This window comes from Saimiri boliviensis, chromosome 3 (genome assembly GCF_048565385.1).
Source record: "Saimiri boliviensis isolate mSaiBol1 chromosome 3, mSaiBol1.pri, whole genome shotgun sequence".
NCBI classification, from domain to species: Eukaryota; Metazoa; Chordata; class Mammalia; order Primates; family Cebidae; genus Saimiri; species Saimiri boliviensis.
Window position 1 is genome coordinate 131,469,837 of NC_133451.1, and position 72,089 is coordinate 131,541,925.

General features: G+C 37.3%; 1 protein-coding gene and 1 pseudogene across 4 annotated transcripts; both read right to left on the minus strand.

Moving 5' to 3' along the window:
• Positions 1 to 9,423: 9,423 nt before the first annotated feature.
• On the minus strand, positions 9,424 to 59,942 carry TMEM144 (transmembrane protein 144). 4 transcript variants are annotated; one of them, XR_012516965.1, is made up of 13 exons: positions 59,689 to 59,942; positions 57,519 to 57,687; positions 54,770 to 54,892; positions 52,679 to 52,778; positions 50,643 to 50,723; positions 39,211 to 39,292; positions 36,680 to 36,747; positions 33,962 to 34,080; positions 31,515 to 31,634; positions 30,311 to 30,408; positions 24,409 to 24,462; positions 23,569 to 23,713; positions 11,237 to 11,319 (listed from the first exon to the last, which is right to left on the minus strand). XR_012516965.1 is itself a non-coding variant. In XM_010338561.3 (12 exons), exons 2-12 carry the CDS (start codon positions 57,625 to 57,627, stop codon positions 11,230 to 11,232), a joined length of 957 nt encoding a protein of 318 aa, XP_010336863.2. In that variant the 5' UTR covers positions 57,628 to 57,687; positions 59,689 to 59,941; the 3' UTR covers positions 9,424 to 11,229. The 4 variants fall into 4 exon arrangements, 2 of the variants coding, with proteins under 2 accessions (XP_010336863.2, XP_010336862.2); XR_012516964.1 differs by having other exon boundaries at positions 11,258 to 11,319; positions 23,526 to 23,713; XM_010338561.3 differs by lacking the exons at positions 11,237 to 11,319; positions 23,569 to 23,713 and adding an exon at positions 9,424 to 11,232 and having other exon boundaries at positions 59,689 to 59,941.
• LOC120367757 (apoptosis inhibitor 5 pseudogene) lies at positions 17,764 to 22,262 on the minus strand (annotated as a pseudogene).
• Positions 59,943 to 72,089: the final 12,147 nt, after the last annotated feature.

Here is a 72,089-nt window from a genome sequence, read left to right on the forward strand (position 1 = left end):
CACATATGAGAGGATGAAAGTATATGGGAAATCTCTGTAACTTCTGTTCCATTTTGCTGTGAACCTAAAACTGCTATAAAAAAATATTCTTTCAAGGCCGGGCGCGGTGGCTCAAGCCTGTAATCCCAGCACTTTGGGAGGCCGAGGTGGGTGGATCACGAGGTTGAGAGATCGAGACCATCCTGGTCAACATGGTGAAACCCCGTCTCTACTAAAAAAAAAAAAATACAAAAATTAACTGGGCATGGTGGCACGTGCCTGTAATCCCAGCTACTCAGGAGGCTGAGGCAGGAGAATTGCTTGAACCCAGGAGGCGGAGGTTGCGGTGAGCCGAGATCGCGCCATTGCACTCCAGCCTGGGTAACAAGAGCGAAACTCCATCTCAAAAAAAAAAAAAAAAAAAAAAAAAAAAAAAATTCTTTCAAAAAATTGGAGTAATTACAGTACTGAGTCTCAAGTAACAAATGAGATACCAAAGTAGTCATGATGTGTATGCTATAAAATGACAGAGAAATGTTGGTATGAGTGTTGGAACTTCATGATTTTCTCTGGGATAAGTGCTGCAGGCAAAAGAGAAAGGATTGAGGTGACCAGATTCATTTTACCAGGAGCACCTTCCCAGCCGGATGTGAATATTCTCACCTCTGAACCCTACAGCTTGTTTTACACGCTTCTCTAACTCATTTGCATCAAAGACATCTTTCTTCCTGTGACATCATTAGACTGAAAAACAGGGAAGAGAATTTTTTAGCATCAACCATGATGTATCAAGAACTGCCATGACTATTTTAATATATTACCTCGAAAAATATCCCTATATTTCTGTTAGAAAAATTTGTACACGGCTTTGAAATGCAAAGAAAAAGAGATGACATTGGCTGTACTTTCTTGCGCACTCTACCAGTTTATCTGATAACTGCTGGGGCCTGTGACTTTCACGGCCTTTGAGCTATTTTACAGCTAAGTTGCAGAAATCCAATATTAATACAAATGATTTTTATCTTTAGAAATGCAAATAAAGGGCATCTGGTGGAGATGTAGTTGATTATTGCCCAACGATTATTGATCAGTTTTGCTGATAAGGTATTTGTAAATTTATGTCAATTTTCCTTATTGCCTATATATGTTAATTCTTTGAATTTTCCCCTTCAACTGGATATTCCTGGTTTCCTCACTAGCTAAGAAGTTAAATAAAACCTTTCAAATGCAGTAATAAAATGATTAAAACAGAAATATAAAAATTAGATAAACAGTAGCATTGACAAGTGAAGCCCAGAACTGGCACTTTAAAACAATAGTAATAATATGATAGAAAACCATGTGATGGCATGATGAAAAAACTAACAAAAACGTGGAAAGATAATGAGTTCTCTTGAATAGGAAGACTTGGTAGTTGTAAGATGCCAGTTGTCCCTAAGTTAAATTTGCAAATTCAGATGTTCAGTTGCTCTTATGTTATATGTCTGTTTGAAATGTTATTGCCTTATTCTAAATTCATCTAGAAAAGTAAACAAATAATAGCCTAGAATAACCTGAAATAGAAGAATAATGATAGTGGAAGAGGTAAACAATTTAAAGATATTATTAAGACACAATAGGAGCCGAATACAGTGGCTTGCACCTGTAATCCTAGCTACTCAGGATGCTGAGGTGATTGCTTGAGGCCAGAAGTTCAAGGTCAGCCTTGGCTACAAAGTGAGACCCTCGACACTTCAAATTAGCCATGTGTGATGGTGTGTGCCTACAGTCCCAGTTACTTGGGAGGTAGAGGTAGGAGGATCACTTGAGCCTAGGAGTTCAAGGCTGCAGTGAACTATGGTCATGCCACTGTACTTTAGATTAGGGTGATACAGCAAGACATCTCTGAAAAAAGAAAGAGAAACAGAATATTCATAACTGTATGATCTTTGCACAAAAAATTACACAGTCCAAAAACTGATTCAAGTACCTATAATAATTTGAAATATATTAAAAACATTTTTTTTTAACAACACTGAAGAAAAGCAGAGTTATTCAATAAATGGTGCTTGGTTAACTGACTAAACGTTGGAAAAATAATAAAGGTAAACTTTTATTCCTTATTTTAAAATTAACTCCACATGGATTAAATATTTAAATATAAAACATGAAAATAAAAGTATTAGAATAAAATAATAGAGATTAAAAACAATTATCTTGAGAGTGTGATCAAAACTTGTCTGTTAAAAAGGAACATTTAAACCATTTTACCATAAATGAACTAAATGCATGGTAACTATCAACAGAACCAAAATAAAAAACGAATTGGGAGAATGTCTATAAAAAATCTTATCAGAGGTAAAGAGATAATTCTTTTTAATATACAAAAGGATACTATAAATTGTAAGTTTACATTCCAGATCTTCCTAAAAAAAAAAATTGAGATGACTCAAAAAGTTACAAAAAAGGAAATACAGGATCTGATACATATAGGAAGAATTGATCATTCTGCTAAAAAATTAACAAACAGACACATTCAGATGCTCAGATGCCATTTAAATTGCATCACTTTGAGAAATAATTGTAAAAAATCATTTTAACAAGTGTTTGGATAATCTGTTAGCAGGACAAAAATTTAGTTACAACTTCTTGCAGGGCATTATGGTAATAACTATCAAAATTTAGTATGTGTATCACTTTGTGACACAACACTTCTAAAAACTAGCCTTGTCAATACACACGTGTATAAAATATATGTGCAAAGATATTAATGGCAGCATTTAATTTAATTTAATTTTTAAAATTGACAAATATTGTACATATTCATTAGGTCCACGGTGATGTTTCAATATACCTACAATATATAAGAATTTTTAATTTTAGTAACAAAATACAGAAAACAATATGACCAAGTGTGTGTGTGTGTGTGTGTATATGTGTGTGTGTGTGTGTGTGTGTTTAAGAAAGAAATTGAGAGAGATTGGAAGAGAATGAGCACGATGTTTAATTTTCAGTTTTATGCTTTTGTTTTTGTCATTGTTTTTAAAACAAACTTGTTATACTGATAAACAATAAACAAACCTACTTTAAAAATTTATGTCCATTTTAGAGTGAATTTAAATGGAGAACATAAATTAACATTAAAAAATTAAAAAGAGCTAGCATCTTGTTCTCTAAGGAACTTTCTTTTAATGTAGTTTTGAACTTCAATCAATATGAATGCATTTTTGTTGATGTGCTTTTCTATATCATAGGCAAATAAATTGCATAAGAATAGACCATTTAGGCACTGCTGGATTTCCCATTGCCTTTTCTGAAAAGTTTGCCTGAATGAATACTAAGTCAAACAGTTGGGGCTGCAGGACCCAGAAAAACCACACAAAAGCTGAGGGAAATGACATTTTCTTCCTTGGATTTATGATCCTGAATCATCTTCTCAGGAGGATAAATCGATCTTACAAAGCATCGAAGTTAAGCAATGATTAGGTATTTAGAATTTTTGCAGTAGCCAGAGAAAAGGTACATATTTACATAAAATAGTACAGCATGTAGAGTCTTGTACCTGCAAAAAATTCCTTCATTCAAATGTTCAATACAAAGTTGCTTTCTAGTCTCTCTACTCCCCATAAAACACACGACAATATATTAAAATATAGGATGAGATTTAATTTTATATATTTTCTGACCTCATATTTAATGTCACATTTCTATATTAAACTTGATGGTTTTATTACCAATACAGCACATACACAACATGATTTTGAATTTCAGACTTGAGATTCTTAATAAGAAGCATTATGATTAAGATGATGTAAGTGAGGGGACAGGATTCTAAATGACCTTTAGTGTATAAAAAAAGAGAAATAAAAATTCTGCAAAATATCTCAGCTTATGATTTGAACATGTTAGACATGTCCAATTTTCCTATTTCTGTGGAATTTGTCTCATGGTGATTTTCCACTAGGCATTTCAGAGCTGAAATAAACAACAGGCTTATGTACTATCCACTTTATGTCAAACCTTTAGCTTAGTAAAACATCATTCTGTGCCCAGAAAATAGGACTGCACCTTCCTCAATCCAGTCTACAAGTGATGGTAAATTCTGTTAGAATCCATATTCTGTGAACATCCAATTACAGCAAGTGATTGACATAGTAGACTACTGGGAAAACATTTGTGCCTCGTGCTTGCAAGATCTTCAAAAGTAACAGGGCAAATAGTTCCAGGTCTCTGTGACCCAAAAAGTCTAATGAAGCCAAAGAATTACTAGAGCATCTTAGAGAAACCTGAGGCCATTCAGCCTAATGATTTAGTGATGATGTCTTTGTTTTTAGGTCAGAGAATAATGTGGCTTCTAGCTTAATATTTATTCAGCAACACTCACTGATGTTGGTAGCACTGGCTGTGAGCCTTCTTCTATGTCCTGAATATTCTAGGGCAAGAACAGACTCTTCTGTTTAAATAATTCTAAAAATCGAATTGTTTTGTGATGTTTTCAACTTCTAGGAAAAGATAAAGTCCAAATATAATAATAATGTAAAAGAGTGATGAAAACCCAGTGACCGAAGAGCAGACGTCACATTGAGAATTAGACTGATAGCATGTGAAATAGAAGATAGGTTTTTTTTGTAGTTCAGATTTTTAAAAAATCTATAAATGGCAAAATACGGTCATTTGAGAGGAGAGATACAGGAGAGAGAGAAGAAGGGAGGGAAGGAAGGAGGGGAAGAGACAGAGAGTAGGAGAGAGACAACCCAAACTTAAAAAAAAAGTTGACATTTCATTACAGAGACTACCAAAGACTATCATAATTAACCCTACACTTCCCTCTGGTGGTCAAATTTGAAAATGTATTTACAGATGAATTAAAGATTAATATACAATAATAACTGAAGGTAAGACAATCAGATACCTCATTTTGTGTGAATATTACATTTTAACCAATTACCTGACTACAATAATTCCCCTAGTTATTAAAGTTGAATGACTGCTCTGTGGAGAGGTCCCAATTCTCATAAACTTTCCTAACTTAGGGCAGGGACTATATACAGCAAAGTTGTATTGAATGATACTAATTATATACCTAGGATGTGAATATTCATTAATGCTATCATTTATGCAAAAATAATAGGAAAGAATATTTTCCTGGATATCTTAAACTACTTAAATTTTAAGAAAGTAGTCTATAAATTATTTCATGCTGTATTGTCATGCACATTAAAATAAAAATTTTAGGGACATGGAGACATGGCCCGGCGAGGTGGCTCATGCCTGTAATCCCAGCACTTTGGGAGGCCGAGGCAGGTGGATCACGGGGTCAAGAGATTGAAACCATCCTGGCCAACATGGTGAAACCCCGTCTCTACTAAAAAATACAAAAATTAGCTGGGTGTGGTGGTGTATACCAGCAGTCCTAGCTACTCAGGAGGCTGAGGCAGGAGAATTGCTTGAACCCAGGAGGCGGAGGTGGCAGTGAGCCGAGATCGTGCCACTGCACTCTAGCATGGCACCTAGTTACAGAGCAAGACTGTCAAAAAAAAAAAAAAAAAAAAAAGAGAGAGAGAGAGAGAGAGAGAGAGAGAGAGACATGCATTATTTTCAGAACATCAGAATTTAGAATCTCAACCCAGCAACGAAACCTGGTTTTTTTTTTTGTGGTTACTGTTTGTGAATGTCAGATATATCTTACAGGTACAGATATTTCTTTTCCTTAAGGGAGCAATGTAGAATTCATTACAGCTTTAATACATTTAATATTTTTAATTTCTAATTTGCTTAGAATATTCATTTTTCTATTTGGGAAAAACTAAAGCCTGCACTGACACTTTTTTTTTTTTTTGGATGTTTAGTTTTAACATCTTCCCTGATAATTTCACATGGGAGCCAATACAATTTTTTTTGTGTGAATGTACTCTTTGAGCTTCAAAGAAAAAAAAAAAAACAAGAAAAAAAGAAAAGTGTAAGTAATTTTATTTGGCTCCTCTTTTTATTCTAACCATAAAATATTCTTTTACCTTTTTATATTCATTTAAGCTGTGACACAAATTACAAGTTTTACTTTTGTTCTTTCTGACAAGTAAAGAGTATCTAAAAGAGTTTCCCATTATACTTTTTAAGTTTTATCCACTGTATTAACTGAATGTGGGCTATGGTGAAAATGGTTACATACTGAAAGTGTAAATTGTCTTGAATTCAAATGTCTTTTAGTGAAGCAGTTTCTCAAAATGTTCCTTTCAATGTGAAACCTAAATACAAGGCACAAGATAATTTTAGCACGAAATGAGGCCTTTAGGATTTAGCTTCCTTTCGTTCACTCAGTAAATATTCATTGTACGTATTTTGTAAAAATGTTGTATTGGCTACCTAAATCAGTGAAGGGATACTACAAAGGTAAATCAGAAATGTACTGTGAGATCAAGAACCCTGTAGCTCTGAGGAGAGAGAAAAGTGTTTAAAGATAATGAGAGTGTGAAGCAGAGAAATGGGCTAGTATTACAGGAGACAAACAAGAAGAGAAGCTTAATCTAGGAAATGTGGGCTCCTTTTGAGGAGGAGCGTAGAGCGTTCTCTTTAGTTCTTTCTTCTGTTCCCCACGCCTCACACGTGGCTGACATTTCATGAATATTAAATGATTAGAGTAGAAAACTCTGACTCAAAGTTCTGACTCTGTGACATACTTACAGCATGGCTAAAAATAAGGCACTGCGATGTCTTGAGGCTCAGTTCCTTTACTTAAAAAATAATATAGATTTTAAAATGGTTATCAAATACATTTATGCATGTGACATACTTCACCTGAACACCTTCATTCCACATGTGATACTGTCGAATTAAGGTAAGCGGATATGGATTTTACCAGTCCGTATGTGAGTAGGGAACCCACACAAAAATGTGTGGACCTATTTTGAGAGTCACATGTTAAAATGAGACTTTTCCTATTTTATCAGTGTTGGGGCCTTAACTTAAAGGGTTATAAGTGCCCACACTCAGGATTTCAAAAAAGGGAGTGCTAGACCACCTTATCACTTTGCAAAGGGGTGACTCCACGCAATGTTTGGGGGGTCCTATCCCATTATGTACTTCAGGAATGGGACACAAATGTATAAGGTGAACCTTGAAGCGACTTGGGATACTATTAAATTACACCACTAGAATGTGTCCATAGTAACAACGTTTTATATTTGCAGAAATTTAGAATTCCTTTAGTAGAAAACAATCATTTAGAAATATGAGGAAGTTAAAATACCTCACAAAGTGATGTCACCTACCAGAGGCAAGGCCAGGAGAATCGTCGAATTTTTTTTGGCTCTCAGATCAGTAATCTCATGACCATATCCAACGCATCTCTGTTTGCAAATTTGAAACCTTCTAAGACTCTAAGAGTGGGAATAATAGAATATGAGAAAACACCAAGTGTGTTTCTTTGTATAAATCTAGAACAAAAGCTGTATTCCTTTTTTTTTTTGAGACGGAGTTTTGCTCTTGTTGCCCAGGCTGGAGTGCAATGGCACTATCTCAGCTCACTGCAACCTCCACCTCCCGGGTTCAAGCGATTCCTCTTCCTCAGCCTCCCGAGTAGCTGGGATTACAGGCAACCACCACAACACCCAGCTATTTTTTTTGTATTTTTAGTAAAGACAGGGTTTCACTATGTTGGCCAGGCTCATCTCGAACTCCTGACCTCAGGTGATCCGCCCACCTTGGAACCCAAAGTGTTGGTATTACAGGTGTAAGCCACCACACCTGGCCCAAAAGTCGTATTCTTTCTAACGTGCCAAAAGAAGAGGAAAAAGAGGGGTAGCAATGAGATAAATAAGTGAGATGTGAAGTTAAGTTTCTATAGAATAAACGGCATTTATTTTTTAATAATAATTTTAAACGTAAATGTAATATTTTTGTCTTTCCATTGCTAATGTAGCAAATCATCACAAATTTAGTGGCTTTAAACAATGCAAATGTTGTTTCTTACAGTGCTGTGGATTAAGAGTCTGACATGGGCTAATACCAGGGGACTGGCAAGGCTGTGTCCTTGGGAGGCTGTAAGGGTGAATCTATTTGCTTGTCTTTTCCAGATTCTAAAAACTGCCCACATTTCTTGGCCTCTGGTCCCTTCCCCCATCTCAAAATTCAGCAATTTCTGGATTTAGTCCTTCTCATATTACATCACTCTGACCTCCGTTTCCATCATTGTATCTCCTTCTTCACTCTGATTTTTCTCTTCCGCTTTCGAGGACCCTTGAGATTACATCGTGACCACCTGGATAATCAGAGTACTCTTCACATCTCAAGGTCCTTATTGACATATGCAAGTCCCTTTTGCCAAGTAAGGTAAACCTTTTTCTTTGTGTATGTGATGAATACATTATATATATGCATTATATATATGTCTCTCTCTATATATATATTAGTCTATATATATTAGTCTCTCTCTATATTAGTCTATATATATATGTATTAGTCTATTTTATCATTTACTACCATAAAATATACACAAATCTATTTAAAATCTCCTGTTGCTATTGTGGTGAGCTCTAGCGTTGCGACTATCCACTTAAAACACCATGTGGTGCTAATTATCTTCAGGTGAGCTGACCGTCTCCCTAGTCAATTGCCTCTGGTGGTTACGATCTCTTGCAGTTCTTGCATATTTTTCATCATTTTTGTTGCAATGAAATTAAACCTTGTAAATCTTGGACAGCACCATGGGACCCATGTGGAGCTCCACTAGCGATGCTGGAAGTGCTCCCAAGTAGCAGAGAAAAGTCATGACATTATTAGAAAAAGTTGAATTGCTTGAGCTTTACCGCAGACTGAGGTCTGCAGATGCAGTTGCCCGACATTTCAGAAGATTCTTCTTGTAATCAATATTGAGACATATAAGTCTAGTAGTTAGTAATTCCGAATATAAATAAATAACAGGAATAAAAAGAGAGTTGGTAGCTTGGGGAGATGCTGTACTAAATCCTTTAAAATTTATTAGAATTTTCTGTTCCTAAGATAGAAAATTCCCGTAATCGGATACTAGCCTGACTGGCTGCTACTTCTACTGCATATAGTGCCATCTCTCATCTCTGTGCACAAGATGGCAGGATCTCTTTAGTATGGACAGGGTTGCCATTTGATAGAAAGTGACACCAGAAAAAAAAAAGTGTAAAATAAACACTAGAATTTAGCCATACTAGATTAGAAAAAATAAAGCCTAAAAACCTCAAGAGAGTTAGGCATTCACTTCCCAAGGTACAAACAAAATGCATTTTTTGGCAATTGCCCATTTAGACTAGCCTCTAACTAATAAGTTGCTTTTTTGGTAACTATTTTGAAAAAGCTTGTCTGGTACCAGAAACTAAACAGAAGTAGTAAGATTGATTTTTCATTTTTCTTACGCAATTGCTTTACTTCACATGTAAAATTTTGCATATAAACTGGAAATCTCAACCAAAGAATAATTAAACATTATCCAATATAAAATTCTAAAATATATTTGTGAGAAAAATAGCTTTTGTATCACAATTTATTCAAAGTTATCAGCATAATTTAATGACATTTCAGGTTAAAATTAAAATGAGTATAAGAAGTTATAATCAAATATTTATTTGCAATTATTAGCAATTCAATAAACAGAATATTTGCAATATTAGCAATTCAATAACCAAACAGAAGCTGTATCACTTTTAAGTAGTATACATTTGGAGAGTAATAATTGTTTGGATTGGAAGGTGGTGAGCTCAGTAGCTCTTACATAGTATTCTCCAATCTACAAAAGTTTTTCTCCCCTTCAAACAACACATAATAATAAAAGCTAACAATTACATAGTGTTTGTCAAGTACCAGATACTCATCAACATAGTTTACAGATTTTAACTAATTTCAATCACATAATAACCATGTGAGGTAGGTGCCATCATAAACTCCATTTTGAAAATGAGGGGTCTAATACAGGGGCCTTAAGAACTTGCCCAAAGCCACACAAATAAAATGAAACAGAGATGGGATTTAAACCCAGGCACATGGACTTCAGAGTATACACACAAATAGAATGCTGTTTTGTTTCTCTTGCATAGCAAAGTAGTATGCAGTACTATCAAGTGGGAATGGGTAAAACGTACATTTGAATAGGTGTTATATTATTTCCAGGTTTTGGAAACAATTGCAATAAACAATTTGTACTAGCAGTTCTGTTTCGGTTTTCTTTTTTCTTATAAATTTAAGTTGAATTTCTTTTTTAGAGATGGGACCTTGCTATGTCACCCAGGCTGGCAAATTCATACTCTTGGGCTAAGTGATCCTCCTGCTTCAGCCTCCTCAGTAGCTGGGATTACAGGTGTGTGCCACTCTGACTTAATTTCAGTTTTCTTAAAAAAATACAACTGGCATGCCTGTAATTTTATCTTGCCTACTGGAAACCACCAGTTAAAACAAGAAGAAAACAGGAAAACCTCCAGTTAAGAGGGTTTTAGAAAAGGGTATTTCAGAAAAAAATAATTGTACATGCAAAAGAGTGGTTGGTTCCTGTAAATTGTTACTGACAACCTAGAATCTCACTCTAGCAATATCTTTGTGTATTTACGTATGTGCATGTACTTGCGTATGTATGTATTACATTATGCACATATTCTCAATGGTGAAAAATTTTTGTTTTCTGAGAATGGATTTTTATCTGGAGGTAACCAAAAGCATTATGAGCTAAAACGGGTAGATGATGTAGAGTTGGGCAATATTAACTTGAAATAAACATAAGTTTTGGCCAAAAATAATAAAATGGGCTTTTTAACGCCTTAGTTACCAACTATGACATTTACTTTATGAAACAAAGGATCCAAATTATCTTTGGAATCTAATTTCGTTATAAGGTAAGGCTCTCCCTCCTTGCCCAAGGTATTTCTGCCTCACTTCATTGGAATAATAGGTGAGAAATCTGCACTGTAACTTCTTTGTATATGGACTTCATGCTGTGATCTAGATTATGCAACACTAGGTACATATTGTGGTAAAAAGAGCATCCTCATATGTAATGCTATAATAATGTAGACATTTTAGTCACCAAGTAAAGTCCTACCTTCATAAACAGTTCATCAGAAGAAATTTTCATTTTATACTTGAATGAAACTCAGTTTTCCTTCATTCTCACATTTTTGGGAAAAAAATCATTTACCCACTCTTAACAGTGGCTGAGATCCATTTGCTTTGAAAATGCACTCTGTTCCCAGCATAATAATCCCTCTTGTCCGACAGACGTATTCTCTTAACCACTGCTGCCATCTGCTGGTCTTGTTACTGTTAGATTTTAGAAAAAGCAGTGCATAAGGCTCCAGTCAAGATGATGCAAAATGCAAGTATCATTAATAGGTAGTTTTGTAGGCCCTGAATAAAAAAAAAAAAAAGTTATAACAATGATGAAAAAAGCCTGAATCAAATGCACAAAATGGACAAACTCTCAAGATTGCTAGGGACTTGACAAACCATCACTGTAGCCACTTGCATGCTTTTTTGCTATCCCATCCAAGTAATCAGGATCTCACAAAATCCTGCAAAGCCTTATGAATTCACCCATTCGGTAAATAAATAGGGGCACCCACCTAAGCTTCAACATGTGCCTTCATGCATCCAATCATATAATATGGGAGGCAGGAAGTAATCACAGAGAAGAATGTTATCACGTGAGAGGGGTGTTAATAAGCAAACCACCATGGTTGTTTGAGAGTGTGTTACAGGAATCTTAATCATGCTGGATTGGAGGGTGGGGAGTGGAGCTTCTAACTGCAAGTATCAGTGAATTGGCCAGGGGAATAGGGCAGCAAGTACGGATTCCAGGTAGAAGGAATTCTGTGTGCACAGTCCTGTTGTAAGAAAAAGCAAGATATTTCCCAGGGACTGAAAGGAGGTCAGCGTGGCTGGAGCACTGAAAGTTAAGGGGAGCAAGATGAGGTTGGAAGACCATGGACCTGAGCACCTATTATGCTTTGGGTCCTATTTTTTTTTCTTTTTTTTTGCGGTGGAGTCTCACTCTGTCACCCAGCTGGAATGCAGTGGCGCCATCTCAGCTCACTGCAACCTCTGCTTCTCAGGTTCAAGAGATTCTCCTGTCTCAGTCTCCCAAATAGCTTGGATTACAGGAGAGTACCACCACACCAAACTAATTTTTGTATTTTTAGTGGAGACAGCATTTCTATATGTTGGTCAGGCTGGTCTTGAACTCCTGACCTCAAGTGATCTGCCCACCTCCGCCTCCCAAATTTGGGTCCTATTTTTCAAAGCAAAGAGGAAGACATTAACGAAACATGCAGCTGGCTGTGTTAAAATATCAGATTTGCGCTGTGGAAAGCTCACACTTCTTTTGCAGGATGGCAGACAGATTGGAGGGGCCAGAATGGATTTAAGGAGACCAATCAGGAGGTAACTATAGTCTTCCAGGGAAAAGATGAAGAAGGGGAGATGGAGAGGTGGAGATGGATCTCAAGGGTGTAGAAGACATGCAGAGAGGGTGTGAAAAACGACTCAGCTGGCCTTGCCCAGTTATGTATGGGGTCACTGGTCTTAAAGATAGGAACTACTGAGAACCACTTCCCTGTGTTGCCCAGTCCATCTTTGAATTAACAAAGAAGTATATTCCTGTGTTAAGTAGAAATACTTCATTTCCGGTAAGTTACATCACTAGGAGTACAGATAGATCGATTTTAATATCTCTCCCGCAAGATAAATCCTCAAACACTGAAAAATAACTCTCTTATATCCCCGGAGGCCTCTTTTTTCCTGGTCAATATTTTAACTCTTTGCCTATTTTTCATATGGAATGGTTTCAAGCTTCCTTTCTGTCTGGCTTTTCCGCCTGAATGACTACCAGTTTGTCTGTATCCTTCTTTATGTTTATAGAGCCCCGTATTCTTTTTTTTTTTTTTTAAAGTGGAAGTACCGAGACTTGTTCTTGTTGCAAAGCAAAAGTACACACTCAAGAAAGCCGAGTGGGGATGTACTCAAGAGAGAATCATGCAAGGGGATTGGGGTTCCTATCTTCAGGGTTTCTTTAACCAAGGGGTGGAATATTCATGAAGATTCCTGGAAAAAGGTAAAGGTTTCTCAGAACTGTGGTGTCACTCATTTTTACACCAAATATGGTGTGCCTGGAATTGCCATGGCACTGGTAGGTGTGTGATTTGTTTGTTAACGGGTGTATAATGAGGTCCTAGGTGAAATCTAGCACAAATCCAGAACCAAACCTATTGTTTGGTTCAGTTGGTCTTAGCCAGCTTGATACACACCCTGTTTTTCAGGGTCTTATCAGCCCATGGGCTCTGCAGCTATTTCAACAGTTTCCTTTTGCTAGTCATGTGAAACTGCTGCCTGGAATTTTCGTAATCTGTGATCATCCTGTATGATTCCTGTCGCATCCCCTCAGCTTAAAGATTTCCATCCCTTATCCTTAAGGCTTGATGTGGGAGGAAGTCAGTCTTTTGTATCTGCTTCCTGCTGATTAAGGGCATTGGCTCTGCGTAGTGAGGGCATGGTAATCTCTGGCTAGCTGGTCTAAGGATCCCAAGGGTGGGTTATCAGGAGAGTCTAAATCCAAGGCAGAAGACCCCAGTATTTTAAGGGAAGGTTTGAACAACACAAAGTAAAACAAGACTAGTACCTCTCTAATTTTAGAGATATCTAAGGTTACAATCAGATTTTCTAATTTAATAATATTATTTAATAATATTATTAGATTCTTTTAAAAATGAAAATAACAATGGTTTATTGATAAGTCATTGAGAAGACACATCAAGGTTCTGGAAAAAGAAAAAAAGAATGGAGAGGAGGCAGCTCTAGGAAGCAATTGGCATCCTGCCTGCTTCCTATCTGCAGGAACAGGGCTGGTAGCCTCCCTCTCTGGTGCAAATTCTGGCCATTCAGGTCTGACAGACTAATAGCCCCAAACTACCCAAATTTGGAGCAAAACTTCAAGGAAGGTAGTGGGAATAGAATGCTGTGTCTCTGAGGCAAGAGTTGACTGACTTGTTGGGGGAAGCGGGTTCATACAAGCAGGACCCTGGGCTCTGTTAGAGGCTAATTCATCCTCAGGGCTAATCTGGATTCAAGAGTATCTCCCTCATGCTCACCCAAGGACTCAGTGGAGAATATGCACCAAAACTTGGGTTCCTACGGCCAGGCCATGCAAAGGGTGGGCTTAGGGAGACTCATTTCCCCCAACATAGATGCAAGGGGTCAGAGGGTGGGGGGTGCTTCTGTCTTTGCTGCCTGGCAGCCAGGTGAGCTTTGAGGGAAACCCAGAAAGGGAAGTTCTAACTGGGCTCGCCCAGGAAACAGGGTTGGGGCAGGATAGGCAGGTTGACAATAGGAACACACGGCTCTCCTGGCTCCACAATGAAATTCTCACTGCAAAGTGTAGTCTTTTGTCTGGTTTCATTTTCCCTACTTCCCTCACATTTCCTTAAAAGTCTTGTGTTTCCAGTTTACTGGGAAAATGTAGAGATCAGAGGTGAATTTGTGTAATAAATCTGAACAGAACAGAGACAAAGTCCAGGATGGAGGGAATGTGAAAACTGTCAAGGAAGGTTCTTTCGTATTATTAGTTCTTACGATTAATGCTGACTAATATAGAACAGATATGTTATGTATATATAACATAGAACATACTATTATAAGATTAATCCTTATATACTTATGTATACATGACATAAATATACATACTTTGTATACAATTACATATACATATACAAATACATATGGTCATGTATACCTACGTATAAATAACATGTTATGTATTAATTAAGAAAATTAAATAATTATGCTAACTAAATTTTATGAAAACATATAAAATTTAAAAAATAATTATATAAATATATAATGGAATATGTATATGTTAATTTTATATATATATATATATATATATATTCATTTTCTGCAACTTAATAAAGAGAGTGGATTAATTTGCCTCTGTTCAATGACCAGAGACAGGTCTTTGTAAGTTACGTTAGGGCCAGTTGAATTGTCTGATTCAGTGTGACCCTCAGCACTAACAGAAGCCACTCAAATCCCAAATTCTACAAGTAAAATTACCCAAAACTTGCCAGGTGCAGAATGGCTTATTTAAACACACACACACACACACACACACACACACACACACACACACACACACACAGACACACACACACACACGGCAGTAGGCTTTGGATTTCCCTGCATCTTTTTCTTAGTTTTTGAGACTGCAGTGCTCACCTAGATACTGATACTAATGCAGAATAAGTAGTCCATAAATATTTGCTCAAACAATGAATACACTAAAATGATTTTCACATATACATTGTGAATTTGAAATTGATACAATCACTCAAATTTAAAAATGGGTCTTCAATTACAAGCTCTCTACAATCTAATTACATGAATACATCGCTGAGTAATATTTCATTACCTACATAGACAGAAGAATAATGTTCTCAGGGAATGAAAAAATGTTTTCCCCTTCGATGCTAAGAATTTGCCAAAAATGCCGAGTCTCCTAGAGAAAAAGACTGATTATAGCTGGGCAACAGCAGCAGTTTTCCTTCATCAAAGGTGGATGATAACTCTTGGAGAGAGCACGCTAACATTCTTCCCAAAGCAGAAAGTTTTTCTAACTTGGATTTCTGAAGCAGCTACTAAGATAATAGATCATCGTATTCTTCATCAGAGAGTAGCTTACTGACCGATACATTGTTGAGGTAATAAGTGCCTGTGTTGGCATTGCAGTAGACATGCTGACTAAAGCGTGTTGGTAAAAATATAATTTATATATAGCTTAAAGATGTAATAATCTAAAATGAACTTCCCAATGAGTAACAGCTATCAAAGAGTATCGGAAGTAAGGAAACATCTAACTGATGCACTGATGGCATTAAAACTAAATGAAATCATTAAAGGTCTCACACAAAAGGTGCTTGGCACTCAGCCTTACTCCTCGCAGCTGTAGGTTGTAAACTTTTAAATATGTGTCTTCAAGAACTGCTTTAAGATACAGAAATGACAATGGCTATGAGTCCTGCAGAAAAGAGTTTTGCTTTTGTTTTCTTCTTTAGAGTTTAGGGGTTTTTGTCTTATTTCTAAACAAATACTTTACAAATTATTCGTATGAGATTTAGGTTTTTGTGTTTATTCATGATGCTTTTCCAAACAGATTGGGATATAAGTATTTAAATTTTTTCTTTAAATCAGCTGTCAAGAGGCAATTAGGTGTCTGCATTAAATAGGTACCACTGGACATCCTTTAAGTTTTGTTTGTAGACAGATGTATAAGATTATTTATTTATTTACTTAGTTATTTTGAGACAGAGTCTAGCTCTGTCACCCAGGCTGGAGTGCAGTGTGCAATCTTGGTTTATTGCAATCTCCACTTCCCAGGTTCAAGCCATCTTCCCACCTCAGCCTTCTAAACAGCTGAGACTACAGGCACACACCATCAGAGCCTGTTAATTTTCATATTTTTGTAGAGACAGGGTTTTGCCATGTTGCCCCAGCTGGTCTTGAACTCCTGAGCTCAGGTGATCTGGCTGCCTCAGCCTCCCAAAGGGCTGGGACTACAGCTAAGCCACCATGCCTGGCCCCAGGGTTTTCTTTAAAAAACAAACAACCCTTTGTTTTCAGCTTAGCCCTCTCTCTTCTTTTAATACTTATAATCTTATCTTAGTCACTTTTTTAAAATAGAAAAAGGGCAAGCAGTCATTTTCTTAGGCTTAGAAATCCTTATTTTGTAAGAAAATTGGCCTAGCTAATCTAAATTGCACATTTCAGAAATACGGTACATGTGCTGCCATTTTTTTTTTTTTTGCCTATTTTTACATAAATAATTAGCCAAACTTTAGAACCTACTCTAAAAATTCTAGAAAAAGCCTCACTGGGATGTTACAGGAATTATACTGAGGGCAACTGGAGTGAACTGCCTAATCATAACGGTGAGGTGTTCCGTCAGAAATGTGGCCAGCCTCCCACATTTGTTCTGATCTCCTATGTCCTCCAGTAAATGTTTGTAGCAAAGTAATATACAGTATTTAAAAAATCTAGCACATTACTTGTTAACACTTTTCTTTCTTTTTTTTTTTTTTTTTTTCCAAAAAGAAATTTATTTCAGGCCGGGCGCGGTGGCTCAAGCCTGTAATCCCAGCACTTTGGGAGGCCGAGGCGGGTGGATCACAAGGTCAAGAGATCGAGACCATCCTGGTCAACATGGTGAAACCCCGTCTCTACTAAAAATACAAAAAAGTAGCTGGGCATGGTGGCATATGCCTGTAATCCCAGCTATTCAGGAGGCTGAGGCAGGAGAATTGCCTGAACCCAGGAGGCGGAGGTTGCAGTGAGCCGAGATCGCGCCATTGCACTCCAGCCTGGGTAACAAGAGCGAAACTCCGTCTCAAAAAAAAAAAAAAAAAAAAAAAAAATTATTTCAAAAGCATAAGGGGACATTTACATTTAAACAAGGTGATAAACAGGTGTCTTGCAAAAGAAAAAAAAATCCACGGCATTAAGTTTTTCATTTAAATTTGGAAGCAAAAATCACCTAAGTTGTGCACTATTGCCTTAGGAAAGGGAAAGGGAAGAGTGAGGGATAAGGGAATAGTCAACTCAGTATCAAACTTGAGAAAGTAAAGTCACTTCTGTTCAGCTTTGAGTTTACAAATATGCTTATAAAGAAGATAAGTGGTAAAATTATATGTAATGTTCAAATTTATTTTGCTGTAGTCTCAATACAATTTCTGTACTTGAAATGGCTTTGGGCCACTGGGTGATCTATCTCTGAGGTCCAGATTAACTGGTCAAGTTTTCAAACGGCAATTTTATATTCCTTTGTCTGTTCAGATTCCAAGGGAGTTTAGGTTCAGCTCATAGTCTTTTGGAATGTTTAGAGATTATTGCCACCACTCCATAGCCAAGCTGACCAACTTTTCCTCACTTGTATCATTCTAGCCTTTCAGAACTATTTTCCCCATACACATGTGCAGCAATTCTAACAAAGGAGTTTTGCTTCTTCTGCAGTGTAGAGGTAATGGTAATGAAGACACCTGCATTGCAATCACAAACTATTCCTCAAAAAAATACATCAGACTACTAAAAATGTCATTCAGGCATTTGATTTGAATAGCAAACCTGGGACGGAAAGATTAACTGTGAAACAAAAATATACGCAACATTCAAATGTAGAACAAAAGGTCTATGCTACTAAAAATGCCTATGACACTAACACTCCACAAACTCCCCATCTGTTGTTTTAACCTAAAAATTCTACTGGCTAACTTATACAATAATTTTGATTAATAACCTGAGAAGTTAAAATGTTGAAAGTGGCAAAAGCAAACCGAGAGAGCATCCCTTACTTATTGGTACCATGTTTTATCAAGTCACTTTTTCTGGGTAGCCCTGGTTATTAAATCTCCAAATTCTAAATTATACTATCTCTTCCTTGTAGAAGCCTCTATGTACATCAGATTCAGTATTTTGGCTGTATTTCACCAGAGCAATCTCCAATTTATCTTTGAAAATGCAGCCTTTATTTTTAGTTTTAAATAACAATAATCATGTAAGTGCAACTGACTTAGAATCCCTTGCTACTGGGAGTAAAAACCTAAATAACAAGTTAATAACGGATTCAGCCTCAAAAGGATAATCACTGTGTCAGACTACCCGTTCCTGGAATTTAAAAAAGTGATTTATATTGTGTAGTCAAGTTTCACAGCATGCATATATATATATATATATATATATATATATACACACACACACACATATGCTTATGCATGTATGTATATTATACATACACATTTCTACTCAAATAGTAAGATTCCATATTCAGAAGTTTGTATCACAATATATGGAAAAGAGTTAAGTAAGCAGTGCAAAGCAACTTACTTTCTTCTAAAAATGTAATGTCATTCCTACTTTTTAAGAAAGCTATATAAGTATTTTGCTTTTATGACACTAGGTAGGAATGCTGCACCACTGCCTAGCAGCTTTATTAAACAATGAAAACAAAATGTTAAGATTGACCACTACTCTTTTTCCATATATTGGGCAAAAAACTAAGAGGAAAGAGGAAAATCAGTAACCTTTCAAAACTGATGACCTTTATCAGCAGAACTAGACTGAATTTCACTACATTTTAGAATGAATAGCTCTCAACAAATTATCAAGATGTTTAAAAGATTCACAATTTGAAGTCTGAATAATGATACTGCAAAAACAACTCAAGATTGCAGACAAAGCATCCAAAAATATCACTGTGGTTTTACCTTGGACACCACCATGGTCTGTTACAAAAGTAGATCATACATACAAAGGTATAAAGAACATTAAGTTTTTAGCTGAAGGCAGCAGTCTGTTTAAAGGGACATCCCCGGCAATCCAATAAGTAGTAGAAATTAAGTATATTAAGCTCATGACAATGCTGAAGAATGCTGACGTCTTATTCAGTAGAGTCTTCCCCGACTACGATTTCCTCGTGTGCCCCAACCTCGGCCACCTCTACTTCCCCTGAAGGCTCCTCTCTGCTCATAATTAAAGCTGCTCAGATTGCTGCTGTATTTCCCACTGGGAGGATTATAAATCTGCCTGGCATCTCTTTTTGGTCCTGCTGAAGACTTCTTGGGTGGTGAACCTGAAGTTGTATCTTCACTGGCTCTCTTCTGCCCAATCTCAACCTTTTGTACAGGTTTCCAGGATAGTGTTACTGTGCTCTTATAAGAAGGAGGAATGTGGAAGAGATCCTTAATTAAAACATTGATATTGTTTGTTATTTTCAATGCAACAACTTTAATCTTGTTCTCTTCTGTTTTTAAGGCCTCACCGGTTTTACCCTGGAGAGCTAAACGAAGTTGTCTGATATAAACTTGCAGGCCCCGTGCAAAGTACTGCAGCCTGATTTTGAAATCTTTGAGTTTTTCTGCATTCAGTTTGGCTGTTAAGAAATCTGGAAGTTTTCGGCCCAACTGGTGAAAACTGTACAGCAAACATTCCACATAACTGAACTGTAGCTTGGGTTCTTCATTACCAGCATTCTCTCCATTTTCTGCTTCTTCTGGAGGGAGGGGCATGTATTCCAATAACTTATCAAATAGTTTCCTTAAATTTGTTTCTAGTTTTTCCATGTCACCACAAAATGAACTCATCTCTGCCAACAATTTCAATACCTCCAACTGTATATCGAGACCTTCAACTGGGGTAGTCAAGGTACTGAGGTTAGGAAGAACCTGCTCACAGAAATACATCACAAACCTCGTGGAATGGACATTTTTAGAGAAGAGGGGTACTGCCTGCCGAGTGCACTGTAAGAGCCTGTCCACACAGTCAGGATCCGAGGGATTGAAGGTTTGTTCTAGGTCAGCCTGTTCAGCCACCAACTCTACAAGTTGCTGTCTTCCACTCACTGTCTGTAAGCTTTTTAACCCAGACAGTATCTTCATGAATAGAACAAATTCTTCACCAGTCACATCTTCTAGGACCTTTTTGGATTCAGTTAGTATAAGCTCTTCCACTTCCTTTGTTAAGACTTCATCTGGTAAAGTCTTAAGTTTTGTAGAAAGAAATTTAATTGCTCGTTCCCTAACAATGTCCTCTCCTTGAAGTATTTGGCTGAACAATCCACCTAAAGTCCCTTTTGCATCCATTTTAAATATACTTAACAGGGCATTGTTCACTAGGTTAAATTCTGCAGAGTCATCTGTCTGTAAGAGTTGTGTTAGTGTATCTGCCACTCGAGGAAGATTTTCTCCAGTGGCAAATTGAGGCAGTTCTTTAATTGCTTGACGTCGAATAGATACATCTTCATCTTCACAGAGGTCTAACTGTGCATTGATAGCAGAATCAGCCAATTCTGGAAAACGCTGAAAGAATTTTGGAATAAACTGAGCTGCTAATCGTTTCTCCTTAGTACCACCTTTCACACCATCCAATATCACTTGGTAGGCATCTTTATGCTGACCCACTTGCTCCGTGGCATCGGCCAGGATGCCATAGTTGCGGTAAAGCTCCTCTACCGTCGGCATGGTGAGCGACAAGCCCAGGGCCCGCTTCCGCTATCCTTCGCCTCGCCGGCGCCACCGCCGCCTCGGAACTTCTCCAAGCCCACTACCCGCACGATTGTTAACACTTTTCTTAGATGTATGTAATTTTTGTGGTTATTATTAATAGCATTTATTTTCCTCTTTTTAACTGGTTGTTAGTGACATATTAGAAGGCAACTGATTTTCTATTTCTTTTATATCTCAAGCCTTACCAAATGATCTTATTGGATCTTAAATTTTTCAGCTGATTCTTTTAAATTTTTACTTTAATTTATAATTTTTGTCACCAATAAATTGAAATCACGATGCTTACATTTTTAAAAATGTAATCTGCAAATGAAAATTTTCTCATTTCTTTTCCTATATTTATTCACTTCATTTCTTGTTCTTGTCTTTCCAAACTAGCTAGATCTACAGAAAATATTGAATAATAGTATGGAGAAATCTTTGACTTCTAATGTACAGAGAACTCTAAGGTTTCATGAAATTAAGGTATATAATTGCTATTTTGTTTTGACAGACATGCTGTGCCACTGAAGCTTCCTTTTATTTCTAGCTTACTAAGAGGTTTGTATAGTATTATCACATCCTTTTCCTATTTCACATGGTAGAGTAAATGAGATTAATTAATTTACATTTTATGAATGATCCTTGCGTTCCTGAATTAAACCCTATGGGGTCATAGTATATTAATCTTAAAAGTTACTTTTCTGTTTGGTCTGAGCCATCTTTTTAAATATGTCTTTACCAAAAACAAAATAAAACAAAACATTCCTTACTGTTTTTCAGTACCCCTTTAAATAAAGAACTCTAAAGAATTAATACTAGGGTTTTTGGTTAGGGATTCTCTCTTTGAACAGGTTTCTTATATGTAGTTAAAAGGATTTTCAATTCAGTATTATTACTGTAGTCATGACCAAAATAATTTTCAAATGCTTTAATATAAATCTATACTTAGTTTATGCTTCTTTATACCCATAATGACTAATAAACTATGATCACTAATTTGTGATTTTCTAAGGCTTCAGCATCTTACTTGAGATAATAACCAATTCTTCAATATAAATAAATCATCATTTGTGAGGTAGATGAAATATGTGCAGAGAGATTTACAGTATATTTTTGGCACAGAGTTACCTTTTATAGAAAGGAACTCCAACTACAATAAATGAGAATCCTTCATGAAAGTAACTTACAGGGTTATACATGTTTCAAGTTGTTCTTGTGTATTTAAATAAATTAAAATTCTGATCATAGTCCACGTATTTTTGAAACAAATATATTAGATTTTTAAAATCTGAGAATCTTGTATTATTAAATAATGATTTTTAAATCAAAATATTTTGTTTATAATTGAAATGATGTTTTAAATCTAAAATTAAATACTCATTTTAAAGATCAGGTAGAAGCTCATTCACTTTACGGCTCTCAGGGATGAGCAACCTCAATCTTCTTAGAGCCAGGAATTATCTGCTACTACAACTGCATATTACAAGTTTATAATGCCTTGACAGCGGGGAGGGTCTTTGGATCAACATTGTCTTTAATAAAAATTATTGGAAAAGGGAATTTGCATATATTCCTCAACTGAAGACTTTTTCTGCGAGTAAAGGTAACTGGGAAAAGTTCTAAAGCAATTTTTTAAAAAAGATTAAAATTTTTAAGTCTTTTAATCATAACTGTTGCCCAGGCTAGTCTTGAACTCCTAGTTTCAAGTGATCCTCCTGCGTAGCTGGGCTACAGGTGGATGTGACCTTTAGCGTGGCTGAAAGGGAAGAAATTCTCCGATTTTGTGAGTTTTCTTATTCTTTCTTTCTTTTCCGTTTTTGAAGAGACAGGATTTCAAGCGCAGTAGTATGATCATGGCTTGCTGTAACCTTAACCTCCTGAACCCAAGCAACCCTCCCTCCTCAACCTCCTGAGTGGCTGTGACTACAAGTGTACACCACCACACCTGGCTAATTTTTAAATTGCTTTTGTAGAGAAGATAGGGGTCTCACTATGTTGCCTAGGCTGGTCTCGAACTCCTGGGCTCAAGCAATCCTCCCTCACTGGCTTCCCAAAGTGCTGGGATTATAGGTGTGAGCCACTACTCCGAACCTGTTCTATTTTTCTATCTACAGTTTGGGCTAGGTTATATGACACTTATCCCCAAAATTAACTGAGCATTTATTGCATTCTTAGTACTGTTCTTAGCACTTTACTCATATTCTTACAGCTCTCTTGGTAGGTTATCCCCAGTTTCAGATAAGGACTGTATGCACAGAGAGGTTAAGAAACTTAACCAAGGTCACACAGCTAGTTTGTGACAGAGTCAGGATTTGAACCCAGTTGGGTTCTTGAGACTACGCCTTTAGTTGTTGTTATTGCCCAGGCTGTCTTCAAATTCCTGGCCTCAAGTGATGCTCCTGCCTCAGACTTCTGAGTAGCTGGGACTATAGATGCAGGCCATCACGCCTGGCAAAGTGATTTTTAAAGAAAACACACACACACACACACGCGCACACACACACACACACACACACACACACACACACTCACTAGAACTATTTGATGAATGCAATTTTAAATTCCCATCATTTACATTTGAAAAGGACATGGCAATGGCCGCCTGTTACCATGCTGTTTTCCTACAGAATTGCTGGTTTGACATGGAGGCCTTTGGGAGACACAGGAACCAATACAAACATCTATTCCCAAAGCCCATTTACCTCAGGGGGTGTTTTAACCTGTAGGATAAAAAAAAATTCACCTTGTCTATCTACCATATTTTAAACAAAATTTCCTCTTTCCAACAGATTTCCCTCTTTCATATTTCATTGGGTTATTGAACTAGAATCACTTCAGGGAAACTTAAGTCAATGACAGCATTTTTGCACTGGAGAGGGGGTGGAGAGAGACACGATGTTACATTATAATGATCATAGCTCTAGTAATTTCTTTTCTAATTAGGTATTATCACATTCTGAACATTTTATCTGTCAAATCCATTCCTAGGTTGTTTGCCCTGAACCTAGGCGCCACAGGCAGTTTTCAGAAAGTAATGCAAACATAATATTGAATACTCACCTGGGCTCGTTTCCGTTTTCTTTCTCTTTTTTTTGAGATGCAGTCTTGCTCTGTCACCCAGGCTGGAGTGCAGTGGCTTGGCTCACTGCAGCTTCCACCTTCCGGGTTCAAGCAATTCTCTGCCTCAGCCTCCTGTGTAGCTGGGATTATAGATGCCAGCCACCACGCCCAGCTAATTTTTTGTATTTTTGGTAGAGGTTGGTAGAGGCGGGGTTCACTATCTTGGCCAGGCTGGTCTTGAACTCCTGATCTCATGATCCACCTCAGCCTCCCAAAGTGTGGGATTACAGGTGTGAGCCACCGTGCCCGGCCTACCCCATTCCCATTTTCTAAGTTTACCCTTTCTTGTACTTACCTTTATTTCCTTAAACATGAAGACACCCCACATTGCAGCTATAAATCCTGGACCCTTAAACAAAAATGTAAACTTTAATTAAATTGAGTTATTTACTTAAACAAAAATGTAAACCTTAAACAAAAATGTAAACTTTAATTAAATTGGATATTTACTCACGACTAGATTCTATATAAATATAGTAAGTAGGAAATAATATAAAAATATTTCCAGGGAAAACTACCCATAATATCAACCCTAACTCCATACTAAGCTAAACATTAAGTGATACTAAGTAAAAGATGAAGACCTTTTTTCATTTTCTTTTCTTCATGGTCTTCATTTTTATTATTTTGACGATGCTATGATATTTTGTGCTACATAATATTTTTCTTTAATATATTTATCATAAATTATTTTTATAAGCACATAGCTTATTATTTCCATTGGCCTAGTTCCTTAGGATGCTAGAAACGGGATCAGTAAGAAAAGTGTGCACAAGCTTCTAACTTTCTTTGGCATGAGATAATCTCATAACTGAGGAAATTTTGGCATTTTTTTTTTGGCTTAACAAATAATGTACATGTGGAAATAGCTCATGCTTCAAAAAAATACTTTGATATTACTGCAGAGCAATCAAGTGTGGCTAGCATTAAACACCAATGATTGCTAAAAAAGAAGGTTTATGGGAAGATTAAAATAAAGACGTAAGGGAAAACAACAGATGTTTCTGGACAGGAGACAAAGAAAAGAATGAAATAGGGGCCGGGCGCGGTGGCTCAAGCCTGTAACCCCAGCACTTTGGGAGGCCAAGGTGGGTGGATCACGAGGTCGAGAGATCGAGACCATCCTGGTCAACATGGTGAAACCCGTCTCTACTAAAAAAAAAAAAAATACAAAAAATGAGCTGGGCATGGTGGCACGTGCCTGTGATCCCAGCTACTCAGGAGGCTGAGGCAGGAGAATTGCTTGAACCCAGGAGGCGGAGGTTGCGGTGAGCCGAGATCGCGCCATTGCACTCCAGCCTGGGTAACAAGAGCGAAACTCCATCTCAAAAAAAAAAAAAAAAAAAAAAAAGGAAATAATATAGGACAGAGGAAATGAGAAGAAATAGGTGAAGAAAAGGAATGATTCTGCAATTTATGAACTTTAAGACATTCAAGTTTGGTTTAGCTGAGAAGGAAGAAAATCGGAATTTGGGTTAATTGTGGTCTTTGCAGAGAAGGTGTATTGTATCAGCATTTTTATCATTGCTCTTCAACCCCCAAAAAAGTCTGGAAGAGTTTCAAATAGATTCCAAAATGTTTTTCCCCCACCATTACTCCAACTGTCTAAAAGACTGAGTCAACAAAGTTTGATTCCACTCCTGGTATGTAAGTGAAGCGAAAAAATACACTCCTCTCTGTTTATCAGTATCTGGAAAGTCAACATCAAAAAAGCCAGAGAAATAGGTCAAAGAACTGCCTTTTGTCAATGATGTAAGTTCCTAAGCCTCAAAATCCAAATCAAACAAGAAGTATATGGGTCTTTTAAGCAACCCCACACTGACTTTCTACAGAATGGGAGGAAACAGTAGAACAGAGGATATCATACTAATGGTAGGCTCAAGAATTTTTAATCTGAAAATCCATCTCCCTTCAGAGAACATGGTACAGGACAATACCACAAGGTATCATTGACCTTTGAAGATTCTTTTCTGATTGTTTTCTAAATATGAGTTTAGGCATGGCCTAAGCATTATTGTGAGCAGTAGTAGTTATAAGAGGGGTGCTTTGCTAAAAATAATGCAAGCATACGTCAAAGTATTTACTGACTCTTTGATTTAGGCCAAGGAAAGCCACATAGGAAGGGCATCTTAATAGGAGATACAACAGTTTTGGTAATTTGGACTGTATATTTTCCTTTAGTAAACTAATGCAAATTAGGTGTAAATTGGCTTTTGCAAACAAAGTGAACTTGCACCTATCTTGAGATAAGCTGATTCAGTTTAGAATTATCAAGGAAGACTTGGAGCAGAGGTAACAGCGTTTACTAGGTGACTCTTTTTCTTCTTTCTTTCTTTCTTTCTTTCTTTCTTTCTTTCTTTCTTTCTCTTTCTGTCTTTTGGCTTTTTAATGGCTTTTTTCTTTTTAATGGCTTTTTTTCTTTTGGCTTTTTATTTGCCAATAAACAAAATGGACATTACTTTCAAAGAACTCAGGCTAGTTACCACTGGGTATATAACGATGGGAATAGGTATACCTGGGAAGAACAGCACTGCTGGGATATTAAAAATGTATTCCGATAAAATTGGTTGACCATATTCATAATTTTTGAAGGTTGGTGATAGGTTTGTTTGACATTTTACATTTAAAAAGTTTAAGAAATTGGGCTGAGCATTGCGGCTCATGCCTGTAATCCCAGCACTTAGTGAGGCCAAAGCAGGCAGATCGCCTGAGGTCAGGAGTTTGAGAACACCCTGACCAACATGGAGAAACCCCGTCTCTACTAAAAATACAAAATTAGCTGGCCGTGGTGGTGCATGCCTGTAATCCCAGCTACTCGGGAGGCTGTGGCAGGAGAATCGCTTGAACCCAGGAGGTGGAGGTTGCAGTGAGGCAAGGTTGCTCCATTGCACTGCAGCCTGGGCAACAGGAGCAAAACTCCATCTCAAAAAAAACAAAAGTTTCCAAAAGTTTCAAAAATCTAGCCCTACCAAAAAATATATATATATTAATTATATATATGTCATCTTACGTATATTATATACACAATCTTACATTCTATATATATATTCTATATATATTGTAGAATATATATATTCTATATATTGTAGAATATATATATTCTATAATATATATATTCTATATTGTATATAATTATTATATACAATATATGTTATAATTAAGAATGTAAAATTGTAAGAATGTAATATATATTATATAATATATAATTCATTATTTATCATAATTATTTTTATAATAATTTATTTAATATATAAATTTATATATATTATAAATTTAAATATAAATTTATATAATAAATTTAAATATAAATTTATATAATAAATTTAAATATAAATTTATATTTAAATTTAAATATAAATTTATATTTAAATTTAAATATAAATTTATATTTAAATTTAAATATAAATTTATATTATAAATTTAAATATAAATTTATATTATAAATTTAAATATAAATTTATATTATAAATTTAAATATAAATTTATATTATAAATTTAAATATAAATTTATATTATAAATTTAAATATAAATTTATATTATAAATTTAAATATAAATTTATATTATAAATTTAAATATAAATTTATATTATAAATTTAAATATAAATTTATATTTAAATTTAAATATAAATTTATTTATATTATAAATTTAAATATAAATTTATATTATAAATTTAAATATAAATTTATATTATAAATTTAAATATAAATTTATATATAAATTTAAATATAAATTTATATTATAAATTTAAATATAAATTTATATATAAATTTAAATATAAATTTATATATAAATTTAAATATAAATTTATATTATAAATTTAAATATAAATTTATTTAAATAAATAATTATTATAAATATTATATATGTATCTACACACAGAAAAGATTCAGTTCCTACCCTCAACAATCTTACATTCTTAATTAATTAATAAGATTGTTGAGGGTAGGAACTGAATCTTTTCTGTGTGTAGATATGGTTGTCCTCGGATAAAGTGACTAAAGTAAAACCAAACAAGGGCCTAGGAGCAATATGGACCTCCTCCCTCACCAACTCCAAATACCTGTCCTTCCCAGATAACAAGCACCACATGCGCCAGGTAAGAAAGTTACACCTGGTGAGTGAGAAGGCTCTGCTTACATTACAGTTTTTCAGGGGCAATCTCTTTGATGGGCAGGTTGTCAAAAGCCACAGTGACCATTCTCACTGATCCTCTCTCTGCCCACAACCCCCTACCTCAGGGGTTTACTCCCTCTGAATCAGGCTTTCATTTTGTCCTCAATCTTTATTCCAACCTAAAACAAGAAATGATGGTAGCAAAACCAACTCTGCTACTAGAAAATTTTGTAAAGGATGTTGTTTGTTTTTCAATGTTCCATTTAAGAGGTCCCATAGGATAAATTCTATTAAAAATTCAATGCAAAAAAAAATTGGTCCGTTCTGAGGAAATAATATGCTGCTAATAGAAAGAATTACCTATCCCATTGCACTATCCTTTTGAAATCACTAAGCAAAGTTTAATGTTTTAATGTTTAATCACAGCAACTATTTGCTCCCTTTCTCGTCTTTGCCACTGTTTTGATTTTTTATTTCTGTTTGTATTTCTCTTTGTCTGTGTAACTTGATTGTATCTGTGTGTTATAGAAAAAATTGCCTCAAAACCTTTATTGGAGAATGCACATCTGCTCAAGAATATAATCTGAGTAAAAGAAAAAAATCACTATCATATGATAAAGACAAAAATTTACATTTGATGTAAGTTAGTGGCTTGTTCTCTTTAAATAAATATTATTCCCCCTTATCTACATAAGGGATTTCATATTGTCAAATAACATTTGCATCTATAGCCACAGGACATATCATCCTGTATACTTTTCTCTGCAAAATTGCTTTTATGCATTTAACAGGTAAGCTTTATACCCACTGCCTGTCACTTCTAACATTAAGTTTCCTTGAAATATGTAAGAACAAATCCCTTGTTGAAGAGAATTTGGGTCCTTTGCCATTTCTATTATGAAGACTTTAGACCTAAAGAAGTTCTTCATAACTTGCTAGATTTTCCCTCATCAGGATTAAGAATGTTAAAATGTGGCTTCTGTAAATTTTTTAAAAAGCTCTTTATTATTTGAATTTAGTTGTATTTGAAAGCTAACTATTTTACAGAATAGAACTGTCAAAATATACTGTTTGGTGCCCAGAATTTATATCAAATTATATCAGTGGTTTATAGACTAGACAGTGTTTCTAAAAAATCAGTTTTCTGTCTTTACACAGGTATGCAAATACTAAAATGTTTTCAATAAAGTTTGTTAGTGATGATGATTTTGGAAGCAGGGGATGCAGCTGAATCCTGGTTAGCAATCTACAATATCTAGGGCACACCTAACAGCCCACCATGAAAGCAGTTCCTGTATGTATATATCAGTCCTAGTACCACAGTGAACCTAAAACAACTTCTCAATAAGATCCCATTACAATGGCAGAAAGTAGCACTGTGTACTGGAAACCCCGTACTTAAAAGTCTTCAGCTTTTTCTTAGCTATGAGACTTCAGATCATGTTCTTAGCTATTGCCTCAATTTTCTTATCTTCAAAATGGGAATAATCTTCTGAATACTTATTTTGCCTATGTAAAAAAAATGTTTTGCTATTATCTATGTTTTACATCATTAGCACCTAAAAAATTGGATGAAGCAAATTGTATTACGTACATAGTGATATCACCCAGAGACAACACCTTGCTTTAGCACTTTCAGAAAGTTTTGCTTAAAAACAGTGAACTACCATAAGAGGTGTCTGAAGTACTTTCAGTCTCACAAAATGGTCATTACATTGATATGGTAATACACATAAAATCATTTTTCATATTTATAGACTTTTATATAAGTAGAGATCAATAGTTATAAATAGCAAATTTCAGTGTCTCTAAAATGACATCAGATAAACTAATCAAACAAAAACTGCAAGGATATTAGAAATTAAGGATTCATAGCCCTGCTAAAATGAGGTGAGAAATGTTCCTTAGCAATCAAGCACATGAAGATTCAAGAGGGTCAGTTTATCTATCTGAGTCCATTTAATTTTACTCCTAAAAAATCAAACTCCATCACAGCCTTTAGCGATGCCCTAAGAGTGCTTCAGAAAAACTGGATTGACATTTATAAAATGAAAATTTGGAAAAACAGTTCAGCTACTTACAGCAGTGATTATAGGAAAACTGACCACAGCACTCAGAGAGTGATTCGCTATGAACCAACAGCAGGTAGCTATTGCCCAAAGTACCCCTGAGAGGAATCCTGAAATACAAAGACAACACACATTTGCAGACCGTGTTCCTCTCTTGAAGCACTCAAACTTCAGCTACAACAGGAATACCAAGGTGCACACATAAATGCAGTCCGATCAATGTTGCTGGCCAATACAGATTTTTGAGCTGTGTTTTATTGTTATTTTAGAACCAGGTAATTTCCCTACTCTTGGCTGCTATGGGTAGAATGATAAATGCTTTCACATTATCGGCATTAAAGTACCCATAGTAGTAAAAGAGGAAGAGATTGGGTGGTGAAGAGGGGCCTAGGCGACAAACTGAACATGAACATTCCCTGTAAATACCATTTACTGTAAACCATAAATATTAATAAAGTGGATCAGAGTGATGGTACTGCTGAGAAAAAAAAATCTGTAGGATTTAAGTAAAAATACCAGCTAAAACTTTCACAGTACTTTAGCGAGGCATTCGGTAAGTCTTCTAGCGTTTTCTATATGGTGGCATTCTTTAGCATGAGTCTGTTAGGCATTTAGAATGAGACTCTCACTTATGCCTTATTTTTGTCTTTAAAAAGTTTTACTTGTGGACCTATATTCCAAACTGAATTATAAGAAACTCCTAAATGAGATTAAAAAAAAAAAAAACAGAAACAATCAAGGCCTAATGAATTAAGTCCAAAAGCATGTATGTTGAACATGCGTCTTTTTTGAAGTCATCACACTCTCTTCTTACATTTTGTAGACACTTGTTTTCACAAGTTACTGCATATTCCTATTTGTTGATATATGAACCTTTAGATAGTGAAAAAGAAATAGTAAAGACTGATGATCAATACAGAAGAATGTTTGGCACAGGAAACGATCTTAATAGATTTATTGTTCTGTAATAATGGCCAATATTTCATATTCAGTTTCACGGCTTTAAAATACTTCATATTTAGTGGTGAACTGGGCCAAAGTAATTAGGGGGAATGAACACACACACACACACATACACACACACACACACACACACACACACACACACCCACAGACACACAGAGCCTTGGTTTCTAGAAGAAAGTTATTCAAACTAAATGAGTCGTAGATGATACTTTCATATAGTAAGAAGATCTTCTGTAGTACATATTCTTACCTGGAAGGACTGCTTCAGGATATAGTTTAGGACTGCTTTTCATGGCTATGCAGTAGGCCAGAAAGTAGACAGTACTTGTAAGAAAGATGCCACTGAAGTGTGCAAAAACATAGTCTAAATCTGAAAATAGAGATTAAAAACTCTCAAACACCATTCCAATCATTCCAGATATATTTAGCTTTCTCAAAATAAACTCACCAAAATTAACCTTAAAAGTAAAGAAACCATTAATTATATTTAATCATCCTAGTTTTTTACATGGTGTTCATATAGAATTTTAATTAATACATTTAAAATATGGATACATTAAGTATTAGATTAGTTACTATAATCAAAACTAAAGGCTAGTTTTTATGATAATGTGGTAAAGCTAAGTAAGAAACAATGAATTATGTAACCGTGATGTTAATACCTCATTTTTAAGAATAGGCATTCAGGCTTAATTTTACTCATAACAATAGCCATTATAGCAAATCTTCAGGTTGACTACAATGGGGATGTGGGTGAAAAAAATTAAGGGGTGCTAATTTTATATGATTCATTGATCAGTCTGGAGATCAGCATCTCTGTTGCAGATGACAGCTATACAGAAAGCTATTCAGGAAGTTAATCCAGAGAAGGCTTTATGCAATTGTTGATTATAAACCTAAGTACATGGAGGAGTTAATATCCCACGATGGTGGCTCAATCTCAGCAAAATCCCAGCTCCACTGACTGTTTAAGCAGATGGTACTGTGGCCACACAGATGGGTGCACTATGGGTTCTTGGCTGGGAAAGCCAGGTTGGACTCAAAGTTTCTGTTCCCTAAAATTTTGACAAAGATGAGTGGCCATGTTTAGGGAGAAAAGCTTAATGGACAGAGAGTTTGTCTATTGCTCTAAGTCTTATATCCTATCTCTGGATCATGTAAGGGCAATACATCTGTTTATGAACCACCACAAAAGAAAGGAAAATAGAGCAATTTAAAAGCATGGACCACTTGAGTGCAAATCCTCATTCCAGTACTCACTAAATTTGGGACTTGGGCAAATCATCGCATGTTAATATTCCCAATTATAAAACAAAGATAATAATGTTATTACTTGCCATGAAGATTAACTGGGTATTTGTAAAATACTTAAGACAGAGCATATACTACATAGGTGTTGTTAAATAAATGAAACGAAAAATAACGCCCCCCACTAATTATTTTTGAATAAACCAGAATAAAGTGTTCCCATCACATTACATTTAGAGTTGTCACAAGCAAGATCCCTAAGAAGGCATTGTTCTCTTTGTGTAGAGATTGTTGAGGACATTGTTTATTATGTCCCTGTACCAAGAACATCTGTGCTCCCGAACAATTAGTTGTTTTTATCTTGTGCTCATTGAATCATGAGACTGATCTGACTTCCCTTGTGCCTACAAGGACTCTAAGAGCCAAATTTAGGCTCCTTTCTAGCAAGTATACCAATGTAGTACAAAGTTTTTAGACTCGTTTCTGGTTCCTTTTATATCCCACTCTTGTTTTTCTTTGTTTTAATTTATCCTGTGTTATTCTATTTTTATTAGTTTTTATCTTTTTGTAAAAATGCAAAAAAGTATTTGTATAAAATTTTAACTAAAAAAAGACAGAAGCCAATAAAAGGTTTGAGTAATATACATGGGGCTAACTATAAAAAGGACGATGCAAACAATGGCATCTACTTAGTCTATCTGTTCTGTTACAGTTGAGCTCAGATGTCAACTTCTTTGTCAATCTTTCCCTCATGTCTTTTGCCCTCCAAATTCTCCTTTATCGGAATACAGGTCACACTAATTTTCTGCGCCATCTGACTTAGAGCTGTATTTTATGAATGATCTTGCTCTCTTATCATTCATGGGTATAAGACATGCTTCAGCGTAATTAGAGGATCCCCAAAGTAAACACTCTTTCATCTCCTTTTGAACCTGTACAATGCTATTGCATATAATGTTGTGTTTACTCCTAGGAGGTTAATTCTATCAACGGAAACTGAGATATTAACAGGAAGCATTACCTTGGGCCTTCCAGTGCACAACTCTGTGCTAGAAAAATAATATCCTCTGACCAAATAGGCTATACTTTGACCTTTACCAGATTTTAAAGTATTATGTATTACACTTTAGCCTTTTTAAAAGAAGTATACATATTTTTCCCAAAGATCATCTAACTGGAAAAAAATTTCCAAATCTTACTAGAAAGTCAGAAACCATGTTTTAAGATCCAAGTAGTTGAAGTGACTCTGACTGAAGTTGGTTGCATTTGTATGTTAAAGGTCATGTGCAAATAATCCTTTATTATTTTCGGTCTTCACTGTCTTCCTAATTTACCACTTACAATGAAAAAGAAAGATCGAATCGACACATAATATTTACTATCATCACAATTCTTCTTATATGCATAAAAAACAGATATTAACAAAGTAAGATGACTTTTTATTCTCACCATATTGGCTTGCCCCTGCATATATACTCTCATTTCTTTTGCTGTGGTCCTTGATATAGATGATTGGCACAAATGTAGATCCATAGAGTACTCCAGATATCACTGCAAGACTGCAGCCCCTTACGAAACAAATAAATCACTATTAATCTTGGCCCAAAGCAATGTTTCTGACAAACACACAAATGGAATCATAAACATGCTGTACAATGCAAATCACAAACAAGCAAAAGCACTCATTTATCTCAAGCTCTGTGACTGGCAGAAGTCAGAGGAATACCCTGTGGTATTAAAGTGGCATGAGGGCTAGGAGGACAGCTTCAGTCCTCTACTGTCTAATTTTAGAAGTACATGATTTATAGAAATTAAAATGGATTATAGTTATAAGTCGTCATTACATAGATGAGAATATTGCGACAGTTATATTGTACAGTCTATGTAAATAAACTTGGCACTCTAATTAAATCAAGATATCTATATACTGACACGATGTTTATGCTTTTTTTTTTTTTTTGAGATGGAGTCTCTCTCTGTCACCCAGGCTGGAGTGCAGTGGCACGATCTTGCCTCACTGCAACCTCCACTTCCTGGGTTCAAGGGATTCTCCTTCCTCAGCCTCCTGAGTGGCTGGGACTACGGGTGCATACCACCACACCTGGCTAATTTTTTTGTATTTTTACTAGAGACTGGGTTTCACTGTGTTAGCCAGGATGGTCTCCATCTCCTGACCTCATGACTGCCCGCCTCAGCTTCCCAAAGTGCTGGGATTACAGGCTGAGCTACTGCGCCTGGCCTTGTTTTTTTTTTTAAACAGCCTATGCTCTCCAGCCTGGAACTAGATAGACTGAGTACCAAATGCATGTTTGTTGCAAACAACTATTGAGATCCACGAACTTGCCTATGCGTTAACTTGACAACGCCATGGTCAAGAGGAAGTGCTGATTTAATTAAATAATATGGGTATTTCATGCAAAAACAGTCCTTTTCGTAAAAAGGAGATGTTTCATTTTCAGCACTGGGGTAATGCGGACTCCCCAGACTTGGGCTATATCTGCATAAAGCAAGCATTTCCAACGGTTGTAGAAAAAGGTGATTAATATTTTGGAACAGTACCTTGAAGTTAACACAAAGAACAATGACGTAAAACAGAAAACAAGCCAGGCCTGGTGGCTTTTGTTTATAATCCCAGCACTTTGCCACTGCACTTGGCCCCCGGGCATCAGAGTGAGACCTTGGCCAGGCTCGGTGGCTCACGCCTATAATCCCATCACTTTGGGAGACCGAGGCGGGTGGATCACCTGAGGTCAGGAGTTTGAGACCAGCCTGACCAACATAGAGAAACCCCGACTCTATTAAAAATTTAAAAAAAAAAAATTAGCCAGACGTGGTGGTGCATGTCTGTAATCCCAGCTACTCGGGAGGCTGAGGCCGGAGAATCGCTTGAACCCAGGAGGCGGAGGTTGAGGTGAGCCGAGATCATGCCATTGCACTCCAGCCTGGGCAACAAGAGCAAAACTCCATCGCAAAAAATAAAAAAAAAAGAAAGAAAGAAAAAAGAAAAAAAAATCACACATACCTCCAAACAGAAAATAATTTTAGGCAAAAACAATTCGCTCCAAAATGTAAAAACTAACTTAGTCAATTTAAATAGTACTATATGTAACATGAGACTGTAGAAACTCACAAGACCACCTTGGCAATGTGTCTACTCATGCTGAAAATCCCTGAGTCACGTGAAGTCTGGACTTCATAGCCATGGAGCATTCCAAATGGAGACCAGACTATTAGACTAGGCCTAGCTAATTACAAGACACCTAACAATATATTTTTTAAACAAGTATCCCAATGAAGGGGAGGCCTTGTGAAAAAATATTTGAAAATAATTTTTTGTTTGAAAGATTGGTTTTATTCTGATGCAAAACAGCAATATATTTATTTCTTCCAAAAGTTGTTTGTTATTCTTTCTTTCATTCAAATTATTCACATATTTATTGAGTATCTACTATGTGCCAGATGCTGCTCTTTCCCCCTGTAAAGACAGTATACACACTATCAAAAAGAAGGCTTTACATTCTTGAGTCAAAAGATGTCATTACATGAAGTTTAAAGCAGCCATCAAATGTAAAATGCAAGCTACATAATAGTGTGTATTTTCCTATTTATTTGGAAGTCCAAAAAACAAAACAAAGCAAACACCCTAAACTAGAGGGGCTGATGTTGAGCTCAAATCTCTGAGTCCTTATGGAGACAGAGGGAGCAGGACCCACAAGGACACAGAATATTCCACTATATTTGACAACGAGTGTCTGAAATTATAAAACTGTCTAAACACAGGAGTGTGGAGATTCCCAGAGCAGGGCTGGGATCCTGGGTGGTGTTTATTACCTAATCTGATTGTGACTGCTGAGAGCAGATTGGTCACAATACTGCCTCTTTTACTTTAGCTACACAAGTCATGCAAAATTAGGTTGCTTTTATTATCTACTTGTCATTTAGAGATAAGGGTAATGATTTAGTAATTACTTGAAGCAGTTGAGCTCAAGGGCATCTGTACTTAAAATTCAGCAGGGGACAAAGAAAACCTCACCCCATGGAGACAGAAGTCAGAGCTTGCATTACTATTTTTTTCTTGAACTCAGATGAACATCATTTCAAGCTAGTAATCCTGCTTTAACCAAACATGAAACAGAATAATAGAGCAAAGAAGTAACCTCTCCTTACACTATGCGGTGGTGTACTGTAGAAAGTTTATCCACCCAGGAACAGGGGTGTTGAGTTTTGTTGATCACCTATTGAAAACATTGGCACAAATTAAAACAAAAAGAGCACTCACTTGATAATCACACTGCTGACAATATTTCAAGTGCTTTTCTCTTCTCTTTCAAACATGCTTTAAAATAGAATAAACATGTCACCTATGTATTCTGATATCTCTAAACTCAACTGTTTCAAATTCTTTCCTCTTTCATTTAGGATGGCTTGGCAGCTGGCGAGTCCTCCATTTCAAATTGTCACATTTAATATGTGGCTATTTTGATACACCTATAAATCTAATCAAACTTATTAACTCATGTTTCATTTGCATATTTTGATGTTCTGCATAATCTGTAACGAAATTAGAACAAAGAGAATCTCAGACTGTCCTACTATGGAATGCTTAAGATCAATAAGCATTTCTTACACTGATTTTAAAAAAGTTATTAGTTAATAAAACATTCCCAGCCATATTTCAAAATTGGGCTAATATTCTAAGTCAGGAAAAATGAGCAAATTCCTATTTTTACATGGAATTATAGTATTCCTCCCTTATCTGTAGTTTCACTTTTTGTGGTTTCAGTTACCCACTGTCAACAGTAGTCCAAAGATATTAAATGCAAAAGTTTGGAAATGAATAGTTCCTAAGTTTTCAATTGCACACTGTTGTGCATAGTGTGGTGAAACCCCGCATCGTCCCTCTCCATCTCGCCTGGAATGTGAATGATCCCTATGTCTAGCCTATCTATGTTGTACACACTACCTGCCACTGAGTCACTTAGTTGCTGTCTTAGTGATCAGATTCAAAGATATACTATATCTAGGGTTTGGTACTATCTGTGGTTTCAGGCATTCTTTGGGCGTCTTGGAACATATCCCCTGAGGATAAGGGGGCTGTATTATAATACTGTCTCTAAGCCGAAGCTTTTTTTTTTTTTTTGAATGGAGTTTCACTCCTGTTGTCCAGGCTAAAGAGCAGTGGCGTGATCTCGGCTCACTGCAACCTCTTCCGCCTCCCAGTTTCCAGCGATTCTCCTGTCTCAGCCTCCTGAGTAGCTGGGATTACGGGTGAGCACCACCACACCCAGCTAATTTTTTTTGTATTTTTAGTAGAAACAGGGTTTCACCATGTTGGACATGCTGGTCTCGAACTCCTGACCTCAGGTGATCCTCCCACCTTAGCCTCCCACAGTGCTGTGATTGTGGCCAACTGAAGTGTTCTTGATGTTATACTCCTGCTGCTTTTGTAAGAGACAAGAAAGTAGATCTGAATTATTCGTCATGTGCTATGTCAAGTTTTCCTTCGGCAATAACACTTTTTTTCATCATAAGGAGCTCATGATGCATGGTTGCATACCCACCATTCATGCTGTTTATGATCTTTAAACTTACTGCCTAGAAAACTCTCAGGCAGTTAGCCTACTGTGTGTCTTTTACCAAGTTGCATTTATTTTATCATTTCGTTCTTTTGTTTTGGAGGCTGGTTGGGCAGGAGGTGTCTGGATCCCTGAAGCAGGCAAATAATCCTTTCCTAAAGCCAACTTCTCCCTTCTCCTTGAAACATTTCCCTGATTAGGGATGGCTGTGGATTCATAAACCTCTTATCTTTACACTTAAGTTAATTACTATTCAATTTTAGTGTCAATTTGACTAAGGTTTTAGTTGATAAAAGTTTTGATAGGGGAAGAAGGAAAAAAGAAAGATTAATTTTGAAGTAAGGAGTAGAGGTAGCACCCTGCCAAGAGGCAATACCTCACTGGGGGTGAGGCGTGCTAGATTCAGAGGGCACCTGGGTAGCACTGGCCCAGGGCAGACAGGAGAGACTCTTGAGATGAGAAGAACTAGGGCCTGGGTTCGTGGCAATGAGGCTTTGCCCTGAAGTCACTTTTGTATGCTTAGCTAGTGACATTTGTGCTGCATCAGGTCCCTTTTAAAAGTTGCTCCTATTTAACTCAAATTTACTATTCCAGACTCACGTGGGTTCTTCAAGGTCAAAACAGTGACTCCTAACATAGTTTCTATTTTTAACTTTGGGTAGAATGGGATATGACAGAGAAAAGAAATAAGAAGCAAAACAGGTCCAGTTCCTGCTCACCTATGATCTCACTTGCCTTTCATGCGCTGTCTATGGCCTATTCTCCCCCAAGCCAATTTCAAAACCTTCCCCCACCCACCCCGTTCTAAAGTTATTTTCACATTCCTCTGAAGTATTTAGGGTTCTTCTGTTGTAGGAATCTTTAAATCATTACAAACTATGAGGTTATATATCTATCCCCTAGTAGAGATCTGCTAATCAAAATAAATAAAGCTGTGTGCTTCCTGAGAAGCTTAACTGTGGAAAGAGGGATTGTTACATAGACCTAGCCATAAGGAATATGCTAAGATATGTAACAGCCATGAATGATGAGCAAACACCACTTTCTCATCTTTAAAATTTATGTATTTTCCTTTTATCTTAATTTTATGTTTCAGATCGTGTTGTCTCATATTATACTCACATGCTCTGTTATTAACGGAGTGGTATCCACAGAACACGTGTTATTTGGTATTTCACTTTTGATGAACAAAAATATGAAAGCACTGTAAGGAAAATAAATTTGAGTGAGATTTGTCATAATACTGGTTTATATGAAGCTGCTTGATTTTTAAGAAAAAACACAACTGAAATAATCAGATCCTAATGATACATGATTACTTTCAAATTGCCCCTTCAGTGGTCCCAGCGTTTCTCCAGAACTCCCACTCTCTTTGATCTCTCATTTTCCTTAACTACAACAGGCTAAAGGCTAAACTCATAAGCTTTCCTCCCACATCAGATCTTTCCCTTAACTTTGAAATCACATTGTAAAAGAAACACAAATGAAAACTACTTTGAAATAACATTGCTTACCTATTATACTGACCAACTTCAAAAGCTGAACATCCTCCAACAAATGCTAGGGGACAGATACTCTCAGATACTGCTGAAAAAGTGCAGAACTATGTAACTCCCACGGAGGAGAACCTGGGGCAAGCTACTGAGGCCCCTGGTGTGTCCACTCTTGACCTTGCCAATCCTTCTCCAGGCCCACTAACACAGGTGCACACACACTCAGGTGAGGTGGCCTACATGGTCATGCCATGGAATACTATGCAGCTGTAAAAATAGAATAAAGATGATCTCTATGCTCTATGAAAATATCTCCAGGATATAGTCAAGAGATAAAAACATACATTTAAGTCTAATGACTTTTTCCCTTTAACATCTCTCTCATAATATACTAGGGATGTCCAGTATCTTTGCAACAAATGTCTCACTTATTCTTGGCTTTTAACAATGCAAATATGTTAAACTGTGTCAAAAGACTAAATTAACTTGAGGAAATGAACAACGCTGGGATACTCTTAACATCCCTTTTAAAATACTTTTAAAATACATTTGCGTGGTTCAACATTTCCAACAAAAGAAGCCTTCAAAGCATATATGAGGCTGAAATAGGGTGGGTAGCTAGGTACAGAAGAGTGTCTATCATATGCTATCTTCTGTGTAAAAATTAAAATGTTCGGGGCAGGCGCGGTGGCTCAAGCCTGTGATCCCAGCACTTTGGGAGGCCGAGGCGGGTGGATCACGAGGTCAAGAGATCGAGACCATTCTGGTCAACATGGTGAAACCCCGTCTCTACTAAAAATACAAAAAATTAGCTGGGCATGGTGGCGCGTGCCTGTAATCCCAGCTACTCAGGAGGCTGAGGCAGGAGAATTGCCTGAACCCAGGGGGCGGAGGTTGCGGTGAGCCGAGATCGCGCCATTGCACTCCAGCCTGGGTAACAAGAGCGAAACTCCGTCTCAAAAAAAAAAAAAAGGAATAGTTTTATATTCCTTTCCATATGAGAGTTAGCTCTCCTTTTGGATTTTTATGGCTCTCTGCATTATGTTCCACCCAACTCCTGTCTCATCGTAAATCCCTGTATGGGCTTCTATGCCTGACACTCCCTGCTCCAAGCTCTCTACCACCCCCCGCCCCATTTTTTCACATCAACTTGCCCTTGCTTCTCTTTCTTCCCTAGCTGGATACCCTACATACTCTTTGTCCTATCTGAATTAAAGAAGAGTTGAAGTGTTGAATCTGGTTTTAAAAAAAACAACAACTTCCCCTTGGGTCACTCCTCACTGAATCTTCCTCTTTAAATTCCCACAACACTAAGAATAGTTACCACACGATCTAGACCATTTGTCACAATTCCACGTCATTTTTTTCTCTAAAGATTTTCTAATTTAATAGAAGCCAGTGTTGGGCTCAGAAACCGATACCCCAAATGAGGGCACTTTGGTGTGCTGAGTACTTTGAATTACAGGAAGTTGGACGTCCTCAGAAGCAGCCTCAGAAGGAAAGTCTCTCTCTGACTTCCTCGTGCCCTGACGGCTTCTGCTCACCTTTCTCCCACAAGGCAGGCCACAGAAATTGGAATTCCTCTTCTCCAAGATGTGTCATGGACACTAAGCCAGTCATGAAACCTAGCATGGTTACTCTAACAACCCCCAACCCTCCACTTTCTGTGTAGGAACTGGCTATAAAGAAATTCTCTGATCTACCTTGTCTAGATCATAAGACCCTCATTAAAGAGAGGTCCTGTTGTATATCGAGGAGGAAGAAATGCTACACAGAGACCAAGAAGAATCTGAACAGGTGGGTTTCACTGTGTTTCTCCCCTCAGTCTATTAATTAGACCACATCCTTTGTGTAATCACATGTCTACACAGCTGCCAAATCTTCAAATTTAAGCAGAAAAACAAGCTTTTTCCCCTGGGTCTTTGGGTCTTCAGGTTCCCATGTCATTCAAAACTTTGATTAATTTTGTTATTTTTTTTTCTTGTTAACCTGTCTTTTGTTATAGGAGTGTCAGCCATGACCCTTATAAGGAAGAAAGGTATCACACCTTTCTGCCCCTACAGTAGAAACCACATCTTATATCTCCTTCAGGATCCTCAAGATATTTAACACTTGGTAAAATTGAATGCATAAAGCCTAAGTATATGAGTATATTTAAATGAGTTATGAATGTGTGTGTTTGATACATATGATATATATATTTACATACGTACATATATTTGTGTAAATATGTGTGTATTTGTGTGTGTGCATATATATATTTGTAAGGCTAATATTAGACCTTAACTGGCATTTTGTTCTCAAAATTATACAATGAAAATCCTCTACTTTGTATAGACCTGTGTGTTTTTCTAATAAACAATACAGAATGATACGTTAGAAAATACTTGAAAGCTACAGAGAGGATGGGTAGGACCAAGAGGGCCAAGTAGAAACAGCAGCAATCAAAGGGTCATATCAAAAAGAACCATAATTAGCATGTGACTCCTTCACTGGCAACCCAGGTATCCAGATTCTCTCATCAGAACTGACTAGGTGGCTGATGTGACCACAGAGAGAAAGGAAGAGCAGTGTGGTGTGGTGGCCCGCCTGAGAGCCACACAGGGCAGGGGAGCTCCTAACACCCCCCCAGCCAAGGGAGGTGGTGAGTGAGCATGCTACCCAGACAGAGAAGCCATGCTTTTTCCACGGAATTGTGCAACCCACAGACTGGAAGATCCCACTTGCAAACCTACGCCACTGGGGCCTAGGGTCCCAACCCTGGAGCCATGCAGATTCTCAACAGCCTCTCAGCTGGAATCTGCCTAAACCTGCTGAGCTCCCTAAGGGAGGGGTGATCAGGTGTGGCTGCCTTCTGCCTACGCTGTTTGTGCTTCTTAAGGAAGGGGCAGTAGCCAGCACTGGGACTCATAACTGCCTAACACGCCAAGCTCCCTGGGTCGGGGAAGGGCGACACTCAGCTCTATAGCTCCAGGGCATGCTTTTCCACTGCTGGAGCCAGTGACGCTGGATAGCTTGGTCCCCGAGAAGTGCTCCCCACAGCCCAACACAACAGCTGTGGCAGACTGCAGCCAGAGCACCTCTTCAGGCCTCACCCTGACCCATCCTTCCCCACTGAGTGAGACGTCCCTGTAGGAACTCCAACAATTCTAGCCAGAGGCTCAGGGACAGAACCTGGGCCTCCCCGGACCTCCTCTAGGGGGAATGTTGGTCATAGTCACTGTGGACCAGCAGAGTTAGCCTTTCCTCTGGTAGTTCTGGGGAATCTGGACAGCCCAGATGAGTGGGTTTCCCCCCCAGCGAAGCCCACCCCCTCCAAAAGGGACAGTCAAAGTGCTTTGTTAAATGGGTCCTGTTCCCCATGCCACCAAGCTGGGTGAGATCCTCTGACAGAGGTTGTCAGACACCCTACACAGGAATGATCCTACTGGCATCAGGTTGGTGTCCCTTGAGGTCAGAGATTCCAGAAGAAAGAGAAGGGACCCATCTTTACTGTTCTCCAGCCTCCTTGAGTGACATTTCCAAGTGTGGGAGCAAACCAGATGCATAGGGCCTGAAGTAAACCCCCAGCAAACCACAGCAGCCCTACGGAAGAGGGACCTTACCATTGAAAGAAAAGCAAACAGAAAGCAACAACAGCATCAACAGCAAGAAATGTCCCCACAAAAACCCCATGCGAGGGTCAGCAGTCTCAAAGGTCAAAACTAGATAAACTCATGAAGATGAGAAATAATTGACCAAAAAATGTTGAAAACTCAAAAGGCCAGAGTGCCTCTTCCCTTCCAAATGATCACCATGCCTCTCCAGCAAGGGTGCAGAACTGGACGGAGAATGAGATGGATGAATGACAGAAGCAGGCTTCAGAAGATGGGTAATAAAAAAATCTGCTGAGCTAAAGGAACATGTTCTAATACAATGTAAAGAAGCTAACAACCTTGATAAAAGGTTAGAGGAGCTGCTAAGAAGAATAACCAGTTTAGAGAGAAAGATAAATGACCTGATGGAGCTGAAAAGCATAGCACAAGAACTTCGTGAAGCAAACACAAGTATGAATAGCCATATCAAACAAGTGAAAGAAAGGATAGAAGAGTTTGAAGACCACCTTGCTGAAATAAGGCATGCAGACAATATTGGGAGGAAAAAAGAATGAAAAGGAATTAACAAAGTCTCTAAGAAATATAACACTACGGAAAAAGACTGAGCCTACGATTGATTGGAGTACCTGAAGGAGACAGAGAGAATGGAAACAAGTTGGAAAACATACTTCAGGATATTATCCAGGAGAACTTCCCTAATCTAGCAAGGCAGGCCAATATGCAAATTCAGAAAATACAGAGCACACCACTAAGATATTCCATGAGAAGATCAACCCCAAAACACATAATTATCAGGTTCTCCAAGGTCAAAATGAAGGAAACAACGTTAAGGACAGCCAGAGAGAAAAGCCAGGTCACCTACAAAGGGAAGCCCATCAGAGTAACAGTGGACCTCTTAGAAGAAACTCTATAAGCCAGAAGAGATTGGGAATCAATATGCAACATTCTTAAGGATTTTCAAGCCAGAATGTCATATCCAGCAAATTAAGCTTCAAAGCAAAGGAGAAATAAAATCCTTTCCAGACAAGCAAATGCTGAGGGATTTCTTTACCACCAGGCCTGCCTTGAAAGACATTCTGAAAGAAGCCCTATATATGGAAAGGAAAAACTGGTACCAGTCTCTGCAAAAATACACCAAAATATAAAGACCAATGACACTATGAAGAAACTGCATCAACAAGTGTGCAAAATAACCACATAGCCTCATGATGACAGAATCAAATTCGCACGTAACAATATTAACCTCAAATGCCCCAATTAAACGATACAGAGTGGCAAACTGGATACAGTCAAGACCCATCAGTGTGCTGTATCAGGAGACCCATCTCACATGCAAAGACACACATATGCTCAAAATATAGGGATGGTGAAAAATTTACCAAGCAAACAGAAAAGAAAAAAACAGTAGGGATTGCAATTCTAGTCTCTGACAAAACAGACTTTAAACCAACAAAGATCTGAAAAGACATTACATAAAGGTAAAGGGAACAATTCAACAAGAACAGCGAACTATTCTAAATATATATACACCCAGTACAGGAGCACCCAGATTCATAAAACAAGTTATTAGAGACCTAGAAAGAGACTTAAACTCCCATACAATCATAGTGGGAGACTTTTTATTTTCTTTGAGATGGAGTTTTGCTCTGTCACCCAGGCTAGAGTGCAGTGGCATGATCTCAGCTCACTGCAACCTCCACCTCCTGGGTTCAAGTGATTCTCCTGCCTCAGCCTCCTGAGTAGCTGGAATTACAGGCATCCACCACCATGGGAGGTTAATTTTTGTATTTTTAATAGAGATGGGGTTTCACCATCTTGGCCAGGCTGGTCTCGAACTTGTGATCCACCTGCCCTGGCCCCCCAAAATGCTAGGATTACAGGAGTAAGCCACCATGCCTGGCCATAGTGGGAGACTTTAACACCCCATTGTCAATATTAGACAGATCAATGAGACAGAAAATTAACAGGGATATTCAGGACTTGAACTCAGCTCTGAACTGAACTCTGAATTAAGTGGACCTACTAGACATCTACAGAACTCTAACCCCAAATCAACAGAATATACATTCTTCTCAGTGCCACATGACATTCATTCTAAAATTGACCACATAATTGAAAGTAAAACACTCCTCAGAAAATGCAAAATAAGTGAAATCATGACCAACAGTCTCTCAGACCACAGTGCAATCAATTAGAAGTCAGGATTAAGAAACTCACTCAAAACACAAGATTACCTGGAAACTGCACAACCTGCCCCTGAATGACTCCTGGGCACATAATGAATTAAGGCAGAAATAAAGAGGTTCTTTGAATCCAATGAGAACAGAGAGACAATGTACCAGAATCTCTAGGACATAGCTAAAACAGTGTTAAGAGGGAAATTTATAGTACTAAATGCCCACATCAGAAAGCTAGAAGGATCTCAAACTGACACCCTAACACCACAATGAAAAGGGAGGCAAGAGAAAACCAATCCAAAAGATAGCAGAAGACAAGAAATTACTATGATCAGAGCAGAACTGAAGGAGATAGACACAGCAAAAAACCCTCCAAAAAAATCAACAAATCCAGGAGTAGTTTTTGAAAAAAAATAACAAAAGACTGCTAGCTAGACTAATAAAGAAGAAAAGAGAGGGTTGGGTGCAGTGGCTTACGCCTGTAATCCCAGCACTTTGGGAGGCCGAGGCGGGTGGATCACAATGTCAAGAGATCGAGACCATCCTGGTCAACATGGTGAAACCCCGTCTCTACTAAAAAAATACAAAATATTAGCTGGGCATGGTGGTGCATGCCTGTAATCCAGCTGCTCAGGAGGCTGAGGCAGGAGAATTGCCTGAACCCGGGAGGCGGAGGTTGCGGTGAGCCGAGATCGTGCCATTGCACTCCAGCCTGGGTAACAAGAGTGAAACTCCGTCTAAAAAAAAAAAAAAAAAAAAGAAGAAGAAAAGAGAGAAGAATCAAATAGACACAATAAAAAATGATAAAGGGGATATCACCATTGACTCCACAGAAATAGAAACTACTATCAGAGGATACTATAAACACCTCTATGCAGACTGGTCATGGTGGGTGCACTTTGTGAGGCTGAGGGGGGTAGATCTTTTGAGGTCAGGAGTTCGAGACGAGCCTGGCCAACATGGTGAAACCCCATCTCTACTAAAAATACAAAAATTAGCTGGGCGTGATTGCAGGTGCCTGTAATCTCAGCTACTCAGGAGGCCAAGGCAGGAGAATCACTTGAACTCGGGAGGCAGAGGGTTGCAGTGAGCCGAGATTGTGCCACTGCACTCCAGCCCATGTGACAGAGCAAGACTCTGTCTCAAAAAACAAAACAAAACAAAAACCCTCTACATAAAAAACTAGAAAATCTAGAAGAAACTGATAAATTCCTGGACACATACACCCTCCCAAGACTAAACCAGGAAGTTGAATACCTGAAACACCAATAACTTCTTCTGAAATTTCGGCAGTAATTAATAGCCTATCAACTAAAAAAAATCCCAAGACCAGACAGATTCAAAGCCAAATTCTACTAGAGATACAACCAGGAGCTGGTACCAATACTTCTGAAACTATTTCAAACAATTGAAAAGGAGGGAATCCTCCCTAATTCATTTTATGAAGCCAGCATCATCGTGATACTAAAACCGAGCAGAGACACAATGAAAAGAGAAAACTTCAGGCCATTATCTCTGATGAACACTGATATGAAAATTCTTAATACTGGCAAACTGAATCTGAATACTGGCAAACTGAATCCAGCAGCACATCAAAAAACTTAAACAGAGGTCTAATATCTAGAATTTACAAGGAACTTAAACAAATTTACAAGAGAAAAGCAACCCTTTCAAAAATTGGGCAAAGGATATGAACAGACACTTCTCAAAAGAAGACATTTACATGACTAATAAACATGAAAACATGCTCAAAATCACTGATCATTAGAAAAATGCAAATCAAAACTACAATGAGATACTATCTCAGGCCAGTCAGAACCCTGATTATTAAAAAGTCAAGAAACAATAGATGCTGGCAAGACTATGGAGAAAAAGGAATGCTTTTATACTATTGGTGGGAATATAAATTAGTTCCATCATTGTGGAAGACAGTATGGTGATTCCTCAAGGACCTAGAACCAGAAATACCATTTAACCTAGCAATCCCATTACTGGGTATATACCCAAAGGATTGTAAATTATAAATCATTCTACTATAAAGATACATGCACACGTATGCTTACTGCAGCACTGTTTACAACAGCAAAGTCATGGAACCAACCCAAACGCCCATCAATGATAGATGAAGCTGGAAGCCATCATCCTCAAGAAACTAACACAGGAACAGAAAACTGAACACTGATGATCTCACTCATAAGTGGGAGTTGAACAGTGAGAACACATGAACACATGAACAGTGAGAACACACAAACACACCACAACCTCTTGTGGGGTGGTAGGCAAGAGGAGGGAAATTACAGGATGGGTTAATAGGTGCAGGAAACCACCATGGGACATGTATACCTATGTCACAAACCTGTATTTTCTGCACATGTATCCTGGAACTTAAAGTGAAATTAAAAAATAAAAAATACATAAAAGGACATTATAGATAAGGATCTTTGATTGCTTTTCTTCCAACAAGTATATAACCCTCCAACAAATCACTCTCTGAGACTTGACAGTATCTAAAAAATTGGGATATACCCTCATCACAGAGCTGTGATGAAAATGAAAATGCACATACAATTCTCAGTGTACTTTAGCACAAAATAAAATTTGAAAATATGTTAGTAAAGAGAAAATTTTAATTACCAAATGGATGGGTGAGGGAGTACTGAGCATGAAAAAGAAATCAGGACTACACAATAATTTTGAACCTGTGCAACTAATGCTAGTCATAAGAATAGGTAAGTCAGAAAGAAGAGCCCCAGCTCAGTTAGATCAAGGGAGTTGGTGACCATCAATAAAGAGAAGCTAATCAAATTTATTTTATGTATATGAACATAAAACCAAATAAATCACAAAGTCTTTTGGACCACAGACTTAAAAAAACTTGGTGCAGGACATCAAATGCAAAGTTCCATGGCAGTCTATGAATGCTGTCAAAAGCATAGGTAACTTAAAATAAAACCTGATGTTTAACCCAAGGATTCTTCTTCACATTTTCAGCTTTCCAGTTTCCCTAGATTTGCAATCCCATATATTACATACTTAGTAAAAATTGTGTGTGTGTCCAAAAGGAATGGCAACAAAAGCCAAAATAGACAAATGGGATTTAATTAAACTAGAGAGCTTCTGCACAGAAAAAGAAGCTATCATTATAGTGAACCAGCAACCAACAGAATGAAAAAGAAATTTTGCAATCTACCCATCTGACAAAGGGCAAATACCCAGAATCTACAAAGAACTTAAGCAACTTTATAAGAAAAAAACAAACAACTCCATCAAAAAGTGGGCAAGGGATATGAACAGACACTTCTCAAAAGAAGACATTTATGCAGTCAACAAACATATATAAAAAAAGCTTATCCTCACTGGTCATTAGAGAAATGCAAATCAAAACCACATTTAGATACCATCTCGTGCCATTTAGAATGGAGATCATTAAAAAATCTGGAGACAACAGATGCTGGAGAGGATGTGGAGAAATAGGAACAGTTTTACACTGTTGGTGGGAGTGTAAATTAGTTCAACCATTGCGGAAGACAGTGTGGAGATTCCTCAAGGATCTAGAATAGAAATACCATTTGACCCAGCAATCCCATTACTGGGTATATACCCAAAGGATTATAAATCATTCTGTTATAAAGACACATGCACATGTACGTTTATTGTGGCACTGTTCACAAAAGCAAAGACTTGGAACCAACCCAAATGCCCCTCAATGATAGACTGGATAAAGAAAATGTGGTACATATATACCATGGAATACTATGCAGCCATAAAAAAGGAATGAGGTTATGTCCTTTGCAGGGACATGGATAAAGCTGGAAACCATCATCCTTAGCAAACTGATACAAGAACAGAAAACCAAACATTGCATGTTCTCACTCATAAGTGGGTGCTGAACAAAGAGAACACATGAACACAGGGAAGGGAACATCACACACTAGGGCCTGTCAAGGGTAGGAGGCTATGGGAGGGATAGCAGGGGGTGGGGAAACAGGGGAGGGACAGCATTAGGAGAAATACCTAATGTAGATGATGGGGTGATATATGCAGCAAACCATCACGGCATGTGTACACCTATGTAACAAACCTGCACATTCTGCACATGTATCCCATAGGTAGAAGTGGTAGAACATAAATAATTGATTTGTAAGTTTTGAGAATGTACTTTTTCTAAATAAAGAAGAAATATGGAGAAAAACGATGCCTGATAGACTGAGTAAAATGGCCTTTAATTGTCATTAAGTCAAAAGTAAGCCGTGCTATGTTACAATTTTAGTGTGTGAAGAAATTGTTTTTGAGAGAGCTATTCAAAGCTAAAATTCTGTATGAATTGTACAAAATACATGAAATTGCAGGTAACCAAAAAAATCTCAGGAATCTCCAATTTTATAGCAATTTACATTATTTTTTCTCCAATTGGCCTGGGACTACTCTCTAAGGCACCATTTCAATGACAACGAGATTGTTTCTGAATGTGGCTGGGGAAAAACCATCATTGCTGAAGGCGGGGACATATACTATTCTTTCCCTGAAGAATAAAAAAGTACTAAAATCTTTCTAGGCAGTACTATCCATTAGGCGAAGAACTGACAAGGAATATAAATGGAATCAAGAGGGGAAAGAAGACTGAATTTAAGGTGACCTAGTTCCTGTTAGAGTTTTATCGACTGAACTCTACCATACAGAGATTCAAAGTCATTTCATCCCTATTCATAGACTGTATACAGCTAGACACAGATGCAACCAAAAATGGACATTCAAAAGAGTAAGTGTTCTCACAGGTGAAGGAGTGGCTGTCTAGCTAGGTTGAGAAGAGTGAGTGAGGAGACTGGAAGTGGAATCTAGGTGGTACAAGAAGTGAGTAGTGGGAGAAGAGAGAATCACTGGATACTCCAGGGGCATCAAGAAGCCAGCAGAATGCTTTTTTTTTTTTTTTTTTTTTTTTTTTGCATAGTATGTTTTAGGTTGCAAAATATTTGATTCTCATTTATAAGCTATGTGTTACGATTTTCTACATATTATAAATGATAAAACTAAGCTTCAGAGCAGTTAAATGACTTTCCGGGCTCTCAAGAGTTTTGGAGAGCTAAAGCTGGGGCTCCTACCCCCAAATCTGGCACTTTTTTGTCCTCTAAAACCAATCATTATAAATGAAGAGTCTGAGGAACAAGCATGTGGATTCTATGAAATGTAGGTTTAAAAAATGCAAACAAAAATGTAAACATATCAGGATCCTTAAAAAAGCACTCTCCATGTTTTGAAGAATAGTGAAATCACTAGAAATGACTGCGTACCTTACTACAGATAGCCCAGCTCCAATGTAATTTAGCAGCGGATTTGATACTTCTTCTGCATCCAATCCAAACCAGCCAAACCTGAAAATCCAGAAAGGCACATCAAATTAAATAGCAGTTAAGCTGTTTCATCATAATGGTTAAGGGCATGGACTTGAAGCCAGATTCCTAGGTTCAAATCTTAGCTCTCTCACTTATTAGCTGTGACTTTGGATAAGCTATTTATCTTCACTGTGCCTTAATTTTCAATTCTTTAAATTTAAATTTTATTTTATTTTATTTTATTTTATTTTATTTTTTGAGATGGAGGCTTGCTCTGTCACCCAGGCTGGAGTACAGTGACTTTTTAAAAACTTTTAGGTTAAATATCCCTACTCTGTCATCACCATAAATTTTTTTTTCCTGCCTTGACATTGTCATGATCATTGCCAGGATTCACTGAGAACCATCCAGAGGCAAGAGAAAAGGAGAAAAGAAGGAAATGAAAAAGAAAATAGCAGGGGGTAGAGAATGGGGAAGGAAAGGAAGGGAGAGAATGTATTGGAGGTAAGTTGGTTTTTGTTGTTTTGAGGTGGTTATCATGCTCTGAGTGGAAAGGGAGTCCAAATGGTAAAGTGAGAATAATACCCTACATTCCACCCATTTTCCCAAAATTGATTTGAATGTTAATCTTAATGCTGATCAAGGTCACCAGTCCGATAGAACTTCGTGTAACGATGAGACTGTTCTGCATCTTCGCTGCACAAAAGTACAGCCTCTTCCCATAGGTAGCTACTGTGAACATGAATTGTGGCTAGTGCAACCAAGAAACTGGAGGTTTAATTTTATCAACTTTTAATTAATTTAAATATAAATGGCTTCCCGTGGCTTGTGGCTACTCTATTAGACAGCACAACGCTAGAGATGGGGCTGGCAAACTTTTCTCAAAGACTAGACAGTAAATAACTTAAGCTTTGAGGGTTGGTTATTCTCTTGCTGCTCAGCTCTGCCACTGTGGCATAAAAATAGCCATAGACAATCCTTAAATGGATGGGTTTGGCTGTGTTCCGATAAAACCTTATTTATAGATATGGCTGGGAAACTGGGCCATGGTTTGCCAGCTTTACTCTAGAGCAGGCGTCCCCAAACTTTTTACACAGGGGACCAGTTCACTGTCCCTCAGACCGTTGGAGGGCCCGCCACATACTGTGCTCCTCTCACTGACCACCAGTGAAAGAGGTGCCCCTTCCTGAATTGTGGCGGGGGGCCAGATAAATGGCCTCAGGGGGCCGTAGTTTGGGGACTCCTGCTCTAGAGGAAACAATATGTACTCTAGAACCAGATGACCTGGGTTTGAATCCTAGCTTGCTAGTTGTGACCTACAGTAAGTTACTTAACCTCTTTGTGTATCTACTGTCTTATAAGATAGTGCTTACCTCATGTATTTGTGAAAGTGACATGAGAATGATGCATAGAACATGTCCAGCAAATTGTCACACAATAGAGACAGTTTCGTTTTTCTCTCTCTACCTCTATTTCCTAGATTTAATGCCATACTATATCTTGATCAAATATCTAGATAACTTATTAAGAATTTATGGGCCGGGCGCGGTGATTCATGCCTGTAATCCCAGCACTTTGGGAGGCGAGGCAGGTGGATCACGAGGTCAAGAGATCGAGACCATCCTGGTCAACATGGTGAAACCCCGTCTCTACTAAAAATACAAAAAATTAGCTGGGCGTGGTGGCGCTTGCCTGTAATCCCAGCTACTCAGGAGGCTGAGGCAGGAGAATTGCCTGAACCCAGGAGGCAGAGGTTGCGGTGAGCCGAGATCATGCCATTGCACTCTTGGGTAACAAGAGCGAAACTCCGTCTCAAAAAAAAAAAAAAGAATTTATGGCAAATAGCAATAGAAGGTGGCATATTTGATGCATTTATTTTACCAGATATAAACTCAGTAAGAATAAGATTCATATGTTATTCCTCTCGGTAAGCACTTGCCTTACATAGAATATGGGGCAGGAAATCTTAGTTGAACCAGTTTGACTTGAATTACCTTGAGCTTGCCCAGCCAGTTAAGGCATTAAATGATCCCCAGATTAAGATTCCAAGGCCTAAACCAATGGTTTTGATAATTGGGACAACAGCAATGTTCCCTGTAGATGTAATATACAGAAGAAACATGTTATTTCCAATATAGAAAATACATTTATAAATAGAATTAGTTTTTATTCTAACTTCAACTGCAGTACATGGGATTTAGACAAATTTAGTAAAGCACAGTTTCTTATTTTTTAAGTAAAATAACCACACTTTTGGCATTAATGATTATGACTGTTAAAAGAACTAGGCTTAGGGAAAAATTCTACAAAGAAAAATGTTGAATTAGCTCCATTCCTAACTGTACAGAGGTTTCTCACCCTTAACAAAGCTCTCTATTCTGTGACTCTTCAAAGAAGTTGTCAGTGGTAAATTATCAGTGACCATCCTCTTAGACTTGAACTAGGGCCAATTACTAGCAGAAGTCTTTGGCCCTAAAACAGCCCCAGAATTTGCTCTTTCATGATTGCTGATTATTCTTCTGGATTTCTGGATTTTCACATTTGTTCTTTTATGTTTTGAGGGTCATTGGGGCCCAAATCTGTCATTTTTTTTTTTTTTTTGGTCTCAGTCCTACAATCTCAAAAAGTTATTTCTTGAGGATTCCATGATGTCTTCATCTCTTGATTCTCCTGTTTCTCACTACCTCTTTCTCTGACTGCTATTTCTCATCACTCCTTCCAGAGTAAGGTGCCACCTAAAGATTTTCCCTTGAACATATTTGTCTCCTTACTTTATTGTCCCTTCTGGGTACCTGACCTAATTTCATGATTTCGGCTATTAGCTAAAGGTCCATGTTCCCAGTGCTACAGTTCTAGCCTGGACCTACTTTAGAGTTTTAATTATTTTCCAAACTGTCAAGAAGAAATCTCCAACCAGATGTTCTCTATGGTGGAAACATGTGGATGTTCATGCTCAGAAAATGCCAAGCTGAACCAACCCATCAGTTTCCCTTTCAAGCATGTTCTCTTTCCTATTTCCTCACTGTGTCAATACCACCACCCTCCTAAGCACCTATAATCAAATCTCTACATGATCATTGGCTCCTCCCAGTCTGCTATGTCCTATATGCTATAAGGTACTCCAACCTATAGCACCCACATCTGCAACATATCTCAAATTAGACTCTTTCCTCACTGACATCCAGTGGAACCTGCTGGGTGAACAGAAATGCTACGGTGGCTATAAAGAGCTGCAGGACAGATGGATGCTTAGTCTGTTCCTCTCCCCCATTAGATATGACAATCTTACTGAGGTATAAGTGAGGTATAATAACGTAAATCCTGGTGGAAATTTAAAAGCTAACTCTTTTGTCATCAAACATATGAATATCACTAAATAATTTAACTCCTCAGAGATTCAAATTAAGTGGGTAATAAATACATTTTCATGTTAATTTTTTAAAATAAATGTTTAACATTTTAACATTTATTTGCGTTTAACAAAATTGTTTCTAAAGATCATTGATATTTGGAATTCTCTTTTTTGAAGAAAAAATATTTCTTGATTGACCAAGCCAAATTCTAATTATATAATTTCAGGTACTGATAAGGCAACAGAGAGATTTTTGTTTGCTCTGCTTTTTTGTTAACCAGCCCTTTTGAAATGATAGTATCTTCACACAGGCCTACTTAGGCTAAGTCCTAAAAATGGTATTAGTTGAGATTACTATTTAATAAATATTTTCTGATAAACATGCTAGAAAAAAGGGCCAGAATACATTAAAATATGAGTTATGCTTGAATAGATGGAGAACAATGAAAATAACATGAGTTATGCTTGAATAGATGGAGAATAATTAAAATGTTTTTACTATAATAATTTTCTACCAGGAACTTAAAAGTAAATCATTAAGAGGAACAAATCAGGTGGAACAAATCAGGTGAGGCACCAAAAATATTCATAGAGCATGTGAGGGCAAGAAACTAGTTAATTTCTAGTATCAATGACGAAGGGTTATTCAGAATCACTGTTTGTGCTATTTCCTTCTATTGTGAATGAGAATTGTTTTGATCATGGTGATAGTATAAGTGATATCAGACATTACCTGTTGCCCAAATGCAGCCCCCTAGCATTGCAAAAGGCCAAAACTTTGGGCAATGTAATATCAGATTGACCACCAAGGCAACCAACCATATGGCAGCACAAAGGACCCACTGGAGAAACATTCCTAGAAATAAATAAACTCAGCGTTAGTGGTACAAATTGAATTGAGTAAATCTGCACTCAGGAATATCAATGAGGAGGAATTATAGGAACGGCCACAATTTACTGAATGCCTATACGCCACGGACTTTGCACATTTCATTCTTACGATTACGCTGTATCATAATCAACCCGAGCTCAAAGAGAGAGAATCTGCAATGAAGCAACCTGTCCGAACAGCTGGTGGTTTGTTGAGCTGGAATTTAAACCCAGGTTGACTCCAAGGCTTATACACGGTGGGCTCTTGCTTAACGTTCTTTTTTTCTCCTATTAGACAAATCAAGAATTTTCTGCCAAAGAGTGATGGCAAGACCCAGTCTATATCCTCATTCAGAGGCCACACTGAGTACTCTTGCTGCCCCCAAATATGGTATTAAGTACTTCAGAACAGCACAACAGAATTTAAACCCTTGGGGGCTATTTATACCACCTCTGGGAGAAAAATAGTCATTTATGGCTACACATAGGCCTCATACAGTTAGAGTTCAATGTATATAATGAGTCAGGCATTATAAACCTGAGAATTAGTTTTCTAGGTCAAGGTTGCCCTACTTTCTATACTTTGACTTGCCATTTGCCAGTTATCTGAAGATAACCTGGTGTTATGAGGTGTATCTGCACGTTTCTGAGGCTTCTGCATCATTAAGGATTTAGAGACTGGAAGGATGAGGAAATAGTTGACACTGAAAGAGACACTGAGGCTGTTAAAACTCAATGTATTACTTCTGACACTAACTTTGGAAGATAGCTGCTCTACTTCGATTCCATCTCATGGTGGAGGAGAGAGAAAAATGGCTGCTAATCTCTACGACAAAAGAGTAGAATCAGCCCGGCACAGTGGCTCACGCCTACAATCCCAGCACTTTGGGAGGCCAAAGTGGGCAGATTGCCTGAGCTCAGGAATTTGAGACCAGTCTGCACAACACGGTGAGACCCCGTCTCTACTAAAAATACAAAAAATTAGCCAGGTGTGATAGTGTGTGCCTGTAGCCTCAGCTACTTGGGAGGCCGAGGAACGAGAATCACTTGAACCCTAAAGGCAGAGGTTGCAGCGAGCCAAGATTGTGATACTTCACTCCATCCTCAGTGAGAAAGTGAGACTCTGTCTCCAAAAAAAACCCAAAAAACAAAACAAAAACGAAAAGAATAGAATCACAGAGATGAAAAGAAACTTCATTTTATAAGTTTTTCACTTTACGAGTAAGAAACTGAAAACGCAGAGTTGGTAATATTTGCCCAGGATCACAAAGTTAATTGTGGATGACCAAAAGCTAGATCCTCTACCCACTTTTTTGTTCTTCTAGTAGTTTCCATTCTTGTTCTAACTCCAAAGGAAAAAAGAAGAAAGGCTCTGGAGGAAAATCTATCACATTTTTCAAAAGTATGCTAAGATTCCTGTTTGCGGATAGTTAGGATATTACACAACTAACTATACATTATGTTTGTACTTCATGTTCATTTATTCCATCAACAAATATTTTTGATCACTAGCCTTCAATTTAAAAAGAACAACTTTGTCTTCAGGGCTTGAAAGCCTAACTTCTAAGATCTGACGACAAAAAATGTGTACGAGGAATACAATTTGTCATTCTATTTTCTAAGGCTGAAGACAAAGAATTGGGGAAATAACGCAACACCTGTCAGGTAATAAATGCTGCCAGGTAAGTAATTCCCAACATGTGCTCACCATAAATCTCCAATAACTTCTCCTGGCTTCAATATGGAAGTCAGGTAAATATAAATAACTCTTGCTTCTCCTTCCCCCAAATTCACGTTAGTCCATTGTGCTATAATGTAACATGTGCATTCCTTGAAATCACTCCACTATGCAAAATCATGCAGTAAAAACTACAGAGCATACGGGGAAAATGGGGCTAGGAGAACAACACTTAACCTGATCAAAATGGTAGTACAGTTTTAACTGGTTAACTAGTTAATTACATGAATGCTGTAATAAATAGGGCATTGTTATTGGAAAAGACCAGAAGTTTGCTCCTGAAGTGGGCATCTAAAGGGTTGCAGCTCACAAGTTACTGTGAAGGTGCTGGATGAAGAGTTCTGACAGCAGAAGTGATACTTCCTAACCATATGTGGTGAACTAAGGGAGCTGGTTGATAGTTGAAGGATGTGCATGCGTGTGCATGCATTGCGTGTATTATCACACATCTTTATCCATCTGGATGCAGTTTTCTGTGTTTACCTAGAGCTTTCTCACAGACAAAACTGCACATAAGCAAGCAAAAAATCTGTTTTGCTTACATTGTTCCCTAATATAGCAATCATGTTGAAGACTCATGTTTTCAAAACAACTGTTATTAGTAGAATTATAAATTTCTTCCATTCCCATAATGGCTAACGAGCTTTCCTGACAGTACCCACCCTAGCTTTACCATGAAACAACCTTAATGGTTCTCCTATGATGACTTTCAGACAAGCTGGTGTGGGCACTATCAAATGATTAATATTAAGCTCTATTCATTATGTCTCAAGACCAACACGATTTATTTTTGTAGCTATAATTTTAAAAGACCAAAAAAGAAACTTGATCTTTAAAAATAATGTAAGGTTAACAAAGAAGGAAAAATAATTACCATCACCAGTATCAAATTTTTTAAGTGGCACAAAATTTGAGCCAAACAAAAGGATAGCTACAAAACAGGAGGTGTAACCGAAGGTTAGATCGGCTCCATTACTGCTCATGGTTCCAGCCTTGCTGAGCTCGCTGGTTCACTTTAGACTTGATGTACTTCTCAGGAGCTTCTGAAATAAAAGAAAAACAAAACGCCTGAGACGTGAATCCACGAACAAATTGTGATTAACGTATTTTTCAAAAGTATGCTAAGACTCTTTTTTTGTGGGTAGTTAGGACATCACACAACTATATATTATGTTTGTGCTTCATGTTCATTTATTCTATCAACAACTATTTTTGATCATTTAAAAAGAACATCATTTAAAAAGAACAACTTTGTCGTCAGGGCTTGAAAGCCTAACTTCTTCTAAGATCTGAAGACAATTTCGTACATTACAAAAAATATTCTCCTGTGTAGGTTCCACCACTGCAGAAAGTTTTAGTGGACAACACTGCTAAACTTATTTAACTTATTTAACGGCTCTAGCTTCTCTATGAAGAAAAGGACTAAAACTACAAATAACCAAGAAGTAGACATTTTTTCATAAAGTTACCGTTTGCGAAAGGCCACTTAATACAATTTAGTTTAGTTGCCCGAGTTACACGAGAAAAAAACACCACCAAAGTAATTTTATCACAAGAGGTAAACAGACCACAATACTATCTTGGATTCATATGTTGCACACTCGCCCTTTGGAATAAGCTCTCTGGAATAGAATTCAGAATTATCCAGTGGTTTCTTTTTCATAGTGACAACTTCTTGTATATATGCATTGAATAAAGTACATCTGAAATCACCTTTTCTTGTGATTTTATTTCGGAGTGACAAATACATAAGGTCCATGTATTGTTCCTTATGTGTTCTTGCAGAGAATATTAAATATACAACAACCTAAAAAATGTTATTTAGCATTATTAAGGACAGTTTAATTGAAAACAAGGATCACTTCAAAACTGGTCAATAAACTTTAGCAAAGAAAATGTGTATTTGACATTGTGTGGACTTTCTTAAAAACACATTGCTAGTAAGAAAACATCCTTCATAGGGATGTAGCTGAGAAAGAGACACTGAGGTACATTTCAACATTGACACAGTAACAGTATTGAAGAAGAAAAAATAATAGTTCTACTGTTAGGCTCAAAGAGAGGTCCAGCACTGCAGTGGCTTACATGGGTTATGGCTCAAGCGTCAGCTGAAGCAGGTGCTTGCTGCTAAGTTAACAGACGTGCTAAGATAACAGAGCTGCAACAGGTCAGAGATGCAGGAAATACCTTGAAAAGCTAATCTATGACTAAAAAGACACATGATCGGGTGATAGCTAACACATCATTCTTTCCCTCATTTTAATTAACAACAAGCAAAGCAAAACAAAACCTTCATGTGTACATTGATAAGAAGAGAATGTCTAACATTCAAAAGTGGCCAATTATTATATTGGAAAGAAGGCTCCACAAAGGCCCTAAATCTCTGAAATGGAAAGAATAATTTGAAGTGCTAGAGTGTCTGAGCTGCATTTTGACTACCAAACGAACACCAGTTATTACCTATAGATAAATGAAGTTTATTGCATGCAGCTCTTGAACATTTTAGAAAGCATGTGATCTCATTTCATTGTGAAATGGCAATAACTTACTGTCTTTAAAAAGGCTCTCTCTTTAAAACAATGAAATTTTTGTGGAAAAGAAAAGCAGTATGACTCCATCCAGCACATTTTCCCAATTCTTTCTGCAAGAAACCTAAACAATCTCAAACATTATTTTAATGTTTTTTTCAGTGTCCACTGATATTTTGTCATTTTATTACTTTTGTTTAATTTATTAGTAAATACTTCTCCTTTACGTTTTTTCTAGTAATTTAAACTTCTACGCAGACTTTTAAAAAACTGCTATTTGGTACATTCTGATCAACACTGTTTGTTCCCCTCCAACTAAAATTTCATTTTTAGTTTCATGTTAATTTCCCCAAATCTCCCGGCAAGTACTGCCTGTCTTTGGGCTAAAATTAACAGTGCTTGAAAGTATTTATTCTGAGCCTTGATTTTTCTTTTTAACCATGAGCATGTTTTTGAAAAATCATGAGACGCTCCCCTGCAAAGCAACTTGGCTTTCCTTTGAGTTGCTGTACTCACTGCGTTCCGGGCTGGCGGCTGAAACTCCTTCCTACTCAGCGCTGGCGCGATCCGCCCACGACGTGCGGGTAGGGAGCCGGCGCCTGACTCATTCCCTCTGCGTGCCGGGGCGTCCTGGCCAGCCTCTACTGTCTGCGGGGACACTTTCCCACACACCCGCCGGGAGGAGAGGGGAGGGCTCTAGCCCCCGTGGCCCAGGACGCTCGCGCAGAGCGCCAATCCAGCCCTGACTTCCTGCTGGGACGTTTACCTCCACTTGAGGAGGGTGGAGAGGGGAGGGCTTTAGCACGGGCCACTCAGAGGCCTTCCTGGGACAGCAGGTTGGGGAACGCCTTCCTTCAGTTTCTGTGCTCCAGTGAATTGTCAGGTGGCTCATGAGGAGTCCTTCAGCTCTGAGCTGGTCAACCAGGAAACGAGAAGAGTTTTGTGTATTTGTAGGTGATTATTCAGGGAACTCTCAGCATGTCACCCTCTCCAAGTGTCATAGAAGGAGTTTTTTTTTTTTTTTTTTTTTTTTTTTATTGTTTATGGATAAAATAAAAGGCTGAGAAATTTCACACCATTGTAAAAGATTACCTGAAGTGAATTTTTTTCACTTAGTATTAGAAATTCAGCTGCACCACTGATGTCATTAATGTCTCTTGTGACATCACGAGATTTCACTTCACTAATTCTTTATAGATGCACCCAAGCCATTTATTTGTAGAAGTCATTTATCTGTATTTTTATCTAATATGTATTGTGTCACATGATAATATACATTCTAGGATTCTGAAGCTTGGCTGCACATAACAATGGCCCAGGGTGGTGGCTTTAAAACACAAAACAAAACTAAACTAATATCTGGACCTAATACCAAAGCAATCAAAGTAGAATCTCTGAGTATGTGACTCAGGAATCATTTTCTTTCAGAAGCCTTCCCTGGGTGACTCTAATGTGAAGCTGGGCTTGAGAATCATATTCTAATCAATATTTATCCAATGTTATTGCCTGTAAGAATCACTTGAAGAATGGGTTAAAAATGCAGGCTCTTGACATCTTTATTTAGATTTTAAGGAACTTTGTTCTACTCTACTGTCTGATATGTAGCCACTAGCAGCATGGGGTTATTTAAAATTAAATCGCAAGAAAACATTCAGTAGTTCACTTGCACTGGACACTTTTCAAGTGCTCAGTAGCCAGATGTGAAGGTTGTAGAAGATTTCTGTCACTGCAGAAAGTTCTGGAAAACACTGCTCTAGACTTAGCCTTGGAAGTACAGTGGTGCCCTAGATGAAATCATCTCTTCATGTGGGTTCCCATATGCCAAAGGATGCGAACTTTAAGTCGGAAGGGGGAAGTGTACGTTCTGTGCTAGTGTGAGTTCAAGAAAGGTCTCTCTGAGGAAGTGATATTTAACCCAAGACCATCCAGTGGTTGGTAATGGGTGTGGCATTTACAAGAAGGAGAAAACACAAGGACTATTAACAGATGACATTTCCTAGGAGGAAGTTCTTCCTTAAACATTAATCACATTCACAGACTATCATGTCAGATGGGCAGATGGGAAGGCAAAATATCATTTCATTTAAAGAATTAAAGCAGCAAAACTTTTTCACTTAAGGAAGAGGATTAATTTAGCAGTTCAGAAAGGTTTTGAAGAAATCAGTTCCCGTTTCCACACATGCACACTTAAGACACACATGTACACAAACTCTCTTCCAAAAATAAAGGTCCTAAGTCCAACCTAGAATTGTTTCACTTCATGGTCACATGATCATGTGGTTTATTTTTGCTTCAGACTCACATGGAGAAGCTGAAGCTTGTGTCAGCATTTGTTGAGAATTCCCTAAAATCTAAAAGTGAGTTGGCTGAATTAGGCCTGAGAACATTCATTATGGGATATGCCACGCCCTTGCTTTTTACATTATGCCACAGAACAAACTCAAACATGGATGAATCTGTTCTTAAAGTAAAATTTTTCTTTCAAATTGTTTCATATATGTGATTGCCTAAACATAATTGTTTGTATTGGAAGAGTCCTGGCAGACACTAGAAAATCCAGTTTCTGACTTTAGTTTCATCTATTAGCAATATTTCTCTCAGAAAGCCATTTAATTTCTTTAAACCTCAGTTTTCTTATACAGAAAATGATAATAATAAGACCTGTGCACCTTTCTCTTTGATGTGGTCAAAAGATATATATGCATACATATATATATATAAAATAAAACATTATTACTAGGACTTCCGGTTTCTGCTCTGACATTTAAGTCTCCATTCCCATGATCACAACAAGAAAAAAAAACTGAGCAAATAAAAAATCAACAACTCTTTTTAGATCTGCCAAGGAATTGAGGTCATAGGACATGCCACCTCTTTGCAAACTGAAGACATAGGTGAATACAAAGAATTACAGCTTATCCGGACAGCAAAAGTCACTGGAGCCAGTAAAGGGTTGGGGGCACTTATACAGTATTTGTCATACTGCTGAAGGCTGAGTGTGGAGTAATTGGGGAGTTGAAAACTGAGAGAGAGAGTGGGAGCCATTCGTATGGGAGCATCCACACATTCATGAATTTTACTTTCAGAAGATAGGAGAAAAATCTTCTCTTTTCTTTGGCATGAAGGAGGAAAAAAATAACTATTTGAAATATTCTCAGAAACAAAAGCCTGCCGTCAAGGTAAACTTTGCCTGAGAGCTTTATCTGAATTACAGAAAAGGCAACTAGACAGTTTGAACACCTTCTACACTTTTTCTCATGTAAGGAGAAAAATAAATGAAGAAACTCTTACAAGTTTGCAACCCAGGGATTCTGGACAACTGAAAAATAGAGTTTTAGATGTTGGAGAAGATAGAGAGAAAAGGGAATGCTTATACACTGTTGGTGGTAATGTAAACTAGTAGGATTTCTCAAATAACTAATGATAGAACTACCATTCTACCCAGCAATCCCACTATTGGTTATCTACTTGACGGAAAAGAAATTGTTATATCAAATGACACTTCCACTTATCTATTTATTGGGGCACTATTCACAATAGCAAAGTCATGGAATTATCCTAAGTGTCCATCAATAGTTGACTGAATAAAGAAAATGTGGTATATATAAACCATGGAATATTATGCAGCTGGAAAAAGGAGCTAAATCATGTCCTTTGCAGCAACATGAATTGAGCTAGAGGCCAATATCCTAAGTGAAATAACTCAGAGACAGAAAATCAAATATTGCATGTTCTCACTTATAAGTGGGAGCTAAACAGTGGGTACACATGGACATAAAGATGAAATAATAGACTCCAAAACAAAGAAAGGTGGGATAAGAGTGCAGGTTGAAAAATTTATCTACCAGCTTCAACGTTTACTGTTTGGGTGATGGGTTCATTAGAAGACCAAATCTCACCATTACAGAATATATCTATGTAGGAAGGCTGCACATGTGCCTCCTGAATCTAAAATTTTAAAAAAAGTAAGAATAAAAAATAGAGATTTTTATCTTAACATTATAGAATGTATCAATGCTTCAGTATCTTATGACCATTTAAACTGTGCTCTGGTATAATAACTGTGGATCACAACTAGAGAGAGTTGCAAGACACAACTCTGCTTAAGAATGAGTCTCTAAGAAAACCCAAAGACAATGAATAGGGAAGGCAGATAGAAGGATATCAGAGAAAATAGAAGCCTCTTATACCTACACCCACAACAACCATTAAATACAGTCTAACTTCTGGCCACATAAACACATAAAACCCAAAGGCCTACTTACTTTGTTTTCTATTATCTGATACAACATGCCTAGCTTTCAACGAACAATTATAAGGCATGCTAAAAGGCAAGAAAAAAACAGAGTCTGAAAAGTTAAAGCAAGCATCAGAACCGGATTCAGATATGGCAGGGACTGGAAATTTAAAATATGCTCTGACTAATATGCTAAGAGATCAACTGGGAAAAGTGCAAGAACAAATGTGTAATATAAGCAGAAAGATGAAACTCAAAGAATCAAAAGGAAATGTTAGAGAGCAAAAAACATTACAACAGAAATGAGAAATGCTTTTGACAGCTATGAAAGAATCAATGAACTTGACGATATGTCAATTGAAATTTCCCAAACTTAAATGGAAACAGAAACAGAATATGAAAAACAAACAAAATTCTAAAAATTGTATGAAAATTACAAAAGGTGGAAAATTCAGGTAATAGGAATACCAGAAGGAAAAGAAAGAAAGCAGCAGAAGATACACAAATAATAGATATCTAGGGATCTAATAATTGTGGACAACTTTCTGAAATTCATAGCAGACATCAAACCATAGATCTGGGAAAATCGGACAACACCAAGCAAGATAATTAAAAAAAAAAAAAACTACACGTTGGCATATTGTATACAAACTGTGGAATATTAGACAAAGAGAAAAAAGTTGAAATGAGTCAGGAAAAACTATCACTTTACTTACAGAGGAACAAGGATGAGAATTACATCTGACATCTCAGAAACGGTGCAAGCAAGAAAAGAGTAGAGTGAACTATTTAGAGAGTTGAAAGAAAAGTCTACTAACCTGGAATTCTGTACCTAGTCTATCCTTTAAAAATGAGAGGAAAATGAAAACTTCCTTAGAAAAGCAAAAACTGAGGAAATTTGTTACCAGTAGACCTGCCTTGGAAGAAATGTTAAAAGAAATTCTTCAGAGAGCAAAAAAATGATACGTATCAGAAATTTGAATTAACATGAAGGAAGAACATTAGAAATGCAATAAATGAAGGTAAAACTTAAATCTTTTATTTTTTCTTATTGTTAATTGATCTAATAGATAATTGTTCAAAGTAATAATATCAGTAACATATTGGGTGATTTTAGTTTATCAATAAATGAAATACATAATAGTAATGCTTTAAGGAGCAGGAGAGAGGCACTGGGAATAATGTTTTATACAGTAACTGCACTACCTGTGAAATGGTATCGTGTTATTGAAAAGTGGACTTAGTTGTAAATGTGTACTGCAAACTCTAGGGTATTTTCTAAAAATATGGTTTTAATTATAATTGATATCCTCAGAGAGGAGAGAAAATAGAATTATATAAAATGCTGAATTAAAACTAGAAAAGGTAGCAAAAAAGATGTATTAGTCTATTTTCACACTGCTCTAAAGATATTACCTGAGGTTGGGGAATTTATAAAGGAAAGAGGTTTAATTCACTCACATTTCTGCATTGCTGGGGAGACCTGAGGAAACTTACAATCATGCCAGAGAGCAAAGGAGAAGGAAAGGCATGTCATACATGGCAGCAGGCGGGAGGAAGAGAAAGTAGAAGAGCCCCTTATAAAACCATAAGATCTCTTGAGAACTCACTCACTATCACGAGAACAGCATGTGGGAAACCACCCCCCATGACACAATCACCTCCCACCAAGTCCCTCCCTCAACAGGTGGGGATCATGGGGATTACAGTTCCAGGTGAGATTTGGTTGGGGGCACAGAGCCAAACCATATCAAGAGGGGAGGAGAAAAAAGGGAAACAATTACAAGGGCAACAAACAGGAAACAATTAATATATGGGAGATAGTAATTCAACCTATCAAGAATCACTTTAAATATAAATAGTCTGAATATACCAATTAAAAGACAAAGACTGACAGAATGAATAAAATACAGGCACCAACTCTATGATGTTTACAAGAAATCCATGTTATTTATAAAGACACATTAAAAGGAATGGAGAAAGATATAGTTTTCTTTTCTTTAACCTTTGAAATAGGGTCTCACTCTGTCACACAGGCAGGAGTGCAGTGGGACAATCATGGCTCACTGCAGTCTCGAACTCCTGAGCTCAAGTGATCCTCCTGCCTCAGTCTCTCGAGTAGGTGGGACTGCAGGTATGCGTCACCACAACAATCTAATTTTTAATTTTTTGTAGAGAGGAGGTCTTGCTATGTTGCCTGGGCTGGTCTTGAGCTCCTGAACTCAAGAAATCCTCCTGCTTCAGTATCCCAAAGTGCTGAGATTACAGCATGAGCCACCATGCCCAGCAAGATATACTTTTCTAACACTAATCAAAGGAAAGCTAGAATAAATATTTTAATTTCAGACAAAGCAAACTTCAGACAAGGAAATTACTACGAATAAAGAAGGCCATTACATAATGATAAATGGGCCAACTCTCCAATAAGACCTAACAATCCTGTGTGTGCACCTCACAACAGAGTGTCAAAATACCTAAGACAAAAACTGGAAAAACTGCAAAGAGAAAGAGACACAAATAGGCTATTGCAGTTGGGGTCTTCAACATTTCTCTATTAGTAATTGCCAAATTGAACAGGCAGAAAATAAGTAAGAATGTAATAGAAGTGAACAGTACCATCATCACCTGGATTTAACTGAGTTGTATCTCATCCAACTGCAGCAAAAGAGAGCTTCTCAAGCTCGTATAGAACATTGACCTAGATATACTACATTTGGGGTCTTTTATATGTGTCAGAACCTGTAGAGCTATGCACCATACAGAGTGCACTCTAATGTAAACAATGGACTTTAGTTCATAATAATGTAAGAAATGTACAGATGCAGATGTTACTAATGCAGATGTTGCTAATAGGGGAACTGTGAGAGCGTAGAGAGGGGTTATGTGGGAACTCTGCTCCTATCTGCTCGATTTTTTTCATAAATCTAACATTACTCTGAAAATATCATGTGAAAATGTTATTATTTTAAATTTGTGATTATTTTATGGCAGTTAAACTATTTTCTCAGCCTGGTGAAGGAAATCAACCCCTAAATGATCTCATCATATTTACATATATATTTATATATTTATTATTGCATATATTAATATGTAATATAAATATATTTATTGTTTGTTAAATACACAAATGCATTTATTAAATATATATTTAATATAGATTAACATATTAAATATTAAATATATTAATGTAGAATATTTATATATTAAATATGTATTTAAATACAATGAGATTATTGATGGGGTTGGTTTACTTCACCAGGCTGAAAAATATAAAATATATATTCAATATATATTTATTATATATTATGTATATTTAGATATTATGAAATAATTGTTGAGGTTGATAACTGATAATTAATATATATTTGCTCCTTTATTTAAATGTATATTTAATTTGTTTGACTATCTTTTTAAGCATTCACCAAATACAAGAGTACTTCTAAAGATATCTACTGTCAAGTGGTATTTTATTCAGGTCTATAGAATCAAAACCAATACCAATATTTTCCATATTTAATCTCTGAAAACCTGTTTATATTTTTACAATCTTTTGGGAAGTTTGGGTGTGGGAACTTTAAAAAATCTAGGCTACTTACCCTTCTTCCCCCAGTTACTAAATGATCCTACAGGCTGAGTGCATTTGGTCCTCATTTTGAGGATCTCTGTGTATAATGAGAAATGACGATTGGTGAAGGCAGAAACAAACCTGCTGATTCATTGAGAACCCTTCCTCTGTTTTTTGAAAAAGGAGAAGAAATCGATTTATACATAATATTCAAGTAGAGTTTTATTATATCATAGAAGCAAACAAAACTTTTCAAGAATAATCTGAAATTAGGAAAAAATGTGTCATTTTATTGAGAAATAATGATGCTGTATTGAAATAAATGTTCCTCTCTTGATCCAAAGTCTGTTTGTCATGTAAAATATTTTACAAAAAGAATAACCAGGTCTGGCATGGTGGCTCATGTCTGTAATCCCAGAACTTTGGGAAACTGAGGTGGGTGGGTTACCGAAGGTTAGGAGTTCAAGACCAGCCTGACCAACATATTGAAACACTGTGTCTACTAAAAATACAAAAATTAGCCAAGTGTGGTGGTGGCACCTGTAATCCCAGCTATTCAAGAGGCTGAGGCAGGAGAATTGCTTGAACCTGGGAGGTGAGCTGAGATTGTGCCACTGTACTCCAGCCTGGGTGACAGAGTGAGACTCTGTCTCAAAAAAAAAAAAAAAAAAAACCCCAATAAATAATAAAAATATTACCTTTTGTTAATTCTAAAAGGAGAGTTCACAAAAATTAAAGCTTTGTTCCTTAAAAAGTTTACAATTCTGTAACATAGTAAACTGAATCAAAGATACTTTTAATAATCTATTGTGAGCTTAAGAAAACACTAACATCACCTACTTATATTTCTATTTGTGATCCACTTGATTTCATAGTCTTTGAAGCAATATAGAATCAAAACAATAAAATAATAGGAACAAAGGAAAAACCTAGGAACTTAGAAAGTTAAGATGAAACAAAACAGAGTTTAGATGCCAAGATCACCTATAGTTACTATAGATGACTTTCAAATTTGGTCTGAGTTTCACAGGGAAAAAGGCAGACAGTGGGTTAAGAGAGCTTCCTATTTAACTGCTATTTTCGTGAGACAGTTCTTCAGGAAAGAAAAGGCTTTTCTAGTAGTAAATTTTAGAAGTGGCTAAAGTGGGAGTAGATCTAAAGATAAAGATAAATCAAAAGATTTATCTTTGAGGCATTTTTAAAGGTACTATTACACTTTTATACTCTTAACACTGGTGTATTCATTTGACAAATTTCATGGAGTGCCTACTGAAAATCAGATGCTCTTTTAGACACTGGGAACAGACAAAAACCCTTGCACCAACTTAGCAGACATCCAAGTAAGGGAAACCAGATAATAGACAACATATATGGTATATGAAATAGTGATATGTGCTAAGGAAAAAAAAAATTAAGGAGATAAGACTAGAGACTCGTGTGTGTGTGTGTGTGTGTGTGTGTGTGTGTGTGTGTGCCTGTGTGTGTGCCTGTGTGTGTGTGTGTGTGTGTGTGTGTTGCGTTTGTGGATATTGCATTTTAAGAAAGGAAGTCCTGGAGGAGGGGGTGGGAGTGGGGAGAGAGTTGCCAGTACAGAGGCCCTGAGGCAGATCTGAGGAAGGGCAAAGAAGTCACTGTAGCTGGAGTTGAGGTGGTAAGAAGGATAGTGGTAGAAAATGGAGTTAGAGGTAATGGGGGGTGGGAAGAATGTGAGGGTCTTCATGGGCCTTATGGACTTTGAATATGTCTCTGAGAGAAATGGGGAACCTCTGAAGTGTTTTGATCACAGAAGATGTATTAGTCATCTGCTGCTGGGTAACAAATAAAGCCACCCAAAATGTAGTGGCTTCAGAGAACACTAAAGAAGTATTATCTCGCACAGTTTCTGTGGATCAGTAACTTGGGAGCAGCTCCAGCAGGGCTTCCTACTCGGGTTTCTCATCAGGTTGCAGTCAGAGGTGGGCTAGGGCTCTGGCCACCTGGAGAGGTGGTTAGGTCTAGGGGAGTCCACACCCCGGGGGACTTACTCACATGACTGACAAACTGGCTGTAGCTCATGGTGCAAGACCTCAGGCCTTCTTGACACGGGCCTCATCACAGCACTGCTTGTCTCACGAATGTTGCTGGCTTTCCACAGAGTGAGAGATCCAACAGGGTGGCAGTGTCCTTGTCCTCTATGACCTGACATGTGAAGTCACACATCATTCCTCCTGCGGTGTTCTATGAGTCACAGGGTTCATCCCTGATTTCGTGTGAAAGTAGATTGTATCATGGCGTGAATACCAGGAGGTGGGGCTCACTGGAGACCAACCTAGAGGCTGACCCAGGCCAAATAAAGGAGATAATCACTTGGACAATGTCCCTCCATAGGCAAGAGCATATGGAATTTAGTGCAAAAGGAGAGGAGCCTTTGTCAGAGACACAGAGGAGTCTTTGATAGTAACAGTATATAGGTTCAGTTAGAGGAAGGTAGGAAGATCTGGGGGCTGTTGCACATTCTCATCTAATGTTTTCCCTTTTTCTCAGTGAAATAGGAAACAAGGTGATAGGTCAAGAGTGAGGTTGGGGAAGAAGGTGTTTGTTAGAGATTCATCCAGTATTCCAAGTTTTTCACTATCTTTTAAGCGATGCAGTGGTCATTGCCTCTAACCCTGGTCATATTATAAAGGGGGAAAAGGTCTATTTTTGATCATTGTTCTACTGTAAGAAGCACAGCCTGAGCTTTAACAAAGTGAAAAAAGCCCAACTCTGTGTATATATATATATATATATATATATATATTTTTTTTTTTTTTTTTCATTGTAAGGACAGTATTTTTTTCTTTTTGATTTCAAGAACTTTTGTTTATAGCATAGAAAGTTTTATGCTATAATCATCTTTTGGTGCAATTAGACTACTTTGTTACTTTAGCTTACGGAATAGAGTAAAATACAGATAATAACATTTGCTTAAAGAAGACATTTAAAAAATAAGACATGGTTTGTCCTAGCCTAATCAGCCTAAAACCACCAGGGACAACCTGTAAACAGACCAATGAAGTCAAGTTTACTGACTCATTGCAGTGTGGGGACTGCACAACAGAGGAATTGTGAGATGTCTCATCAAACAAAGGAAAATGTAGAGTTAACACAGGATTTTGCTAAAGACTGGAATTTAGGTGCAGTGTAAATGAAGTGATGCTTTATGGGCACTAAGCAAAGTGTGGTGGTGTATAAAAGATGTCAGCTTCAGCTCTATACTGCGAAATGGACCTATGGTCCTTGTCTCAGTCCATTTTGTGTTGCTACAAAGGAATATGTGAGGCTGGGCAATCTATAAGGAAAAGATGTTTATTTGGCTCACTGTTCTGCAGGCTGTACAAGAAGCATAACACCAGCATCTGCAGCTGGTGAGAGGCTCAGGCTGCTTCCACTCATGGCGGAAGGTGAGGGCAGGTGTTGTGTGCAGAGATCATATGGTGAGAGAGAAGGCAAGGAGGGAGGAGTGACGTGCCAGGCTCTGATTAACAACTAGCTCTCTTGAGAACGAATAGAGCAAGAACTCACTCACTGCTCCCTACCCCAGGGAGGGCATTAGTCTATTCATGAGGGATCCACCCTGATAACCCAAACACCTCCCGTTAGGCCCCAGCTCCAACACATTGGTTTGGGGGAGACAAACATTCAAACCATAGCAGTCCTGTTTTTTTGGAAATGAAGTCAAAATAGATGTCAAATGTTGGGTCCTGAGACCCATTCTCTGAAGCTTTGCACAAGAGTTATAAATCAAGGCTTCACTGATCACAATGACTTAACTTCTCCAGATAAGAGTGAGATGTTTCATTCCTATTACAATAATTTTCAACAGCAATGCATCTGATATTCTACGATTTCAGAGAATAAAATTTCTCAGCAAGTAAGCAGTAGTCCCTCTAAGAACTAAGTTTTTAGAGGATTCTATGGCTACAATATGTATTTCAGAAAAATATTGTTTTCTGATAAATTTGCACCTAGTTTTATCTGCAGCTCTGATTCTGGACTCATGAATGTCAGGGACATTGCTTTCTTGGTCCAAGTAATTTTCTAAGACTATATTCTGTAACTTACTATTATTCTAAACATTGATGAATAAGTTACTGTCCCTTCCTAGGTACTGAGTCAAGACACAGACTCAGTGTGTATTTCATATTTTAAATTTATATTTCATATTTGTATTTGCATTTCGTATTTTAAATTTATAATGTAAGGCGGTTGGAAGAAGTCTTCAACAGAGTATATATATAGAATTGGACCGTTTTCAATGTTAATGACTGAATTACAGTGCCTCCCACAGCATGTTTACCTGAACTCAGCATCCAAGTCCCGCAGTTAGGTTTGTCAGTTTCCAACAGGATGCCTCAAGGTGCTCATGCTTCCACTGTGGCATCTTTACAGTTTTTCTTTCTTGTTCTAGCTTGCTCTGGCTAACAACCACTATTATCAAAGTTGTCTGAAAACTTCCTGTTGCTGTGACTGGTGGGACTCTTGGTGGAAGCCCTATTTCCATGTGCCAGTGGCTGCAGCTCCCTAAGGGAGCAGGACATTGTTGAATTCTCTAAGAAGCTGAGGAAGTCACTTCTCACTATGGTGCCATAAGGGACTTGAAGTCATTCTATTCATGCTCTGTTTTTCAGTAAAGCTGCTCCTACTTCTGTCTTCTGTGCGGTGTCTCCTGCAAAGAATTCCCAAAACTTAAACCAAAACCCAAAGCCAACAAAATATAAATAAATACATAAACCAAACAAATCAACTAATGAAAAAAACGAAGAAGAAGAAATGAAGTCAACATTCTGCGAGATCCAGCTCTGATTCTACCTTACACAATGATTAAACCACAAGACTTAACTTCAGCCACAGGTCACCACAATTTTGTCAAAAACAAAAGTACCTTAAGATTGTATAGTTAAAGACCTCGTCGGTTGATTTTCTTAAAAAGAAATCAGAAATAGCCTCTCCAGGTAATTTAAAGTCTCTATCTTAGAGACCAGAAACTGCTCCTAGGGTTACATTTAAATAAAAGTGTCTACTTGATTTTACTCACCAACAATTTTAAAACTCTTGAGTCCAATCTTAGCCAGGATATCCTTTTGCATAAGTCAT

Excerpts from the sequence above, each read along its gene's own strand:
- TMEM144 (XM_010338560.3), bottom strand. The coding sequence starts at position 57,627 with ATGAGCAGTAATGGAGCCGATCTAACCTTCGGTTACACCTCCTGTTTT. Across the intron at positions 31,635-33,961 it reads TGCAGGGGCAAGCCAATATG|ATTTAGACTATGTTTTTGCA; the intron begins GTGAGAATAAAA and ends CTCTATTTTCAG. Across the intron at positions 24,463-30,310 it reads GTTTTCCTATAATCACTGCT|GGTCCAGGATTTATAGCTGC; the intron begins GTAAGTAGCTGA and ends TTTTTGTTTAAG.